This window comes from Medicago sativa, chromosome 3 (assembly GCF_051527215.1).
Source record: "Medicago sativa cultivar Bolivia chromosome 3, Bolivia_mono, whole genome shotgun sequence".
NCBI classification, from domain to species: Eukaryota; Viridiplantae; Streptophyta; class Magnoliopsida; order Fabales; family Fabaceae; genus Medicago; species Medicago sativa.
In genome coordinates, this window is record NC_140751.1 from 102,485,903 (window position 1) to 102,549,609 (window position 63,707).

Here is a 63,707-nt window from a genome sequence, read left to right on the forward strand (position 1 = left end):
AATTTTTTCGTTTATATTAAGGTGGCATTCTTCAGACAATTTTTTGCGTCTGTGAGTAAGGTGGATTACATGACTATGCGGCATGGATTTATTAACGTAGGTCTCAAACCTTTAAACTTATAAATGCTACTCTTTTCAATTGAGGTCTTGATGTGAAAACCCAAAATCTGAAACAAATGCAGGCACATTTTGCTCCTGATAGCAAATTCGACTTTCATAAATACATCAAAAGATCAATGGAGGACGATTTTAAAGTGGTCGTGGGTATAAGGTAATTAATTAATGGACCTAAATTCAATAATGCAATCTTCAGTCACTTTTGTTTAAGCTGTTATTAAATTTGTTATCTCACTAGCTAGTTTCTGTTTTGCAGTATTCCTTTATGGGCTTTTGCGATCATTTTTCTGCTTATGAACGTTTACAGTAAGTAAAATCATTCTGATCTCTCTAACTCACTGTCACACACACAATATTACACTTGATATTGAATTTTTAGTATTTAAGTTAACTTCGTTCATCTTTGCAGATTGGTACACGCTCACTTGGTTATCATTAGCGCCGCTAGTGGTAATTGATAAATATCATATATAATTTAAAGTTTTCATTTATTTATTTACTAACTCTATTAATGGATTTTACAATTAGGCTCATGAACATGATCAGCATAATACCGGTGTTTACAATTCAAAATCTGTGTTTATCAATTTTTACAGATACTTCTATTAGTGGGCACGAAGCTTGAACTGATAATCATGGAAATGGCCCAAGAAATCCAAGATCGTACTACAATTGTAAGAGGAGTACCCGTGGTAGAGCCCAACAACAAGTATTTTTGGTTTAATCGCCCCCATTGGATCATCTTCTTGATTCATTTTACCTTATTCCAGGTGATGCACGTTTTATAATATATCATTTGTAGTTATGTTAGTATAGTATATATCACATAACATTGTGTAAGATGCTTTGATTTTAGTTCAATCTTGATCAATCAGAACTTACTCATAATATTTTTTTTCATTATTCTTTTGCAGAATGCTTTCCAAATAGCCTATTTCTTGTGGACTTGGGTAAGTAGCTAGCTTATAAATTAGACATGTTTATTTTTGAGGAAGTTAGATCCTCGACAAACGGCTTTATGGTGCAGCCAGTTGCAGGCTGTCAAGAGAAAAATATCTCTCTTAATTTAACGGCTAGCAACTGACTGCACTTTAAAATCAATAGATATTGTAAATAAGACGCGTATTTCAATTTTTAGTTGGCTGCTAATTCAAAGGATTTATATCTACACAATATTAAGTGTAATTATTTTGAAAATGCAGTATGAGTTTACAATCACATCTTGCTTCCATGAAAACTTGCCACTAATAGTGACAAGGGTTGTCCTTGGGGTAGCCTTACAAATCCTATGCAGTTACATAACATTTCCTCTCTATGCACTAGTGACACAGGTAGAATATTTCCTCAAATTAACCATACCATTGAACTAAATTTATTTAATTGGAAATTTAGGCCTAAATGTATATATGTTAATTAAAATTTGCAGATGGGATCTCACATGAAGAGAGGAATATTTGAGGAGCAAACAACAAAAGCACTTAAAAAATGGCAAAAGGCAGCAAGAGATAAGAGGAAGTTAAGGAATGCAGGATCAATAGAGATTCCTTCAGTGAGTGGAGACACAACACCAAGCCAAGGAACATCACCTTTGCATTTGCTTCACAAGTTCAAACCTAGTAACCAAACAGACACAGATAGTGTTCTATATTCTCCAAGATCATACCAATCTGAAACTGATTTTTCAGACACAGAAGGATCTACACACCAATTGAATTTGAATCAAATTATGTCACCACCTCAACACCATCCTGCTGGGAACAATCAGCTAAATCATAATATTGACTTCTCATTTGATAAGCCTTAACAAGTAACAATGGCCTAATTTGACCAACTTGTGTGGCTGTGTGTCAACTTTCAAAACAATTAATTAATATCTTGTTACAAGTATGAATATACCGTAAAATCTTGATTAATCTTGCTTGTAGGAGTCATATGTGATGTCATGTTCACGCCGTAGACAACAGGTGAGGTAGGTATAAGAACATCAAACACTTCTAAGTTTTCTCTTTTAAAATATGTGCATATTCTTTTAAGCAAAGATTAATCCACACATCCAATTTTAGCAAAGCACAAGGCATTAACCAAGAGAACCTTTTTACTTCTTCAATCATTTGATCCATACTAATATCTTTGTTTTTAAACAGCTTATCATTTCTTGATTTCCAAACGCTCCATATGGCAGCAAACCAAATTACACTTACTCTCAAATAAAGAGCTCTTCCGCTACTAATGAAGCCTTCAAATTGTTATAGATGAGTCATCGCTTCATTACGCAGTGTTGTAACAGTCCCTGGCCGATTAAACACATGATACCATAAATCTGCAAAATTCAGACACTAAAAAAGAAAATGAGTCCACAACCACCTGCACAGAAGGACAACCCTTGACCAATGACACCTCTCATCAGCGAATTCTCTCTTTTATTGCTACTCTATTCTGAAATATCCTAAACATTATTGTCTTGGTTAGCATAACTTTAACGGTCTGTTTGGTAGAAGAGAAAAAGGGGAGAGAGAGGTTGAAGAGAGAGAAGTTGAAGAGAAGAAATACATCACTTCTCTTGTTTGGTAGAGGTGAGAAAGAGGGAAGAGAACATGTGGGCCCCACACTTTTTGGAGTCTTCCCACATAAGCGAAGAAACACGGGAGAGATGCAATTTTGTAGGACTTTTCCAATTCTATCCCTCCATTGTGTCATAAAAGACAAGAAAATATGAATATAAAAATGGAAGCTGTTACCCTGCTTTGGTCATGTGTATTTTTTTTTTGGTTACTTTGGCCATGTGTATTTGAGAAAAATGTTGAAGTACCGAAATAATAGAAATTGTTATTGAATAGTATTTATTTAAAAAGTGAAAAACTAAATGATTTTTTTTATAGATTGTTTTTCATAGACTTTTATTACAGATTTTTTTTATAGATATATATGCTGAGATAATATAAAAATAATAGTTTTTTGCGGAAATAATAATTAGCAAATAGATTAAATTTAATTTGTACAAAAAACAAATTAGTTAATCATAAATTATATGTTGTTTCTATTTGAGGATATTTTTGTCTTTTCAAAAAATAGTAGCATCTCTTTCTCTTCAATTTCTCTCTCTTCTCTCTCTTATACCAAACAACCCATCAAATCTACTCTATTTCTCACATATTTCCCTCTTCTCAAACTCTCTCTCACCTATTTCTCTCTTCTCACTTTTTTCTCACAACCAAACACACCCTAAATGCGTGTTGGCTTAAGCATAACTATCTCAATTTGTGTAGCTCCATATTCTCCTTTCTTTGAGTGTGACTTGCTCAATCTGCCTAACTGGTACAACTCCAGATGCTAAGTCTATATATATATATATATATATATATATATATATATATATATATATATATATATATATATATATATATATATATATATATAACATGTTTCAAATATAATTAATAAAAGAAGAAAATTAACCGGAGAACCCAACGGGGATACCCAAATCCGTCGGGGAATAGCTTGAATTTTCCATCCATGTCCGGGATTGAGTAGGGCAAGAGGTAAGGATATGATATTCGAGAACGGGTACAGGGAGGTTGAAATCTGATTCCACCCCATTGCCATATAAATATAAATGTCCAACTGTTAGGAGATTTGACCCATTTGAGCAAGTGGTCGTGGTTTTGATATTTAACTCTTGAATTTGAAGAAAGTCTGGTTAGGAGGGGAAACCCCAATTTTGTGTCAATGGTTCTGAGGTGAAGATTAGTCATCACCATAATGCAGCGGAAAACATTATAAGAACCAAATTATATTTTTATTAGCAATTGAGCTATGTTCACAGAAACATATTCATTTTTGTCATTTATTTCTTGAAAACTGTAACATATTCCCTCAAAAAAAAAATTAACCTATAAAATAGTGAAAGAATTTACTCGCTCCCATCTCAATTATAAGTAAATTTTCTACTCTTTAGATTCATTCAATAAATGATGTATGTGGTTTATATTTGGACCACATACATCATGAATAAATCTAAAATATTAAAATTTGCTTAAAATTGAGATCAGTAGAAGTATTAAAATAAATTAATAAGTCATTTTAAAATTCAAAGATACAATTTTACACTCTGTTATTATAAAACGTGATGATAATCATAGTTCTTTTTACGAGCTTGATAAATAATTTGCAACCCAAAAAAATAATTAAATATTAAGTCAATTATTTAAAACATAGCTGTTCTTCTATTTTAAAAAATTAAAATTAATTACAAAACATTTACTTTTTTTTTAATACGATATCAATATTATGTTTAGTTCTAAAGTCATAATAGGCGGCAAAGAAATAATATCATATCTTTTATTTCCATATTGGTATGTTATTTTTATTTTTTAAAAATTATTATTATGCTAAATAAAATTGTGCTCATTGTCCCTGTGAACATAGCTCAGTTGGCAGGGACATTGCATTGTTATATGCAGGGGTCGTGGTTCGAACCCCGGACACCCCTGTTATTCACCTTATAAGGTGAATTCTAACCACTGTGTACTTACGGTTAAAGTTATAACCGCCTCCAAATATGGTAATGTCTAAGCACACAATTAATATATATTTTTTAAAAGAACTCAATTAGCATGAGATAATGAATTGTTTAAAAGTTATTTCAAAATTGACAAAATTTCTCTTATTATTTATATATAGATAAATTGGTAATTACCAGAAATTAAGTCTTAGAAACTTATAATCACGGTCGTCAAAATCATGTTTTAACACGTAAAATCATCTGATTTTACGTTTTTATCTATGAAAGTCGTGTTAAACCGATGGGAAACCCAGTATTGGATGAAATCGTAGTCAAACTCATTTTAAACGAATTAACTCATACTTAAAAAAAAAACATCAATTATAGTTGTGTCCCTTAGTTTTATCGTTTTAAACAAAATGTCTTTTTGTCCAATGAAAAATGTGCATCTTATTAAAATAGACCTTCATAAAAATAATGGGTCTATTCAAGCAAAAATCAATATACACACATATACATATACATATGTGTGTGCACGCGCGTGCGAGCGTGCGTGCATGGACACTTATGTTTGTGTGTCGAGTTTTCATATAATATGCTTCTTTTTAAAGTATCGATTGCTATAATTAATCCAAAATCGTAAATATTTTTTAGTAGTTTTTAGTTAGTTTTTTTATTCATTTAAATGTATTTAAAATCTGAAAATAATATTTGAGAGAATAACACATATGATTGCTTTTTTATGATTGAATCATAGGAAAAAGTGCATCAATGACTTTGTTTGTAGGAAAACTTGTAATTAATTATAATTTAGTAATTATTTGTAGTTCACACGAGAGTATTAATCTCTAGCATGGCGTGCAAGCATACACACATGTGTTTGCATGCAATTGTGCGCGTGCTTGCGTGCTATGCGTCCTTATATTCATCACAGGCTGACACAAGGTCAAAGTTAGCCGATGTCATTAAAAATGGCTAAGCTCATTTTTCAACCCTACTAATGTCAACATAGCTAAAATTAATTTTTGAATTTATAGGAGACAAAACATTATATGAGAGAATCTGCTTTCATGGTCTTAGTCTTCATTTATAGGAGACAAAAAATATCCAATAAATAACATAATAAAATAAAACTTTGTGGGGCAGCAAACCTCAATTAACATGTTATAAATTTGCCTTTGATAATTGTAATATTTGTGATATCCTTGATCATTGTAATGTTGTGATATAATAATGGGGTTGTGTTTTTTATGCATTTTACAGACACTGTATATTGGTAACCGTAGCAACCTCCAGCTAAAAGGGACTCGCCATCTCAATAGTGAAAGAAATCACATATTTATAGACTCTTCCAATCATGTAAGCATGTTGTCATATTCAATATCAATATTATTGCACCTCAACATAACCGAACACGGATGGAATTGATATTGCTTAGTCAACCTACATTCTAATTCAGGACTCAACCATTGCAACCAGTAAGAGATTTTGAAGATTATTATAATACACTTTATTTTGATATTCAATAATTTATATAGGTGAAATTTTTATAAAATAAAAACTGAAAAAATTATGTGTTTTTGTGTGTATATATATTCTTTTTTTATTTTACGAATGATAATTATTATAAAATTATAATTAATTATGATTTGTAATTGATTTATTCTATTTGAAGAATTTTTTAGATATTTTCAATATCATTTAAAATAAAATAAAAAGTAACAAACGAACACAAACAAGCAAAAGTGATTATTTTGTTTACAATAAAGTGATTTTTTCAAAAAAACTCTAACATACGGGAAAAATAAATTATTTCATCTGCATATTTTTTAAATTTGTCAGACAATTTATTATTTGAAAACTTTTATTTTAACAGGAGACGATTGCATAGCAATGAACAATGGTACATCAAATATTAACATTACTAGGGTAATTTGTGGATCCGGCCATGGTATAAAGGTAAAAAAAATACTAATATTAAAATTCGACTCAGTTGATTTATTTTTTTAATGACATAAAAATATACCTAATTTTCTTTTTCTTGTGTTTGTGTTCAGTGTAGGAAGCCTTGGAGAAAATGGAGCTTATGATATAGTAGAACAAGTTTATGTTAAAAATTTCACTTTCATTAGAACAACATATGGAATAAGGATAAAGACATGACCGGTACAAATTTCAACTAATTGAATTTGATTTCGTATAAATGAAGACTAAGACCATCAAAGTAGTTTTTCTCCTATGATATTTTGTCTCCTATAAAATGTTAAATAAACGTACTATAGTATCAATAATAACAAAACTATGTTGAGCTTTGAGAGGAAGTCGACTTAACCACATTTATCTTTATATCTCTATAATAAGCATTTGTCTTGTATATGTGGCATCTTCACATTCTCATCTCATTTAATGCTTTCTTATCATCTAATCAAAATGGATTAAGACACGATTATTTTATATCAACCAATAAAAAAAGGATCATGACTCATTTGTTTTCCATGGGCCAATCAAAATGGATCATGACTCGTTTGTAAATTAATACATGATTTTTTTTCCTACATATATAGAAAATTCATTTTTCATCATTTTCATCTTTCTCCCATAACAAATATATTGTGTGTTTTTATTCACATGATTTTTTATTTTATTTGTATCTAATTGATGATGAAACTTTTTTGGGGTTCCATTGGGAGCACGTGGCTACAAATTTCAAAATTGATTCAATTTCCAATATCGATGCACTATATATTTTATATCTCAATGTATGTTGTCCAAATACGCAAGTCCACCCTATGAAACTCAAGTTCTATCTAATCACGTAACTTGACAAATATTTACGTACCAAAAGAAAAAGTTAAGAGTGTTTATTTGATAGGTCTAGTGTTGGTGGTTTTTTTTTTTTTATCTAAAATGACTGTAATGATCGATTCTATATTTTATTGGATTACTTTTTTTTTAGATTTTTGTTTATTCCTTTTTGCATTTTTTCCTAAGATTTTGCGATGTTTTTGAGTTTGATTCCCATCTGCACTCATTCTACCAATGATTTTGTTTTTTGTGTTATTGTTTTTTTTTTATATATAATTATTGAAGAATAATATTTTTTTTTGTAGATTTCATTATTGAATTGTGGGTTTTTATATATTTTATTGTGTCCTTCATGTATTCGTTAGTCTGGATATGTAAATACGATTTATTTTGCTATCAAATATTCTTATGATCATTTTTTTAAGGGAAATATTCCTAGGATCATTGTTTTGCTGGTTATTATTAATGTGGACCACTTGGTTTGTTTTTATCACGACGTACTTCCCATTTGGGTTATACCTGGGTCAGATTTTATGTCACCCAGTCTCTGTATCTTTTTGTTTTTAATTTATTATATCTTTGTTTTGCCTAAAAAAAGAGTGCAAATAAACTTTTTATTTTTTGCAGGATTCACAAGAAATAATTATATTACTGAATATTATTTTATTTATAGCTTTTTAGATCAACATCATAAACATAACTTTTGTTTTTTGCCAACAAAAAACAAAAATAATTCTGTTACTTTTCTTTAATTATCATCATAAAATGATTCTAATTGATTAAAAAACATGTTTGTATATTAGGTATGTTTCAAATTCAAGTTTTAGAAAATTAATTGTATGTTCAAAAAAGAAAATTAATTGTATTTTGAAGATAATTGGAAAAAAAATAATATTACAAATCGATTATGAATAATTAAGGTATCTAAAATTTTGTTTATTGCACCAGGTTTTTTTTGAACAAAAAAAAAACCTTGATAACATAAATTACAATAGACTATGATACATTTGGTAACCCAATAATTGTGATTGATAACATATAATAACATTATTGTTAAAAAAAAACATATAATTACATTACTTCTCCTTGATAATATATCTAAAAAGCTAATTATAAAAAAACAATTATCATTATTATTTTTTTAGGAAATCAATTCACATTGATTATTGTTTTTTTTTTAATTTCATACCATAGTTAGTAAAATTGTTACAATGTCATGAAATAGTGAAATATCATTTTGTTATTATGTGGTAAGTTTTTTTTTTTTTTTTTGACAAATTGTGGTAAGTTATCACATCATGTTTTGCAAGTTTTCATATATGTGTTGCTATTTTGTTTTGTTGCAGCAATTTTCTTTTTTTTTTCTTCACATGGGTGAATAATTATTATTTTTCGTTTAATTTTTATTATCGATCTAAATTTTAAATATCAAATAAACATGATCAATTATCTTTTTCGTTTTGATTGGATTTAGATTTTCAGTTTTGTTGGTTTTGTTTGAACCATGTACATCTGTAAATGTGAGAACATGAGCAAGAGAGATAAGACAAAAGACATGTGGTGTGTCGGTGTGCGTGTTTATAGAAGAAATGTTGCCTCGTTTATATTAAACGAGAGGGAATCATCAATCTACACTTGGGCATGTAGTAAAACTAATCAGAGTGCAAAACGTTGCCTCATTTATAAACTTAGAGTTGTTTGAAATACAAATCTAAATTAAAAAGGTTATGGGACCTAATGGACATTTTGCTTCCCACAGTTAATCTATCCAGTATCTAAGTTTTGGGGCCTTAATTGGATGCTCTCAGAGGCGGAGCCTAGTATGGGTCAAGGTGGGCCACGGCCCACCCCCAAAAAAACTTAAATTTTTTTTCTATATTGAAATTACAAAATTACCCTCAGTTTATATTGTTTTTCCAAAGTGGCCCACCCGGTCCTCTGCCCTTCCTCAGTAACACGTTACGCACTAAACTTCTTTTCTACTCACGGTCATAAATAAATTATTGAATGTTAATTATTATTGTTGTTTTGTGTCCTGCAATGCTATTTTGGTTATTTTGAAAGTTAGGTTGTTATTCATATAATCATATTACACCTTCAATTGTGAGCTATCAATTTTACAGACCTTCTAATTTGAATGGTTTCAAATCTTCTTTATGTTGTTTCTCATCTGAAAATTGTTGCAATTAACATTTATACTAAAAAATTTTTCTTATTTTAACGGTCCACCCAAACATTTTTTTTCTAGCTCCGCCACTGGATGCTCTAACACATCAATTGTATATGGTGCAAATGTTCTATATGTTTTGCACAATGTACAAGTGTTATGAACAATTAGATTTGTAAGTCGCATTATATGTAATGATACACATACACCTGTAATACTAAAGAAAATGGATTGGATTTGGTGCAAGGGGTGTTCCATTACATACGACGAGACTTTAAAGTCTAATGGTGTATGACACTTGTCTATGATGTAAGATATAACCCTTGTGTGTATCATGCATTAACATTTTTTTAAAAGATAGATGAGATGACAATGCTAATTGAAAACTCGAACACATAAGTGAAGAAGTCTGAGTTTAAACTTTGATTATAACGTTTGACCTAATAATTTCGACATTCTTACTAGTTGAGCAATAACATGTGAACATCATGAATTATCCTGGGACGTTGTCACATTATTTTCATCATTAATTTTATTAGTTAAGCCTCAAAATTGTAATAGATTCTTTTGATCAAAAGAGAAAGATTGTATTCGATTGAAATTTTGTTGCTGTTTCAAACTCATTGTGAAATATGAAACGTTTTAAGAGGCAAGCTCGTGTCTTAACCATAGTCCACTAGTCCATATATCATGGGCATGGGTTTGTTTTCATTCCTACTTACACTATTCAAGAAGTTATTGCTGATGCAACGTGGTTTGCCTGAAAAAAACACTTTTTTTAACAACCCGTTGTATTTTTCGGTCGCTGCCGTTTGAAAAGGACATGGGAAGAATATATATATATATATATTTTAAAAGAAACATAAGAAGGAATTGATCGAACAGAAAAATGATTATTTGGAAGATTCCAAATTATTGTGTTTTAACTGAGGACCTCATTTTTTTTTTTGAAGGAAACTGAGGACGTCATTATCTATTGGAAAAAAAAGGGGAGGACGGCACTTTAAATAATTGACTCATCCTTTTCAAAATAAACAATACTAATTAAACTTTTTTTTGGAGAGGAAACAATAATTAACTTATCAATTATTCTTGTAGTCGTAGATGATGATTAAGGTAATCATGAAAAACTTGTCAGCAAAGCATTCCACCGACGTAAAGGACGGATTTTCAATTCATTATTTTTCCGAAGTTAACAAAAAAACTTTTTCCTCCTTTCATTTTTTTTTGTTGTTTAAATTTTTTTTCTTTTGTACAATAGAAGAAAATAAAAATAAAATGTATTTTTATAATATGAGAATTATTTTCTTAACCAATTAAATATGAAAGATATAAAAACTAATATTACAAATATCATATTTTAGTTGATTTTATACTTGTTCAAAAAATGATTTTAAACATTTAAAGTTTTATCAGGCATTGTCTGCAATATTCAATCAAATTTTCCATTTTTTCAATTTAATAAATTAAACCCTTAAATTTATATTCCATCTGTTTTAAAATGAGTGTCACTTTAACAATAAAAATTTGTTTCAAAATAAATGTCACTAAGTCAGTTATACTTTTTAATATAGAATTATTATTTTACTTCCAACTGTATCCTCTATTTATTCGAGTGTGCATTATTTATAAATCATTACACTAATAGGTGTGTAAAAATCTTTTTTGACACTATCATTATTTTTTTTTAATAGATGTGTAAAAATCTTAAACGTCCCGGGAGCATTCAGTAAACTAGTCATTTTTAATGTTTGAGAATCTTTTGTCTGCAATCATTAAATAAATGGTTTGACCGCGACTGATTGCTAATTGGATCGGAACACTATCAAGTAGAGAGATTGATTTTTTAACAATGGTACAAACTAGAGAGATTAGTTTTTTTTTAATAAAATGGTAGAGAGATTAGGTTAATTTTTATGAGTTTTTTTTTATCATGCGCAAATTTGTACATGTTAAGATTTTTTTTAAAGATGTTTTGAATTTGTAAAATAAAAAAACATGCTATTCTTTTTTTTAAGGAAACTAGACATGGTATTCTTAATTTCGTTAAAAGAATTATTCTTACTTAAATGTGTTGAAAATAAAATGTTAACCACGCACCAATATTTTTTTTTCCTTCTAAAAAATATTATTTTTCTTTTTACAAAAAATATTCCAAATATTCATTTTTCATTTTATTTAATGATCTAAAATAGAAAAAAACTAAATAATTTGACCATATTATACTCTATTTTCCTCATACTTCCCTTCAACAAAACCAATTTTCAATACATAAAAAGAAACGATAATTTTTTATTTTTATTTTGACAAGTGAAAGAAATGATAGTTTGAGAAAAAGCATTTTTTTTACTGCATCGCACAAATTAAATAATTTTAACCACTATTCTTAAATCTTAATAGATATTTTTGTTTTTAACCGAGGTTAAGATACCAAACAAATATAACATCATGTACAATTTTTTAGAATATATAGGATGTTAAAATATGATACCGGATATCTAAGATAGGTAATTTTAATTTTTGCTTTACACAATGATAAGATACACTTCACAAAGTAATACATGAATTCGAAATCCATTCATTTACGTATAAAATTCTAAAAAAGTCTTGAAGTCTATTCTTCAAGAGTATAATCTTGAGTCTACAACAAACACAACCTGTAAACAATAAAATGAAATGGAATGAGATTATACCTCAATGAATTCCCTCACTACAACCATAAAGTTAACAGCTAACTATCTATCATGTTCCTACAATAGTTAGCACCGTAATCAATATTATCCATTATTCTTCACTAATCCTCATGACACTAAAATGTGGAGTAATATATATGACTAAACAGAATATACAATTCATTATAAATAAGTTTTTAATAAACAATAAAAATGGATCACACAATTTAATCTTAGTCATTTTAGTTTATGTGAATACTATTGAGTATCTATCAAGATGGTTTTGCTTTGAGATTTATTTATTCAGTTATTAATACTAAATTATCTTTGAATTCTCACTTCCATTTTTTGTTTGGTCGGATAACCATTGAAATTTACCTTTAAGATGAATAAGTGAATCTTTTTTTCTATAATACGATTTTTTATTTTTGGGTGGTGGCCGGAGTTCGAACCTCAGACATATTTTATGCATTGTCCATACAAGCTCACGAGGACTATCATACGAATTTCTAACAAGAAAATCGGGTGCTTTAAAAAAAAATATTATTCTATATATACAGATAAATTGTTATAAGAATAATAAATAAGGAGAATTTATATACAGATAAATTGTTAGGCCACTTACTCTAATAAAATATTATTCTACTAAAATATTGTATAAATTCTCCTTATTTATTATTCTTTTTTTCTCTTCAAAAAGAATAGAATTTATAAATATTTTAGTAGAGTAAGTGGCCTAACACTTTGTGAATGTATGTATGTATTTTTCACAGCGACTGAAGAGGCTTCTCTCTCTCTCTCTCTCTCTCTGAGTTGAATTTGACTCTGCAGAAAAGTGGAAACCCTAACCTAAGAATTACTTCAAATCTTTCTTCGGAGTTGAAGTTTGTGAAATTGTTGAAACGGAAATGCTTCTGATTTCTTGAAAGTGAGTGATAATCAATAATGGGTAGACGCCATGGATGGGAACTCCCTTTTCACACTTTTCAGGTATCTCCTATACTACATTCTTCTTCTTCTTTCAAATTCCGTTATTCTTTTTTTTACTTTTTCTTCATTTTCAGATTATGTCATTTTCTTTCCACCTTTTGACTTTCTCGTTTACTTTTCCTCTTCCTCTTTCCCATTTTACCCATTATTTTCATCTATTTCACAGTCTTAATTTTGCTTTATGTTTTAATTAAAAAGTTCTGTTAATGTTTTGTTTATTTGTTCCTTACTTTCTGGATGAACCTGCTTTTCAACTCAATTAACCATTTACCATAACATTACTTACTTTTTAACATTATTTTGGTTCTACATTCCAGTTTATCATGAGTTTCTTGTTGGTCGAATTCCGATAGCATTGAAATACAACACTTAATTAGCATCGTGCTGTCGTGATTTGTGAACAGGTTGTGGCTATTACGGTTTTTTTCTTGCTATGCATTGCATATTACGCCTTCTTTGCTCCTTTTCTTGGAAAGGACATCATTGAATACGTCGCTTTTGGTGTTTACTCTTTACTGGTAAGTAACCATCTGATTCGTCTCTACCTTCGTTCTATGTTTCATCAATTAACAAGGAGTGCAGTACTCTTTCATTTACTTGTTCCTCAATTTTGAACTGCAGGCACTTTCTGTATTCTTTCTATATGTTCGATGCACTGCCATTGACCCCGCTGATCTAGGAGTAATGATTGATTGCGACAAAACATCCAAGAATAGATCAAAACTTGATGAAGAGTTGGCAGGTTGGAATTTTATATTATTGACATACTCTTCAGATCAGAATCACCTTAATGATTCATCTCACCTATCAACGGGTTTTGTCAGAAATTTAATAATTTGTATATTGCTCGTTAATCAGGGTAGTTAAATCACCGATGAAATAAAACAAAATGTAATTGAATTAGTTATACAGTAATGTAATGACATTGTTGACTAGGCTGTTAGTAACTGGCTGCATAACAAGACCTGAAGCAATTACAACAGATTTAACTATGCCTTCATTGTTGTTTTGGTACCACTATAAGGTGGTTTATATTTTTCCTTGTTATATGGTTACCATGTCTGTTGCCTCTTATATAGCATATACGAATAATTGTCTTGACCAGTTTGACAATGATACTTTTTTGTATATTATCAGTATATAATGGCAACGATTGATAATCTCTGATGACCATAATAGCAATATTTTGCGCCGTTTGATAATTTATCGTGCTATTTGAATTTGCATCTCCTATTGCAGAACCCAGCAAGATAGGGCTAAAGGATGATGAAATATCCAATCAGCATGATTCAAATGGGTGCTCCAAACTTGGATGTTGCCTGTGTAGTTTCCTTGCTAGAGAAGATTGCCGTAGCGATGAGGATTTTATTCTTCAGCAACAATCTGGAGAGGAGGATGCTTTGTTCTGTACTTTATGCAATGCTGAGGTTGGCTCTTTTACTGTAAAAGTCTTATTTTGTTCTCCATATAAAAGTCAATACCAGGAAAATAAGAAATGATAGAAGTATAAAAAAAAATAGAGTTAGTTAGTTTCGTAGAATGCAACAAAGTCTGCTTATGTTTAGGTGATTAAAATGATCTGCTTCCCGAATCTTCCATTTATAAAAATCAGAAAAAGTTATGTTATAGACATCCCTTTCTTGATGATTCATGATAGGTCAACTGTTTAAGCATAAATAACCAACCCCTTTAATAAACAATAAGTACGATATTTCTTTTAGATTGTTCTTTGTATGTCACGCTGCCGCTTTTATATTGCTTTCTCTATATTGCTTTCATTTACCTACCTCACCAGAACATGGAAATTCCATGATGTTTTATTTAGTTAGCATTACATCTTGTGAGATGTATTTTGCAGGTTCGGAAGTTCAGTAAGCATTGTAGAAGTTGTGACAAATGTGTTGATGGATTTGATCACCATTGTCGGGTAAGTTTTGTTTGAACCCCACCCCAAGTCAGTTACCGGGTATTTGATTTACTCAATATTACACTGCATTAGTCACATGTCTACCAGACTGTTGTCATACTAATAAAAAAAGGTCATGCCAACCTTCTAAAAGCTCACTGTACTTGCTATCATTTATTGGGTTGAGGTTTTCCCCTATCTGCAAAGTTATTGTTTGTCTACTTGTCTGATAAGTAACCTTGGCTGATTAATTAAAGTAACCTTGGTTGGTTAATTAAAGTTTTTTTTTTTTTTTTAACCAAAAGCTAATTAGAGGTTTAGTTAACAGAAATAAGGCATGTTGCCTGTAAATAAGATTTGAGATATAGAGCGGCTATCTTTTCAATTGTATAGACTTAGGGCCATTTTGGTTTTAAGAGAGTCTTGAGACTCTTAAATATCTATGGGAATTCAATTGTAATCCAGGAATTTTCCCTATTTTCTATAATAATACCGGTTGGTTTCTATCATTGTCTTCTACGTTTGCCAATTGCAATGTAGACTGTTGGTTGTCAATGAAAATTAATTACCCGTAGACTGTATTGGGTTAGATGTTTGGGACTTGAGATGCTTTGTGCATTTGTACATTTGTCTTAACTTGTTTATTTGCTTCCTTAGCTTTTATATTCTTCGAAAAATCATTATCATATACTTTATTATTTTGTTCAGTGGTTGAACAACTGCGTCGGAAAGAAGAATTACATCTCATTTGTGTGCCTAATGGCTGTGAGCCTGGTTTGGGTAAGTTGCATAAAGATGCCTATCAGCTTGTCCTAAATCTAGCTCTCCCCCTCTCCTTTCTATTCTTCAGTTTTGTATTGAAAGAACCTTCGATACTATGGTTTTGTAATTTTCTTAGTTTATGTTCATGCATGTCACAGCTTTTAGTTGAATGCGGAGTCGGGATTGCTGTGCTTGTCAGATGCTTTGTTGATAAGAAGGATACGGAAAATCTGATAGCTGTAAAGCTTGGAGCTGGATTCTCTCGAGCTCCATTTGCTACAATAGTGGTACATTTTCTCTCTTTCTTTCAGAATTTTATTCTTCATCTCAAATAAGATATACTGATACAAACTTTACCTAACTAAAGTTAATTTTTACATATGATGTGAATTATGTTAGCAGTAACTTCTCATTTATAACTTAATACTGGATTCTTTCCATTGATGGGAGGTCTTAACTGGCTTGAAATGTAAAATTATGCACTTCTATTACATATTATAATGTTTTTTTTATTAGTGGTCTTGTCTTTTATATTTATCAATTGTGTTTGTCTAAAGTTATTCAAAATAATTTTCAATTACTCATTATGTGATCTTTGAACATCATTAAATAGTCGAGCTGTTAAATGTTACTGAATGCGAAACTTTTTCAGAACTATTTCCCAATTTTCCCTTCAACAAAATTTGAATTGTTAAAAGATTGAAGATATACGTTCTATGTTTTATGCAATTTTCGATCCTTCAACAGGCCATATGCACAGCAGTGTCTTTCCTTGCGATTATACCTCTGGGAGAATTATTCTTTTTTCATATGATCCTGATCCGAAAGGTATAATCATGATCCTTTATTCTTAATTACATATTTACATTACATGAACATACTCTAAGCTGTCTTTTCTCTTACAGGGTATTACAACGTACGAGTATGTCGTTGCAATGAGAACTTTGACTGAACCACCTGGTCCTTCAGTTGACGCGGGTGAGCAGCAGAGTCTACCTTCATCTCCTACTGGTTCATCTGTCACTGCAATAAGCGGAAGAAGCTCTGTTGGAATGAGTTTACAAATCAAAGGTGCCTGGTGTACACCTCCAAGAATCTTTATGGATCAACAGGTACTGCCATCTTTGTACAATTGCCTGAATTATATGATTAGGAACTGTTTTTAAAGATGAATAACCTATCTTGAAACATTACAAATAGATAATTACAGTGAGAGATTAGAAAGGAGAATTGAGTTGAACAAAACAATGCACAAAACATAAGAACATCACAAAACTTTACAACAGTGTGTGCTTCATTATTGTTTATGGGTCGCTAAAAATATTATTTATGATTTTCAATGGTTAATGGAAATAAAATACAAGTATAGTTAAAAATGCATGATAGTTTAGAGTAGACATGAAATTAGTGCATTGATTAAATGTTCGGCCAATAACAACTGTCACACAGTTTTGTTGGATGCTGATCAAGTGTCTGGCCTTGAATAAGCAGGATGAAATTATACATCATTTGGAGCCTGGCCGCTTACCATCTACTGTGGATCCAGATGCTATCCAACCACCTGACAAGGGGAAAAAATTGAACCAGCGCCCTGTGCGAATAAGCGCATGGAAACTTGCAAAATTAGATTCCAATGAAGCAGCTAAGGCATTAGCTAAAGCTCGTGCATCGTCGTCTGTGCTTCGTCCAATTAGTTCTCGATCTCATGCATACGATGTCGATCATTTATCAAGTAGCAATGTAAGTGGAAGAAGCAGCCCTATTAGCAACCGAGGATTTCATAGCAAATATGATCAAGCAGGGACATCAAGGTTATCTCCTTCCAAGAGTTCATACCCTCCCAGTCAAGCAAGCAGGGAAGATTTAGATGCGTGCCACCACAGTATGAGTAACTTTAGCAGTCCACAAGTGTCCAATATATCTCCTTCGCCAATGCAGAGGCCAGGTTTGAACAGAGACCATTTCAACCCCATGTATCAGCAACCATCTATAAATCAGTCTCCTTCATCAGTTAGAGGAAGTGAAGGGAGTGTAAATCCAATTCATGAAAATGGTGCACGTGTGCCAATGAGGAATAACAGCTTAGCTGTTTTAGAGGATAGAAGGTCGTCAGTGTTTTGGGATCAAGCAGCTGGTCGCTTCGTCCCGAACCCATCTAGAGCTCAAGGCAGTTCTCAGATTCCTGGAACAGAGTTAACATACAGTGGTCGTTCTATATTTTTTGGCAGTCCTGCTGTGAGTGAACAGTCAAATGCAGGAACAAGAAATAGCAGCTCAGTAGCTGGTGTTTTGGACAGAGACAATACTATAAGGGATTTTCAGCAAGGTAGATCACATAGAGGTGCCCAGCTTCCTGTGTTCGTTCCCAGTTATTCCCAGCAAAACAAGTTCTCTTAGGGTATATTTGGATTGATGGTATCTTGGAATGGAATGTGATAACATCTAAATAGTAGAGTGTTAGCCCATTCCATTCTACTCCTTTTCACCATTAATTGCAATTTTTTCTTCTCTAGGAACATGTTATCTAGCCCTTTTTAATGTATGTCTTCTTGCCGTCGCGTGGTTTAGTATGTTCGTCATTCCATCTGTACAGTCTAATGGATCTCAACCTTTCTCTGTACTAATTCATTGACCACTATCATTGGATTCTAGTAATTGAAGTTTGAATTTGATCAAAGGATGTTTTGATTGTCATTTGGAATCCCGGAACTACATAATTGTGAAATTGGATTTTCTCCAGCTGTAGGTGTATTAAGAAATTAGGATGGGGTAAAATGATACACTTAAACTTAATGGTTTACTAAAGAAAATACATAGTTATATTTCTTAAAAAAAAATCATAGTTATTTGTTTTGTTATCAAATAAAAACTTATGGTTTATTGTTCGTTGTTTGGTTTCGTTTATTATATTTATATTTATTATTTACTGTAAAAATATGTGTCAAGTACGGATTTATGTTGATTTTTTAGTGTATGTTTGGCTGTGCAGTGGTGGAAATTGATTTTGAATAAATTTATTTTGTAAAATTAGTTTTGGTAAAAAATGAGTTAATATAAGGTGATTTATGTTTAGAGGTACTCAAGTAAAAGTGATATTATTTTTTTGTTGACAAAGATAAGAGTGAAGACCCATTTTTTAGTCCTCGACAAAAACATTGAAACTCACTTTGGAACCTGGCTATAAATAAAATGCAACTTTTAGTCTCATAAAAATAAATCAGGACACTTTAGTCCTTAACTGAACTTCCAATGAAAAAATTTGTTTTTTTTCTTCTTCTGACATGTGATATTTTTATCCATTAGATCAATCTACTGTGTTCCGATGTTATGTGATAATTATGAGACAATTTGATATCTGACAATAATTAAAAGAGACAAGTTAATTCCTATGTATGATCTAAATCCCTTAATTATATCTTCTTGGAAAACAAAACAAATGAATATAAACATGTAAGCTAACTTTCATTTGTTTTGGGGAAGAAGGGTATTCAAGTCATTTGCATGAGTTATTTGTGTCCTAAGGGCATCTTTGTCGTTTGTCATTATATATCATTAATTAACAAACTAGAGGCCGAAATTAGTTATTCAAATGTGTGTAATAATAAGCGTCACTTGTTCCTCTCCATTCATTTGCAGTGGTTATTTAGAGTTAGAATAGAATGCAACAAAGGAAAAACACAATTTGATTCACGTTTGCATGTGTTGCATGACATGAATGGAGCAACAACAACATAGAAAAACAATTTGGTTTAGTAAACTTGCATGATCACGAAGGAATTAATGCACGAGGATGCCATCAAACAATTTGTGTCCTCCATGCTTTTTTGATTCATACAAAACTCCCACTCTAAACAAATTATCATCATAAACATAATTACAATTATCGTAATCATCATCATCGTCGTTACCTAATTATCAATTGACAATAATCAAATATGGGAGGAGGAGGAGGCGGTGACGCCAGACAGCTAGACGTGACTCCTACATGGGCTGTCGCCGCGGTTTGTGCAATTATCGTTATCATTTCCATACTCTTAGAGAAACTCATACATAAATTCGCAACGGTACCTACATTTATAAATATCATGTTAATCACGCTATTTTTCATTCTACTTTTTTGATTATATATTATTGATTTTTGTTGTGGGTCATGTTAATTATGTTATTTAACATTTTTCTTTTTTGGAAAAGGTTAAAATCACTTCTCTTAACTGGTTGAAAGCTAAGAATGTTTGCTTTTCATTTGGTTACCATATGTGGTGGCAGCAACCCCTTGTTTGTTTGGGGATTGACTGACCGTTGTTTTCATCTATATTGACTTATTGAACTGGTTGTTGTAATTTTGTTCTGCTTCTTTTGGTACATCTTATGCTAGAAAGCATAACTTTTTGTTAATATATCTCATTTTGGCTTGTTAAAAAAAAAAAAACATTCTTCTTTTTTGTTTATGTATTCTTGATTTTTTTTAGGTGTTTGAAGAGAGAAAGAAGCATGCTCTCCTAGAAGCTCTTGAAAAGATTAAAGCTGGTGAGCAAATTAACCACAAGGAACACAAAACAACATTCTTTTTTTTGTTATTCTTTTATGGTAGTTAACCTCGCATTGTATTTGTGTTAGAGTACCCTCTTATATCTTATCTTAATATATAATTTCGCTGCTTGAAAAAATTAATAATGAAATGTTTGTAAGTTAATGAATTTTATTGGTTTGCAGAGCTTATGGTTTTGGGATTTATTTCATTGCTATTAACATTTGGACAAAACTACATATCAAAAGTGTGTATTCCAGTAAAATATTCAAATACTATGCTACCATGTCAACCCCCGTCTGAAAGGACACCTGATCATCCAGGCGAACCGGCACTTGAGCCTCAAGGGACTGAACACGAGCCTACACCGAACATACCGGCTGGAGAGGGTGAGTCTAAAGGTGAACATCATCGCAGGCTCTTATCATACGAACGTAGGTTTCTCGGCGGTGGTGGTGGAGGGCCGGGATGTAAACCGGTAATCAACTTAATCTCTATCCAATCACTTATAAAAGGAATTTTTGGTGAAAAACAAATATGATGATAGTGAAAAAAAGGTTGATTTTTATTTAGACAATTGAATGTTGGTTTTGTGTAGGGGTTCACGCCTCTTATATCAGTGGACGGGTTACATCAGTTACATATTTTCATTTTCTTCTTGGCTGTCTTCCATGTGATATTCAGTGCCATTACAATGACACTTGGTAGAGCAAAGGTTTGTGTTGATTTAGGGGCATAAACATCTTGGTTGTTTATTTTGTCATTCTATAAGATAAGAGCCTTTTATTTGTTATGTCAGATTAAAGGATGGAAAGAATGGGAGCAAGACCATTTGGTCGATGAAGATGCCTTGAATGGTACGGCAATGACATATAAATAATGTGTTTCCATCATCAAGTTACAACTTTTTTTATAACATATTCAAAGCTGAAATGGGTGTGTAATAATTTTCAGATCCTAGAAGATTCAGACTTACTCATGAGACATCCTTTGTGAGGGATCACAACAGTTTCTGGACAAAAACACCTGTTACTTTCTATTTTGTAAGCAACTCAAACTTATGTCTATTTTGAAGACATTTTGAAGCTGTATTAATATCTTTAAATGTAAAGTTTATAATAATATATAAGAAACTACGTTTTGGTAAATTGAAAGAAGGTATTGAGACAATGAGATTGATAATATGAGCATCACATCTTACTAGTCTTTTCATGTTTTTGCTTCAACCAGTAATAATTTTCTGAACAATTTTCAGGTATGCTTCTTTCGACAGTTCTTAAGATCGGTTCGAAGGGCTGACTACTTAACAATGCGACATGGATTTGTTTCTGTTAGTGGCTTATCAAATGAAATGTCCATTTCATGCTTGTAGTATTTGTGTTCTTAATAGATAAACTTGTGTCTCCATTCAAATTTGTAGGTCCATTTAGCACCTGGAAGTAAGTTTGATTTTCAAAAATATATCAAGAGGTCATTAGAAGATGACTTTAAGGTAGTTGTAGGAATCAGGTAATCTTGACAAATTTGCCAACCCTTGGCTGCAACCATGTCTTTGATTTGAAGAATATTTTACTCCTGAATCTCTCCATCTCTTTGGTTTCTTTTAATGTGTGTTTTTGTGATTTTGGCAGTCCATTACTTTGGGCATCAGTGGTGTTATTTTTGCTTGTAAATGTCCACGGTTTGTATTTTAACCTAACTAACTCTCGATTGGTTTTAATTTGTAGCACTCAAATTCTTATTGATTGTGAATATCTCTATAACTTGTTTTCAGGTTGGCATGCTTCATTTTGGGTGTCTTTTCTACCACTAGTAGTAAGCATCTATCTAGTTTCAGTGCGCGCATGCATGTGTACGCACGCACATGTTTGTTTAAAGAGAAAAAAAAAAAGGGCTAATAATTGATTTACTTGAAGGTGATTCTAGCTGTTGGAACAAAGCTTCAAGCAATTATAACTAGAATGGCACTAGACATACAAGAAAGACATGCAGTAGTGCAGGGGATACCTCTTGTACAAGTCTCTGACAAGTATTTTTGGTTTGAATGGCCTCAATTAGTTCTTTATCTCCTCCATTATGTCCTCTTTCAGGTTTTTTATTCTTCTTCTATTTACAAAAGTCTTTTTCAATGAATATTAGAATGATTTCTTACAATTTGATCATTTGCTTTACATGTTCAGAATGCATTTGAGCTGACCTTTTTCTGGTGGACATGGGTAATATGTTATATTCAATTGATATTGTTTTCTTCTCATGATTTTGTATTTTCTTCTTGAACCTTAAAAACACTTCATTTTGGTGCAGTATGAATTTGGGTGGGCTTCTTGCTTTTATGAAGATGACAGTCTTATGATTGTTAGAGTTGCTCTTGGGTAAGCAGATTGTTTATGTGATTAAATTCAACATGAATCACTAAAATCTACAATTTATTCCACATCAGTAAAAAAATGACAATGAAAAGATCTATTACTAAAATTGAGAATAGTATTTACGAGCGTTTTAAAAACCAGACTGTAAATCAATCGGTAAGACATCTGGGTTATGGTTCAATTGGTTTTAAAAAAGTGAAAAAAATGCAAACAATCGAAACTGGTTGAAATAAACATGGTTCAACTGGTTCAACCTTTTTCAACCAGACCACAATGGAATCGGGATCAAACCTACCGAAGAACTGGCCGATTCTCGGGTCAACTGTTCCGGTCTGGTTTTTAAAATATTGGTATTTATTGAATATCCTCGTTCATTCGAGAATCAAAAGATAAGAAAGAAGAAGAAAAAGGGTTACATAGGAGATGAGATCTACCTATTAGCCAAAATAAAAAACTAAAAACAAGAAACAAATTGAATTAAAGTAATTTACTTATAACAACTATAATCTAAGTTGAAGTTGAATTATGCAGGGTGGGTGCTCAATTTGTTTGCAGCTATATCACACTTCCTCTCTATGCACTCGTCACACAGGTACATTTCATTTTAAGGTCATGTTAACAAGTACCCTTATGATACTTGTTAAGCAAGGAAAGTATAGAAACTTTGCATTGAAAAATGAAATGAATTTGATGAAGGAGAATATTAATCTTGTTGTTATGATTTAAAAATATCAGATGGGATCAACGATGAAGCGGTCAATATTTGACGAGCAAACATCAAAGGCATTGCAAAACTGGCGTAAAAATGCAATGAATAAGAAACCATCAAAAGGACGCTCGAAGGAAACTCGAACATTAGGAGGAGAAGCGGGGTCACCTGTGCATTCGCCGTTACATGATGATGGCTCCGAAACCGAATTGCAGGAGCATAACACAGCCACTATAGTGACCAGTGTGGATCGTAATGACCACTATGATAACCATGACCTCCTAAGTGGACCCTAATTCACACTATATAAATAGTACTTGCGTTTGAGTGATTATTTTTCACGGATGTGCCTTTTGTTGCATGCAAAAGCAACTCTATTTATCTGAAGCTACTCTAGTGATCGTAGAATGAATCAAAGTAGCAGTAATGCAGGCCATGTCAATTGTTTGCATTTCATTAAATTGAAAATTGAATGAATGTGTGTAACTGTAAATAATTACCCGTTGATACAGCTTGGGTTCAACGGAGTTTGTCTACTAGAAATTAGCATACTAGCCTAAGTTAATGCAATGCATTCATAGTTTTGTAGAACCACATTTCTGATTAGTTATATTTATGCTTGTAATTGATCAAGACAAATATTATTTTTTTTGGTACAAAAACAAATATTTATTTATGCTTTGTAATGTAGTTTTGTTAGCTAATTCATGAATTAATGGTTCTTAAATATATAAAATTTCGTATAAATTTCTATCTATATAGCTATCAAGGTCTTTGGCTCTTACAAAGTATTTCAAGCTTTACTGTACTAATCTCAACTCTATCTTGCTAACAAATGTCATAAGGATATTGTTTAAGAAATCCACAAAAAGAAATTTTGTTTTGAAATTACAAGTCAAACACATGTTAAAGTCATAACTACACAATTTGCAATGCAAAAGTTAATACTTTTGTATGTTTAAACAATGCCTTAAGGGCATTAGCATTTTCCATAGTTAAACACTCTTCGCTCCTCCTCAAGTAGGGGTGTTCACGGCTTCCGTTCAATCTGGTCACTCAACTCAAACCAACCTGCATTTTATCCAATCCGTTCAAGTTTAGGTCTAACCTGAATCAACCTATTCAAACTTGTAGTAGTTTGGTTCGGGCAACAAGTTTATGATTTTAAAACCGCGAACCCGCAAACCCAACCCATTAATTTTCTTTTACATTTTTTAGTTTTTATTCTATTGTTTTTTGAAATTTATAAAATCAAAGTATGTTTAATTACACGTTGACCCAATCCGAAACAACTCATTCATTATTGGGTTGCTTTGGTTTGGAGTTGACATGATAAAAACAGATATTTTATCCAATCCAAACCAACTAGATTTGAACAAGTCGAGTAATGAGTTTGACCTAAAAATAAACCAACCTAATCCGTGAGCATCTCTATCCTAAAAAATGTGTTATGTGAAGATTGAATATATACTAGTATTTCCTACAAACCCAGTGTTGTTTAATAAACAATTCTCAAATACCAGATAATTGCTATGAAACTAAAGAAATAGGAACACGAATAAAGTAGAGAGAAGTAGAGAAGGAGAAAGAAAGTGAAGAGAAATGATTCTATTATTCTCTTGTGGTGTACAATTAGGTTACATATGAGCTCTATTTATAGAGAAATACAATGACTTGGTAGGCAAGCACGATATAGCCCAACAAACAAATAGTATGACCCAATAACCCAATTGCTATGTGGACATCCACTTATAATATTCATAACACTCCCCCTTGGATGTCCATCAAGGATATGTCTCATTAAAACCTTACTAGAGAAAAACCCAATGGGAAAAAAAATCTAGTGAAGGAAAAAGAGTACAACATCCTTTTGTGTCATAATCTGCCTCATTAAAAACCTTACCAGGAGAACCCAGTGGGATAAAACCATAGTTAAGGGAAAAAGAGTGCAGAACACATTTTTGTCTCCCCCTCATAAAAACAATTATATTTGAGACGGAGAAAGTCAAATAATCTTTTATGCTTGTTACTCAAAAGCTTTACTTGATGATGACTTTGTAGAAAGATCTGATTTATCTCCATATTCTTCTCTAAATTAGGAGCTCTTGAGATATTTTCATATGAATTTGTTGAAAGATCTTCCTTTAAAAATTAGAAAACCGCAAGTTTCTTGTATGTGTAAAATCATAATCCTTAATGAAGAGCATTCTCCACTTCCTTGATGTTGTTAACATTTTCAAATTATCGGATGATATTGTTGTTTCTCTAAGATACAAATTGTATGCTTGACTTTGCTGCAATATCTGTATTTACTAATATTGACAAAAATAAAATACCATGATATATATAATAAGCAAAATACATTAGTGTCCTCACCTGAGCAATTCAAATTGTTCATAATTTTTCTAATGACGTGATCTTTACTCATATCAAGTGAAATCACAATCATTCTATCACATAATCAACTAGATTTGTCCATGTCGACCATTATATAACAAATTTTAGAATCTCTTCAAGAGTTCTAATAATATTTATACCATAAAATCGATTATAACAAATTTATTTCAATATCCTTAAAATGGACAAATGATGTCACCTCATCAATAGTTTTGATTGTGTGTCTTAGGCAGATGAAATCCTTCAGGGAGTTTCATATAACCATCACTATTAACTGAGCCATACAAATATATTGTAGCACTTTTTTTTTTATATAATTTGAGCCTTTCATGTGCTACCGAACTTAATCAAGTATGAATTCACTTCAGGTGAATATGTCTTTTAAAATAAATGGTAGACATTTATCAATCCACTTCCAGGGAACATATCAAACTCTCTATATATGTATTTTACCATTCTAATTTCCTTTTCGCGCGAAAAATCATATATAGTCATTTAACTTCACACCTTCAAGTGTGCGGACTACAAGTCCAAACAAAGTCTGCTTCATGAAGCGAGTTTGATTTCAGTAGAATTGTCTCTTTTTCATTTGCAAATATTTTCATTATCAATAACTTTAATAGAATTTAACCCATGATCCTCATTATTACTCATCACATATAGCGCTTTATTATATCCAAAAACACGTCAACGTTGACTTCATTTCGGTTCCATCTCATTCCATTAAGATCTTTTATTCATGACATAATTTACCAATATTTTATAAGTTTCAGGTACCTGATTAGTTCTTCTGGAACTGAAAAATCAATTATGTCAGAAAAATCTTTGAGTTTCTATATCCTCGTTTGGGTTATCTTTCCTTTAAGCTCCTTTTCTTATTCAAGGCTTTTTATATTTGGAACCGATTGATCTATCATGCTTCAGGCACGACTGAGACTCATTTGCAATATTAGATTATCCGATATGGACATCTATTTCGTTTGGAGCATTAGCAGCTAGTATTATTTTTACCTTTGCAAATGAGTTATATCTTGAGGATCAAGAAGAGACAATAATATTTCCTTTTAAATAATTTATTTGAACTTCAGGTTCATAATTTTTAGCTGCTTATCATCTCCCCCTAATATTGGGAAAACCAATCCATCAATTGATAATCAGCCTACTGGACTGTATACAAGTTGGCTCAATACAATTAATGATAGATGGAGATTTATATCAAATATATTTTCCCAATATTCTTTCAAGATTTATCATAATGCATTATATTGGAGCAATTGTGACATACACAACACATCCAAAAATTCACTTAGATGAGAAATATCAGGTTGTTAACCTTAAACAAATGATAAATTAAGGGGAGAACTTACATATAGTAATGTGTTGGCTTGATGCATATCAATATCTCAATATACAAAATTATTGATTCCCAAAATTGAGTTTATAAGACATGATCTCATAACCAAAATAGAGTTTATAAGGTATGGTCTGATAAGTATCAATCATATAAGACATGATCTCATAACCAAAATAGAGTTTATAAGGTATGGTCTGATATGTATCAATCATACAATTAACTTTAGACGTCTAAAGAATAGATCTTCCTGTCCATTTTATTAGCATATGCTTGTTCGATATCAATTTCAATTGAAAAATGATACTTATCAAATGATTTCTGAAAAATTTTAAAAAATAAACTCTTAGTCAAATTTGTTGACATAATAATCTCATAAACTTCTGGTTGTGAATATCCATGTGATCATTTAGTTTATGCATCGATTCAAATCATATAATATCCAAGTGATTCACATGATTAATGTATTAGTTTAAATAACACTTTATATAAGTGAGACACTCATTCCTTTGAATTGTCAGCTTCCCTTAGGAACTAGCAACACAAAAATCACTAGATTGAAGAATCTTCTGGCTCTTCAATATATATCCATAATAATTTATTTATTTGTCAACTAGTTTATGCATCATAATAGATCCGGGATAACCCAACCGGTCTTGCCAACGATAAATTTAATATAATTTGTAAACTTCTGGTTTACGATATTATGTGTTTCCATTACACAAATAATATAATATGTAAACTTCAGGTTTACAATAATATGTGCTTTGATCGCACTAAGATAAGTGTAGTATAAATCAAAGATAATTTTTTTTTTCACTACACTTGTTTTCTCGAGAGTATATCTCGTAATATAGAGATATTTAACATTAAAATTTTATGAGAATGCAATCTCAATGTGTAACTTTGTTCCTCCATGTAACAATAAATTAGCTCTTTGGGAGCCTTCAATAATTTATTTATTTTGAAGTGGAATGCTAACATTGACTCCTTGCATCATAAATTATGAAATATAATTTTGGCTCCCCCAAATTGCATGATTGAAACCACATTATTGTAGAAAATTTAATAACAATAAAATTCAACTATCATAATCATGCTATAAATCAAATATTCAATTTCAAAAGAAATAAACTTGAATCTTATATATACGAGAGAAAAAATTATGTCAATATTGATTCACTACATATGTGAATATAAATATTTACCCATTTATTGTAGAATCAATATTTCTCAAAATTAAAGAATCAAACCTTTGTATAATATACTACCAAATTGAATCACAAAAGTTGAGATTCATTATTAAAATACAACAAATCTTCCACAAATATATATCATAACCAAATATATATCATTTATTTATTTATTTATTTATTTATTTATTTTATAACTAAATACAAAGTTTATACACAAAAATTATGTGAATCAATTTTAATTTCAAACTAGAAATTAAAAGGTAGGATATAAAAGTTTTGCCAAATAAAAATATATTTTCACAACAAATCAATTCAATTAATCAAATTCAATTTGGATTTTTATTTGCTAACAACATATTTGCATTTGTTGTTACAATGATCAAATAATCATACTCAATATTCAAAACAAATATTTGTATACATGACATTTATGTGCATATCGATAATGGATTATAAATAAGTTTAAATCAAAATCACGCAAAAATTTCCCAAATTACATGAAAGTAAAACCATAAAAGGGTCATGTTAACTTGTGCCCTTAGGGCACATGTTAAGCAACCTAAATAGAGCAATTTTGCATTGGAAAACACAACTAAATAGAGCAATTTTGCATTGGAAAACACAATATAACAACTTTTAAGAAGTTGAATGCACGCCTTTTGATATGTGTATTTTTATAATGAGTATCTTAACATGTGCCTTGAGGGCACAAGTTAACATTAGCCTAAAATTAAAATACTTATTTGTCATCAAAAGAAAACACAAATATTGACCAGAACAAATTGATGTACATATCTCCTTATATGAAACTTCAGTTTTTTCAAAAGTATAGATAATTTTCTAGTCGAAAAAATTGATCGACTATAGTTTAGAAAAGAGTGTGCCAAAATTCAAGAAGTTAAAACAGAATAATTTAGGTGTCAAACATGATTTTAATGGTCGAGGAATTGAAATTTTCAAATATCATGGATCCAAATTTTCCACAATAAAATCAATTCACTTTTAAAAGAAATGACTTTAACCAACTATTCTTCACAACAACAAAATTTGTGACAATTTATTAAAATAAGATAAATGATTTTAATTAGAGTCTACCAATCGAATTGGCGTTGGATCCATAACAAACATGGACCGTAAAGTTAGAAAAAATTAAATTAGTTACATTATCTTTTTGAATTAGTTTCTTATTTTGGAAAAGTAAAAATACATAGAATTTAGAAAATAATTTTTTTTTTTTGGATCAAATCTCCAAATAAAAAATAATCGATATAATTTGAATCCTTAATTTTAGGAAGAAAAGTTGGATCTTTAATAATATATTTGAAACAAACTCAAACCTAAAGATATGTTTCAAATCAATTTTAATAATATTTTTTTTTAACTTAGTCGATCCAAATAGAAACAAGTTGGTTTATTTTAAACCCAACAAAACTGGTTTCAGCAAAAATTTTGGAAACAATCCACAATTAAAGGAAACAAACTCAATCAAATAGAGATTTGTTTTAAAATTAAACCAAAAAAAATAAAATAATAATTAAATCAAGGGATAATTTCAACTGAATCATAAATCAATAAAACATGGAAATTTGGTGAAAAAAATACACGCCAATTCACAAAAGAAATGAGTTTTTTATGTTCTTCAGGAACTATTCACAATCAAATCAATTATTTGTGCAATCCATGCATCACTATTGAATTCTTCAGGAATTCATGGAGAATAAAATTGGTTGATTTTTAAGTGTTTTTTTTAAGAACTATATAATAGATCCAATATGTTATTTGTACGATCCTTCATGGATGTATCACTACTAAATTCTTCAGGAATTCAGGTATAATAAATTAAAACAGGGTTGTTTAAGTTTTTCAGGAACTATACAACAAATTATTGATGAATTCTCTAAGCCATCCTCCAGGGATGCAACTGTTTTGATGAATTCTTCTAGAATTCACAAAAAAAATATTGAGTTCTTCAGGAACTACACTTTTGAATTCTTCAGGAATTCATGTAGAAGAATATTGAGTTCTTAAGGAACTACATAATAGATCTCTTTAATTTTATAATATGAGATCAATCCTTGTGCAATACTTCAGGAATGCATATGAAATAAATAAACACAACAATATAATACAATTCACATAATAATGGTTTAATGTATCTATAAGAAATTGATTCCAATTGATGAAATTGTAATAGTATAGTCTATAATCATCGATACAGAAATTAAAACTTATTTTCATATAAATAGAGTCTCGTGCTGATAACGTGCTATGAAACTAAAGAAATAGGAACAAGAATAAAGTAGAGAGAAGTAGAGAAGGAGAAAGAAAGTGAAGAGAAATGATTCTATTATTATCTTGTGGTGTACAATTGGGTTACATATGAGCTCTATTTATAGAGAAGTACAATGACTTGGTAAGCAAGCACGATATAGCCCAATAAACAAATAGTATGACCCAATAACCCAATTGCTATATGGACATCCACTTATAATATTCATAACAATAATTATAAATTTATAAGATTTTATAGTGTTGTTTTACTAAAAAAAAAAAGTTTAATTTTGAGATTGATGAAATTATATGCAAATGATGAAAAATAAAATAAAATAAAAAGGGCATATGGGTAATCCTACGGACGAGAAATCGAAGAAATGAAATGGATAGAATATATGGTAAAATAGTAGAGGTGTGAGGTCGTGTGTGTATTGCAATGACTTCTTCCCTTTACACTTGCAGTTCCAATTCGTTAACTTGGTTGTTACAGAAACGGAACGTTGATCATTACGGAGGTTTCAGCTTGAGACGACGGGCATTGACGGTGTTGGCACTTTCTCAATCGAGAAGGTCCACGGCGATTCTTATTTCATCCTTGCCTTTCACCTTCGTTTTCCTCTCTCCACCACCAGCGGAGGCCAGAGAAAGACGCAAGAAGAAGAACATTCCCATTGATGATTATGTCACTTCCCGTAATTCCTTCCTCACTCAACATTCCCATTTGCTGTTAAACTATGTTCAATATCAATTCTTCTGCTCTGTATAAACTAATTCAGAAACTTGACTTAGTTATTTTGTGATGTTTGATTCAGCTGATGGATTAAAATACTATGATTTTCTTGAGGGAAAAGGCCCAATAGCTGAAAAAGGATCAACTGTTCAGGTTTCTTAATGAAAAATGCTATTAAATTACTATGTAACTTTTCTTCTAGATTTGTTATTTACTCTTCATTTCACGTTCTTGCTGCTGACAGGTGCACTTTGATTGTTTATATCGCGGAATTACAGCTGTTTCAAGTCGAGAATCTAAACTCCTAGCTGGAAATCGTGTTATAGCCCAGGTTCCAATAATTTGCCTATTTAGTTTTTCCGTGTGTCAGTGTTTGTGTGTGTGTGTGAGGGAGATCAATGCTAGTTGTAACTATCGGCTAATAATGCGTCAAATAGTCTCATTTTGAGTTTCTTATATAGCAAAATGTTAGTATATTAGCTGTTGCATTAGATATTTCTCCTTCACAACTCTTAGCTCAAACCAGTTGAGCTACCCGACCCCAATATCATTTTGAGTTATGTCTCCAAAGTCCTATTTCTTATATACTTTAATGATCTCTTGTCTAGAAGAAAGCATATTGGTTGTTTTAAGCCTTACGTGACCGTGTTGAATGCTGATGAATGCCTGCTTTATACTCTTGAAAGCCATATGAATTCAAGGTGGGAGCTCCGCCCGGAAAGGAAAGGAAGCGTGAATTTGTCGACAACCCAAATGGTCTATTCTCAGCACAAGCAGCACCAAAACCTCCACAAGCCATGTACACAATAGTTGAAGGAATGCGAGTGGGTGGAAAGGTGATCGAAACACCCCTCTTGATTTTGTTCTAGTGCGTCATCTAATGTTTTTATTAGCTAAAAATGTATTTCATTTATTTTCTTATTATTTTTCTCTTAAATGATGGTTGCAGCGAACTGTGATTGTTCCTCCTGAAAAAGGGTATGGAAAAAAGGGAATGAATGAGATTCCGGTAAAGATCTGTTCTTGTCATCTCATGTCTTTCAACATAGATGCTAATTTAACTTCCTTAAATTCTGTTGTTCTTTGTTGATCCTGATGTCCCCATCTAGCAAATCTATTGAAACATACACTTAGGACAAGTGCCTTAGGCGTTGTCATGAAAGTTGTTTTGCCACTCTGTTATGCTCACCTCTACTATTTTAATTGTACATTTCACTTTTTACTCATTATTGATTAGATAAAAGTTATGGACAATAATATGTAGAAAAATATTGTTTTCTCTTCAACGAAAATGACAAACCTACAACATGCGCTTGTTGAACTTTGTTTATGTTGTTGCAGCCTGGAGCTACATTTGAACTAAATATTGAACTTCTGCAAGTGGCATCTACATGAAGAGTTGAGCTTGAGTTGATTCTTATGAAGAACTTGATAATTTAACTTCAGAGTTTGTACCCTATGAGGCTTGGGCTATGGCTATTCTTTTCCCATTGATGTTTTCCTCTTTTTGTAGTCTTTTGACTAGGGAGATTCCTTTTCCTTTCACAAAATGATTGTGCTGTTGTATATTATACATGTCTTCCTTCTTGTAACCAAAAAAACACTTATCTTCCTTCTCTCGTGGCTGCAATTTGATAGTGATCTCAATATATATGTACGTGGATCACTTTTTGTATATTATGGATTATAGAAACTTTAATTTTAACATTTTTATTGTATATACCTAGTGCCCCAAAATCTAATGCTTGAAAAGATCCTTTGCATTCACTATCTTGATGTGTAACTGGCTTCATCATGTTCCCAATGGAATGGAGAGATTATCCTATACGTTTGCCTCTTCATTGAATGAGATAGTCTCTTCTATAAGAGGCAAACATATAGGATAATCAGCATCTTATAGGTCTAGTTGAAGTTCATTCCACTGTATGTAGGCTTCATCTTATAGGGATTGTCAGCATAACCCTGCTTGGGTTGGATCCAAACAAATTCTTCTATTAATGTTTAGTGTCCGGCGTCATTGGTTAGGTCTAGTTGAAGTACTAGTTTTGTCTTTGAAAACAAGCTCACTTTCTTGCCAACACGGTGCATTAGCCGGGATCCGTTGACACTGTTGATTACGAAATTAATCAATTTAATCGTCAAATCATTTTTTTTTGTCAAGTAGTTTAGTAACATTTTTAAGGTGAATAAGTGGAGTGTCTGAAGTTCGAACCCCGCCTTACATATATTATAAATGTCTCTACCAATTGAGCTAAACTCACATGGACTCGAATCATGTTATATTATTTCGATAACAATGTATGCAAAGTGTCATATAACTTATTTTGATAAAAAAAAATGTTAGATATCTGCAATGATGATATGATATTGTCCCTCAACATAAAGCAAAGTGATAGACGATAGAGTATCCATATATCCAACCATTCTTGAATTGTTTGACATTATTAGATTTTATTTGCTGAATGAGAACCTTTTATATCAAAAGTTGTATTTTCTTTTTTTCCCATTAAAAAAGTTATGTAAAAATGTTATATCAAAATCCATATTTAAATCATCTCCTTCACTATTTTCTACATCTCTCCTAATTCTCTACCTCTCTTTTGATAATTTTATTATTTTTAATGAAGACGAAGAGAGTTAGAAAAAAGATATAGAGAAATAATGAAGATGTTTCAAATTCAAAGTCTAAATCTTTTTAGTAAAAGGGAAATTGATAAAAGAAGCTTGAAATTCTAAAAAAATTGGATACAAATTTTAAAAGACATGCCAATATTTCAAGGAAAAACTATTTAATTTTGTTTTCCAACAGAGTGTACTAATTAAAATTACAAAGAAAAGGTAAAAAGTTGAATTTTAATTATTAAAAAATGATAAAAAAAAAATTGAGGAGTAAAATGATAAATTTATTGAAAGGGTGCAAAATGGTAAATGAGCATGGTAACATTCGAACAAGAAACAAAGGAACAGTAGCAGTAACTAGAGTGCAAATCTGCTGCAATTACCGGGATCTCTGGTTCAGTGAGAGCGTTTTGGTTTGGTGTTGAGTGAATGAGTTGAAGCATCTTCATTTCATGATGACGATGATGAGGTTGAATCTGCTTCTTTCGTTTGTATTCACATTTACCATTCTATCCTCCCAGGTCCTCTCCGATCTCATCCTTACCAAAGTTGACCGTCGTGTAAGTCTTCATTTCATCTTTTAGGGTTTCGATCTCATTTCATTTTCTCCGATCTAAGATTTTTCAATTCTAATTAGTATTTATCGATGCTGGTGTATGTACTACAGTAGTATCCTTTTTCTGACCATTGTTTCCCTATTGTTTGCAGATTGATCTGTCATCACAAATTGTCCGCACCACTACCACTCTTAAGGTGCTCAAAGTTTCATTTAATATTGATTTTATTTTTATTTTTTTTGTGTGGGTGGGTGATTTGATGCTAATTGTCTCCAAAACTTTGTAATTTAACTTTACTTATGTCTCCTCCGTAAGCCTTTGTTCAAATGGCAATGCCCATATTGCTAGGCTGGACACATTCATCCGGGTTCAAACCTGGAACTTCACAGTTGTCTGTGAGTTTTAGGTGGTGTTTGCCATGTTGTTGTCTACAGAACTTTACTTATGTGTCTCATTTCTACCACATGATAAAATACAATGACAGGGTTAAGTAGTTGCGAACATAGGCTTAGAGGAAAATTACATCATGAACTTTAGTTTAAAAACTTGGCTGAATGATTTAATAATTTTCAATGCAAGTGTTTTCATACTTGTGCAAATGAGAGGTATTTTATATTTGAAAGTATAACTGTTTATGAAATCCACTTGCTAAATGTAATTGCTCTTCATGTGCCTTATCTTATTTCCTTTGATGCTGCGATTTACTTTTGTTTCATCTTATTATCTTCCTTGTGTCGCAGGTAGAGAATGCAGGATCTGATGTTGTTTCAGAAATCTTGTTGACCTTTCCTGATAACCATGTAAAGCACTTAGCATACATGTCAGCAACATTTAACGAAGGAAAGGGAAAGGCGAAATCATCTTCTGGTGTTGGTTTACCCTATGAAGTTGTCCGCCCTAAAGATATTCCCTCTTCCTTGGCAACTTATTCTGTAACTTTACCTAAAGGCCTTGGGAAGGGCGAAAGTTTGACGTTGGACATCTTGACAGTTTTTACCCATATATTGCAACCATTTCCAGAGAAAATTACGCAAGCTGACATTCAACTTCTGCTGTTTCAAGATAGTGCACAATATCTTTCTCCTTATCCCGTGAAGGTCCAATCGCTCAATGTTAAATTACCTGAGGCAAGAATAGAGTCCTACACAAAGCTGGAAAATACAAAACTTCAGGGATCTGAATTGAAATATGGTCCATATGAGAATCTTCCTCCATTCTCATACCTGCCAATTGTTATCCATTTTGAGAATAATCAGCCCTTCGCCGTTGCTAAAGAGTTGGTGAGGGAGATTGAGATATCCCATTGGGGCAATGTACAGATCACAGAGCATTATAATCTTGTTCATGGCGGTGCTCAGAGCAAAGGAGAATTTTCCAGGTTACCTTGTTTCTGTGATTCTGAATTATCTGTGATGTTAGCTTGACACGAAATATTAATTCATTTTCTGCTGCAGACTTGACTATCAGGCCAGGCCATATGTAAGAGGTGCATCTGCCTTTAGGCGTCTTACTGCCAAGCTGCCACCAAGAGCTCATTCTGTTTACTACAGGGATGAAATCGGCAATATTTCCACTTCTAGTTTGTGGGGTGACTCAAAAAAGGTGGACATTATCACATTTGATGAATGTATAATCTTAAATACTGTTGCTAGCATTTTTTAATGTAATGATTCTTTGAAAATTACAGACAGAACTTGAGATCGAACCTCGGTACCCACTTTTTGGTGGCTGGAAAACTGCTTTTACCATTGGATATGGGTTGCCACTTCAGGACTTCTTGTTTGGAGTCGATGGAAAGCGCTTCCTTAATATCTCTTTTGGTTCCCCCATTAATGATTTGGTGATTGACACTCTTGTTGTGAAGGTGAGTGAGATCATTTTATCTTGCCAACACATAATTTTACTTTCTTTTTTCTTTTCATTATTTTGTTGCAAACTTGGAATGCAATCTTTGGAGAATTTATCTATTTGAGTTATGAAACATCACATTTTACCTGTATATTTTTCAGAGGAACTAGAAGTATAGTACAGGAAAATGAATTTAGCTTTCTAAATATTAACTTTTCAGTTGTCAATGATTAAGTTTTTGCAGTTTTTCCTGCTTTTTGTCATTGGTTGTTGTCATTGTAGTATATTGTGTAGGTATGACTTACTAATACATCTGCCGGTGCTTGCAACTTTCAGGTTGTCTTGCCAGAGGGTTCAAAAGATATTTCACCATCTGTTCCATTTCCTGTGAAAGAAAGACATGAGGTATTGCTATTTTGATATCTTCTTCCAACCATAGATGATAGATATCTATGTCATTCCATTGTTTGGGTTTTATAGTCCATCCATATAATTGTTGCAGACAAAGTTTTCACACTTGGATATTGCTGGTAGACCTGTTGTCGTGCTAGAGAAGAACAACGCTGTGCCTGAGCATAATGAGCATTTTCAGGTATTACTGTTGCATCTTTTTTGGAGGCTAAAAGTTCTGAATTTGAACTAGCCAGCCACCAACAATATAAAATGAATTTTTATCTTAATATGATCCACAAACATCTTATTTTTAAGAATGATACTCCCTCCATCTCATATTAGGTGTCCCTTTTGAGTTTTACACGGGTATTAAGAAAATGATTAGTAGTGTTAATTTTGATGATAAAATGTGTTTCATTTACTAAAACACCCTTATTAATTATAGTTAGTGGAGTAGTTAGATGATTGAAATGCAATAAATAAGGGTATGTTAATGGAAAAGAATAATAAATGTTGTATTGGTATTGTAAAAGGGACAAGTAATTTGAGACAAATAAAAATAGTACAGACGACACCTATTTTTGAGACGGAGGGAGTGTTAGTGTCCTGAATTTGTAAGGAGGGAAATCTTATATCCTGAATTTCATGTACTGGTTTTATTATTGAATTGGGTACTGACTGCAGATATATTTTATTTGCAGTTTTCTTTTCTATTGGAAAAAACCTAAGTTTCATAATGAAAAGAGATAAAGCTTGAAAATAGTTTATAATGGCATCCCTCAACGCACTAGCTGGATTTGTAAGGATGGTGTAGGTCCAATGTAAAAAATCTAATCTGGTATCAATTATCAAAACCTGTCCATTCGAGTCACCCACCAAAAGGTCCATGCACCCAACCCAGTAGTACTAGCCTAGGCTTATTTTCAACTTTCAAGTACTGCATTGAGAAAGACCTACTAGTTGTGATCATGGTAGTCAAATTGGGATACGTATCGTGTATCGTAAGATACATGAACAAAAAAATATGACTTAAAATATCATATATAAACTACGAAATACTTCAAATATCATATATAAACTTCAAGATACTTCAAAACTCAAGTCATAAACAAAAGCAAATAACATAAAGCATCCTTAATTCAATCAAAATCAAACATATAGACTGTAGTAGAGTGTAGAGAAACAGATCGTGTATGTGTTGGAAGCCGTAAAGGAATAGAAGGTGAGTGGCTTTTGGGAATAGCTCCAAATTAACTGGTTGGTTACAAAACAAAACAGCTCCAAATTAAATGGTAGGTTACAAAACAAAACTATTGAATACAAAATGGTTCGCCTGCAATAGCTGATGGGTTACATAAACCTGACCCAAGAAAACCGTGGGTGTTTGGGGTTTTCTGGAGGGTCATGCAAAACCCGACCCGGTTCCAGGACTGTTCCATAAAAAATGGAAAATAATTTGAAATTTTTGCTGGTTCGCACATCCCGACCTGGTTTCTGCAACTGAAATTCAAATGTCACAGTATTGTAGGATACTAGATTTATTGGGATATGCATCGTGGGATAGGGGGGATACTAACTATACTGGGTGTGATACTGATGGGTGCATTGAGAAAACTCAAGCATGGTAGTCAAATCGGGATACATATCCTGTATCGTTCAACCACTTTTTTGAATCGTGTATCATAATATACATGAAGAGAAAAAAAATATGACTTAATGTATCATATATAAACTCCAAAATACTTCAAATATCATATATAAATTTCAAGATACTTTTTTTTTTTTTTGGTCAAGTAGCCTAGTGGCTAGAATTCACCTTATAAGGTGAATAAGTGGGGTGTCCGGGGTTCGAACCCCGGCCCCTGCATATAATAATGCAATGTCCCTGCCAACTGAGCTATGCTCACGAGGACAAATTTCAAGATACTTCAAAACTGAAGTTATAAACAAAAGTAAATAACATAAAGCATCCTTAATTCAATCAAAATCAAACATAACTCCAAATTCTAAGGGTTCTGCCCCATTAGTGAATGAGCAGAGAGAAACAGAGCATGGAGAAAGAGAGATAAAGAGCATATATATAGACCGTAGAGAGAAAAAGAGGAAGTGTGGGAAGTTGTAAAGTACAAGAACGTGTGCAGCTTTTGGGAATAGTTCCAATTTAATTGGAATGTTACAAAACAAAACCCTAGAACAGAAAGCGGTTGACCCTATAATATTTGACGGGTCACACAATCCCGGCCCGTTTCTAGTACCGACCCATGTAAAAAAAAGGGTTTTTTCTGCCGGACCGCGCAACCTGACCCAGTTTCTGCAAGTGAAACACGAACGTCACAGTATCGTAAGATACTAGATTGAATTGGGATACATGGGATACGCCTGCTATACATGGTCATTTGGGATACAGACCCTGATACGTATTTGCCCATGGCTGTTTTCATATCGTATCGGGATACGTATCGTGGGATACATGGGGTACTTACTACACTGAACTCAAGTACTACATTGAAAAGAGATAAGACCTGAAAATAGTTTATAAAGAGCATGCACCCCTCACCTTACACGTCGATTTTGTAAGGATGAGTAAGACCCGATATAAAATAACCTAATTGTTTGTACAAAAAAAAAAGCCTAATTGTTCACATTTTAAAAGCATATTTTTGTTTTTCCAACCCCATCAGCCCATCTAAGTATGAAGGTTAGATTTTGTTAGACACGACAACTAGAGGAAAGGGAAATTGTGATTTGATTACTTTTTGTACAGGGTGGTTTCTTTTTAACTTATGATATAGTATTTGACTTTAGTAGGTCTACTGATTACTCTTGCGCCTGTATTGCAGGTCTATTATAAGTTCAACCGTCTTTCTATGCTCAGGGAGCCGTTAATGTTGATTTCTGGCTTTTTCTTTCTATTTCTTGCCTCCATTGTCTACATGCATGCAGACTTATCGATCTCCAAGACTTCTGCATCTTATTTGGCAAAGATCCAATGGGAAGAGGTAATCAACTTGTGTCATTTACAAAATCTTTACTTGCAAATGATTATGGTACTAATACAGTACACTTTTGTTTCATCATTCAGGTTCAAGCAACTATTCATCAGGTCCATAGTATCATTAGTCGTTGCTTAACAACACACGACAAGCTAGAAGCATCGTTGCGTGATCTTTCTAGGACAGGTGATATTCAAGGGTGTAAAGCAACCAGAAAATCAGTTGATAGCTCGTTGAAAGAGCTCACAAAGGAGTTGAAATCACCTGTGACATTTTTGCAGTCTTCTCCACAAGCCGCTCAAATATTACCCAAGGTCATTTTGGAATGGCTTTAAAATAAATAAATCTAGAAATGCATTCTTCCACATAAAATTTCCCTCTTGATTTATAGTTCCATAATTATTTTATTTTTGTTTTTCAGGTGGAGGAAGTAATTGCTAAGGAGAGAGATTTGCAGGAGAAGCTTATGGCAAAACACACTACTGTTGTTGATTGTTATGAGAAGAAGTTAGGAGGAAGGGAAATTGAAAATCGGATTGCTTCACATCAGCAGAAAATTACATCTCTGAAACAAGAGATTTATGATCTTATGGACTTGATCGATGAGATATGATAGATGACTATGCTGCTTGATATGATAATGTGCTCCCATTTTGACCTTGTTTTACTTGATTTAGTTCAGAAATTTTTAGCGGTTAGATTGTTTCTAAGAGATTAGCGATACTTGTTTTGCGTGGGTGAGAATGATATTACTGTCTATCGTGCACTATGTTATGATAATTTGAGCATATATATACACTAGAATAAGGATTATAATTTTTTTTTGTCACTAGTTTTTTGTTACTGTGCTACTTTTCATCCCCTCATTTCTTAAAAACTTTGCTTGTTTCCAGAAACATACTTCTAGACAGTATAAGTTATTTAATAGTGTACTTTTGATCAACAAATTTTTAAATTTTTAAATTTTTTTAAAATGTGTATATTCCAACTCATTTTCAGGTAGGATTTTTCTTTGGCCTAACGATCCAATGACAAAGCAACTGAGTAACAAATCTACGGACAAAAACAGGCACCACTTGTGTTGGTTAATGTGAAGAGTTGTCACAAAGTCATCAGGACTTGGTGCAATCGGTTGCTAGCACCATTATTGGGGTGATTTCTGCCTGATCTGGAACTAAGCGACAATTTCCTTTGTCAATTAACAAAGCGGGATTCAAACACGTGCTAGAAACACTCTTCCTTTAGCACTCTTTTATTGAGTATAATCAATGGGTTCTACACTTTTGAAATAGGTTCTAAATAATATGCTGGAACATATAAGAATTTCGTCCAATAAAAGCGTGGTGTCAGAGAGAACGTTAAAAAGAGAGTGTTCATAATGCTGCTCTTGTAAAAATAATTTGATATATATAGTATAGCTATTTGAATATTCATCAATAGTAATACAAACACTATATTTTATTTTTGGACCGGATAATTATTTTTGTTGGTAACAAAAGGGAAGAAACATCGGATAATTTAAATATGATTTGAATTGCATAATTTAGTCATTTATAGGACATAATTTTTAAAAAATTATTTATTTATTGAATGGAGGTTATTTATCTATATTTAAATAGCTTGTTATTTGTTAATTTCAAGTGGCATAATAAAGTATGAAATGTATCAATCAAATGGTTTGACTCAAGTGATTTAAGAGTTTCAGATAAAGATGAGTTGTTTAAGAAATCTCGAACTTTATCCTGATTTGAACAATTGAACTAAAGTGTTGAAGAGAAAAAACAAGTATGTAATGTAAAAAATTGTGTACACAATTTGTGCAAATAGATAAATTCAATCTGATTTATTTTTAAAAGAAAAACAACAAAAAAACCTTTAATATTTTTTTTTTAGAAATGTGAGCATTTCTTCGATGTCAAAATAACAATAAAGCATATCAAAATTTTATAAAATAAAATAAAAAATAAAGCATATGAAATCTAGGCCATGATTATTGGGCTTATGAAATGGAGCTGCACTGGGCCCAAATTGAGTACTACTGTGACGTTCTTCCCCTAAGGGTTTTGTGTAATAAATAATAAATAATTAAAATTGGAGGAAAGATAATTGAGTGAGAATCACTTCTACTATTATCTTCTGGATAAAAAAATGGAGACATCTCTGCGATATGGAGGAGATTCCAAAGCCTTAAAAATTCATGCGAAGCAGAAAATTCGAATCGACACCAATACCTTCTTCCAGGTAATCACATTTTTCCAATCTTTTCTATGTATAATTCATTCAAGATACTGAACAAGTCGTGTTATCCCAACAAGGTTCGCGGAGAGCTTGACACGAAAAATGGACAACCTAATTCTTTGCGTGCCCTCGTTCGACATTTCTATCCAGATGTATGTATCTAGTAATAGTAATGTCTTCATTTTCATTTAATTTACAAAACTACTTACTTAATTGATTAATACTTGTTTGGGTTGGGACACTGTTGTTGTAGTTATCAGCCACGCTTGGTGTAGGAGTGCAATATGATAAACTTAACAATGTTGGAGAGAAGCGATATGCTAGAAATGACAAGTTACGTTATACTGTACTTGCCAAGAAAACTTTTCGTGTCACCGAAGATGGTCTTGTTAACTTCAAAATTAAGGGTGCCTGTGATGTTGACCAAGATTTTAAGGAGGTACTATACAATACAATCCAATCCACTCATTTTGTGAAATTTAATGTTGAAATTACTACAATGCTGAATTTTTTTTATTTTTTTTTTTGTAGAGGAAATCCAGAGGAGGAGCTGAGTTTTCATGGAACATATTCAATTTTCAGAAGGACCAAGATGTTAGACTCAGAATTGGCTATGAAGCTATTGAACAGGTTTGCATATGCCCCCATGAATGAATGCCCCAAAATTGAGAAACCTTTTTTTTTTTTTTTTTTTTTTTTTTTTTTTTCCACTTAAGCTACCTCTCGCTGTACAGCTTTAGTCAAAGATTATATCGGTGTTCAGAAATAGCGGTGCCACCATAGGGGGATTTGAACTAATTGCTATTATTCTGGGAATTCGATAGGCTATTTAGTACAAAGTTTTGTTAACTAGCGGGGCTATAGTGGCAGTATTTTCCGTGATTCACTACTATTGACAGGATTGGATTATATAGATATCAAGGGCATCTCCTATCCTACAATGCCATTGTATTTTTAAGAACTTAAGTCTTAAACAACTTTCACTCTAACACTACAAAACTTTAAGACCTTCAAATGGATCTGACAAGTTCTACATATTTATATTTCTGTAAAGTAGGTTCCACATGTTACCTAAGAATTGATTTTTAATGGTTAAGAATCGGTTCTTATACAAGAATGGTTCTTACACGAGGTACTTTCATTATCCTCTTGGTACTTGTAAGAACCAATTCTAAACTTTTAAAAACCGTCATTGGAGACGCGTCAGTTTGTTTTTCGCTCAAGCGGGTTCCTTGTGAAAATTTGATGGTGTCAGGACTCACAATAGCTTAGGTTATTAGCACCCGTCCTTGTTAATAGTACGCAGATAAATTGAAGGGATCAAATATATAGGAAAAGAAAACAACAACCAAGCCTTATCCTACTAAGTGGGGTCGGCTGCATGGATCAAATTATGTCAGTGTTCTATCATAAACCATATATAGGAAAAAAAACCACTGGAAAATGAGAATAATATTATCTTTTGACCTCTTGTTGTCCCACAAAGCCTGGCAGATTACTAAATGTTGCAAGGGTTACTGTGATGTTCTGTTGATGCTCATGGACGCATAAGTATTGTATTTAATGGAGGCAAGTATTTTGGGATTGAAAACTGGAAATTGTTCGTGGTGACTTAAGATTGAATTGTGATTTGTTTCAGATTCATCGGTGCAGTTAGGTAGAAAAATCAAATAATGCCAAGCCTTACATTTAACTGCTGTTAAAAAGAATTTGGTCTAAAAGTAGTTGTCGATTTTTCATTTGTTGGCAATATTTTGTAATTGAGAAGTTTGCAGAATCTGTGATGTTGCAGCCAATCATTTTATTGACTATTTTGATGACTTAGTTCAATGTTCTTTTCCCTAATTTTACCGAGTTATTCTTTTCATGGTGTATTTCCTTAGTAATGCATTTTATCTTTTGTTTAGACCAAGATTTCATTTTTTTATCTTTTGTTTAGACCAAGATTTCATTGTCTTAAAACTACTCTTGTTCCAGGTTCCTTATGTGCAGATTAGGGAGAATAATTGGACATTTAATGCAGACTACAAAGGTAGATGGAATGTGAGATATGACTTATGAGAATAGCAGAGCACTTTTTCTGTAGACATGTTCTGCTTGTCATTTTTTGGGTACATGTTATGTTTCTCACCCCCAACCCTAAGCCTCATCTAAGTAGAGGGACCATGAATACATTTTAAATTTGGTCATTAAATTGAAGTGCAATACGGTTGAAAATAAATTTGTATGATTTAATGTTTATTTATTAGAATTCTTAACCGCAAAATGGCCCGATAACAGATTAATTTGTGTACGAATTAAACTATGTAAACTAGATTTGATGCAGCAATTAAGACTTTTGTACGATATGACATTACATCCCCGGCGTAATTCAAGTGGTTGAGTTGAGACAGTGAAATGGCAATACGCAACTGTGTATTGTAGAGGTATTTGTGGGTGTCACAAGAGTCTCGTGTGTGCTTAAAATCAAATTCATGTATGCATCTTTAGCGTGAGTCCGCATTTAAAGAAATGAAAATGGGCAGACTATTGTTTATGTTTTATCTAGAGAATCTGTATATCTAATATTAGTTGTAACAAGAAATGTGAGTATGTATGATCTATAACAAAAATTAAAAGGCAATGATGCCCATGTTTTGAACTAGCTGTTATTATTATTATTGTTTGCTAATATATCTATTTTCTAATGAAGCATCGCATCAGTGAAAATTAAGCTAGTTTGTATGTAGTTGCGATGGTTAGCAGGTAGGTGAGTTAGTTATGAAAATGTGACAACGTTGGGGACAATGTATGAAAATACAAGTAAGTGTTAATTTGATTAAAAGATAGAGATAACACTATTAGTAAATTGACAACTTTAGAACTTTTAGTTGCGAAATAACTTTTCTCTAATAAAAAATTGGTTTTTTTTTTCCTCTTTTTCAAACTTTAGATTAAGTAAAATTATAAGTTTTGTCAAAAAAAAAAAAGTAAAATTATAAGTTCATGAGTTTTTATATAATTATATTTTTATCCAAAATATGTTCGTTCTTTATTTGACAAAAAACCTCATTTCATCTATCAGAAACAATATCCATCCCTATACAATTAAGATGGAAATTCTGCACTACAAATTTAAGAGTATTTTGCTGAGCATTTGTCTTGTTCAATCTGGCACTACATGTGAGAAATAAATTCTATGAAATGGAGGCTCAAGTTATGGCATTTGATCAGAAGAAATGCTCCTCCATTCCAGACCTCATGCCTAATTTCACACCCATTGCTTTCGCAAAACATACACGTGATTCATTCATGGTAATAATGCTGTACCCCGGTTGCTGCAGTCAGACCAAAGCCTTTTCCATCCTTATCTGAACAACAACACCAGAACCCCATACTCTATTATTACCACATCAAAAAGGAGTTGAGCCAAAGTGAGTTGAAAGAGATAAACACAAATATAAGATTGATGGAATCCATTTTTAAAAAGTATTGCTACTTATAACTAGTACTTTAACAACAATGTTCAAGGATTTTAAATAAATAGATCACTTAGACACACATTTGCTAAAAGTATAAGATATTTCAATTTTCAATGTATTGAATGATAATTTTTTAATTAGTCACAAGTACAAATATAGATCACTTAGACACACATAAAAGATATACATCATTTTATTATTTTAATAAAAAGAAAAATTGATTATTTTCTTTCTATCCTTTTGTATTTGTATTTGTATGTCTAAATAAATTAGATTTAAGTTTGTACCCACACAAGACTTGCTTGGTATTAAATGCACAATTAGAAAAACTTACTCCCTTTCGTCTCAATTATTATAAGAAAATAATCAATTTTAAATGTAAGAAAGTTACATCATTTTTGTAATTTTTGAGAGAATCTAAATTTAAATCCAAAATAAAACAGATCTTTTTATTGTACTTAAATTATCTCTCATCCAAATTTAGTTGTAGATTACCATATCCCTTTATAGATTACCAAAATATTGTAATAATTTAATTGAATGTGTGTAAAAAATTACTATATACACACATATACTCCTAATAAAGTTAGCTGCCGCCGTGAAGAGAGAAAAAAAGAAACAAGATTTGTATGAATGCAAAAAGCAAGATTTGTTTGAATTGAAAGATAACATTTGAAAAGTGAAGAGATTATAAAAGTAATTTTGAATCCAAATAAAGGAGGCAAGAAGTGTTTTTCATTCAAAAAATAAAAATAAAAATAAAATAGTAGTAAAATACACAGTGCAGAGTTGTGATTACTACTACTTATATAGTAGTGGTACTCCAACGCAAGCTAAAAACGTGAAGCACATCAAATAACAGGCTGTGGCTACGGTACGAGACCATTATAGGTCTCTCACCGTGCAAGACCTCTTAATTTTTTTTTTGTTTGTTTCAAATTGCTTAGGAGCCATTGGATTGACTTATTTTAAGTGAACGACAGGGATTAATTTAAAAGTTCTCATTGATAAACATTGTGGAATTTGTAGTTTCATTTGAAAAGGGTGATTTAGTCAATGAACCAAAAATACTGTTTAAAAACGTAGTGGAATTATGGCATTTGGATATTGTGGAAAATTGTCGAAACAGCCAGATTTAAACCATATTTACTGAAAAAATTACTAAGACTGGATTTTAAAAATGTTATTAATAACGTAGCCGGCCCTAATTTTTTAGTGAGAGAAACTCTGCCTTCTCTCTAAGTTTTCTTCCTCTTTCACACATCGAGGAGGGGTGATTTTAGGTCAATTTTTGACCTAGAATCACCCCTCTACATCTCTTTTCCCCTTTCTTTCAATCTAAATAAGTGATCTCCACATACATCAAGTTTTTCTTTTGTGTTTTTTCGTGATTTCGTCGTCTTAGTGCGACGTTGTGTTGTTCGTCGTCTTGTGCGACGTTGTTTGATTTCGCATCTTTTGTTGTGCGGTGTTCGTTTGCTTCGTATTGAAAGATCAGCTTCAGTCAATCACAAATTCAATCAATGATTTGGGCGTCAACGTTGCAGATCCAGAAGCATGGGTATTCTGGTGATTTAGATTTTATCATATTATTTGTAGGCATTTTGCCGTTGAATGCTATTAACTTGGGTGTTGTGAGTTTGTTCGCAGATTCACCCTTTACGTTTTTAGCGATATTGATCATGTTATTGGCTCTGATGTATTCTATCAATATGAATGAATGAATATCTTTTGTTTTTGTCAAAAAAAAAATGTTATTAATAATTGTCCTTATATTTACTAGCATATATTCGTCATTTGTCTTTCTGCTCTTTTTGTCGCGCTAACATTTGAAAATTATGGACGGTGTTTTTTGTGAAAATTTGATTTCGATTAAAAGTAAAAATATAAATGTTTTTTTGCTTTCAAATTATAACAAATCAAATTAACTTATCTATTTCAATGACACCAACATCATAACTAAAAAAATATAATCTAAATTCGTATTTTTTTAACGACACCTACAATCTTTATTATAGAAAAAATTGTTTATAGGTATGATTGAGATAATAAAAAAGTAAGTATATATATACTCAATTTCAATGACACCAACATTATAACTAAAAAATATAATCTAATTCCTATTTTTTTAGTGACACCAACAACAGTCTTTATTATAGAAAAAATTGTTTAAAACTACTTTCATTCTATGAGAATCTTTCAAAGACTAACTTCCGTTCTTCGAGATTCTTCCAAAGACTTACATTTTATGAGAATCTTCCAAATACTTGCTTTCATAATCTTCCAAATATTAACTTTCGTTATGCAAGAGTCTTCCAAAGACCTGCCTTCTTTCTATGAGAATATTTGAAATACTAACTTTCGTTCTTCGAGAATCATCCAAAGACTTACTTTCATTCTATGAGAATCTTCCAAAGACTAGCTTGCGTTCTATGATAATCCTATAAAGACCGAGTTACGTTATATGAGAGTCTTCCTAAGAATTAAGATTATGTTATACGAGAATCTTCCAAATACTAATTATCGTTCTATGATAATTTTCATAAGATTAACCTTCGTTCTTTGAGAATCGTCCTAATAATGGCTTCTGCTCTATGAAAATCTTCTAAATAATAACTATATTTTTATGAGAATCTTTCAAGAAGGTATAATAGAAAAAAAATTGCAAACATTCATTTCCTTAATTTGGTGTTAGTATTCCAAAACAACACTTAAAAAAAGAACGAATGGAGTAATATGTATTAAACTAAAAATTAATTTATTTTTATTCAAATATAGTTAATATATTAATATAAATAGTTGGAAATAATTAACATCTTCAACAAGCCAAGAAAAAGAGGATAGGTGCAAAATATGAACTACCTAAATTGACCTTTACTTGAATACGTGAATATAATTGTTATAGTAAATTAACCTACAGTTTCAATTTAAAAACAGCAACGCCAAAAAAAAAAAAAAGGGTTATAATACATCATGTACCGTAGGAGACCCATGTTGCTCGCGTACGGGAAACGGAGCCCAAATAACAATACACTTAACTTTTCATCTTTTCTTTTCATTTCATTCACTTCACATGACTCGTCCCTTCAGATTTCTCGGCGAGCTCAACTCGTCTTCCTCCGATTCACCTGACTCCTCCACCGTCGTTGATTCCGATTTCGTCGTCATCCTCGCTGCTCTTCTCTGTGCTCTCATCTGTGTTCTAGGTCTTGTTGCCGTCACCCGTTGCGGTTGTCTCCGCCGCCTACGTCTCTCCTCAACCACAAACGCTTCTCCAGCTGAACCTCCCGCCGCTGCCAACAAAGGCGTCAAGAAGAAGGTTCTCCGTTCTCTTCCAAAGCTCACAGCAACAGAAGAATCCGCGGTGAAATTCTCCGATTGCGCTATCTGTTTAAGCGAATTCACCGCCGGAGATGAAATCCGAGTGTTGCCTCAGTGCGGCCATGGCTTCCACGTGTCTTGTATTGATTTATGGCTCAGATCTCATTCATCATGTCCTTCCTGCCGTCAGATTCTGGTAGTTTCTAGATGCGATAAGTGCGGCGGGATTCCTCCTCCCACCACAACTACAACGGCCGGCTCCAGCTCTACGCCGGCACCGGCGCCGGAGTGTGAAGGTAGATTAAAGGTAAGGGAGGATGATGAAAACAGATTCTTGCCATAGATTTCGTATTCTCTATATAAATTAAATAGTTCAAAATTAGAAACTCCTTTTCATTTCTTTGTATGGTTCAAATCTGTATATATTAATTACAATTAATTAATGTATGAATGTTCCAAAAGGATTATCAATTTATCTTCAGATTGTGTGTAATAATTTGAACATAAATTATTTAATGCGTAGGGTTAGGGTTGTAATTAGAAGCTAGCTAGTAGTATATTATTGCATTCTTCTAACTCAAGCTCAAGTGAAGCGGTTTGAATTCGGTTGTTAAATTCATAATATGATAGGATCAATATTACAGCTTTCTTTCTTTCTTTCTTTTATGATTGAATTTTGGTCTGTCTTCATCGAATGTGACTGAACTGAACTGAGTAATGCCGTTGTATGTTTTCAGCAAGCACTGCAGCAGGGTCGTTGTTGAGAAAAGGGAATTTTAATTATAGTGCTTGTTATTCTAAAGTTTGTAACTGTATTGAAAATAAAAATAAAAAAAGAGGGAATAAGATTAGTGGATCGGTATAACATGAATGAATATTTAATTGGTGTACAGTGTAAAAAGGTTATACTATAAATAAAATATGGGAATTGGATTCGCAGCCATCGGGGATATCCACCACCACCACCACCACCACAGTCAAGCTAGCAAGCTATTTGAACTTCTAAATAGATTCGATTCTCCGACGAAAAAATTTAGCTCCCCTTGAATAAATCACAAATTATGAATTGCTCGCATATTGCAGTCATCCTATTACGGCGTTGTAGATTTCACCAATTTGATTTTGGTCAAGATGTTTTTGGTCTATTTGATTTCTAAAATCAAAATACATACAGACCATTTAAAGGGTATCAAAATAAGATGATCAAGATCTTTTGATTAGGCCCCCAAAAAAATCTTTAGATTAGAGATGTCAAAAAAATTCATACCTATCATGGATACCGGACGAATACTTTAATATACAGATCTTATTTAGTAAAGGATGTCCTAAACTTAGAGAGTGACTTAGTAATTTAGGAACATATTATTTTCTCATAGTACCCTCGTCTTTTAAATTGGTGAATATTAAAGAGTGTTGTTTCAGCATTCGTTAAACAAATCAATATTTGGGGTTGTTTCAACATAATATTTAAAGAGTGTAGTTAGTAATTTTTAAAAAAGTTGAATTCGCTGATTTTCAACATAATATTTGTATATTTAAGCGAGGAGTATGGAGGTTGTTTCAAAATAGAATGGTAACAAAAGACAGCTTATGTAAGCACATAGTTAGTGTGGTTTTATTTATATGTATTTGGATTATTTGAAAATCTTGGAATGAGAAAATTTTAAAAAATTGAGTTGCCCGTGGAGGGTTTATTGGAGAAGGTAAAATTGGTGTCTTGATGTTGGAACTAAATCAATCAGCCCCTTTTTTAAACTATCCACGGGCAACTCAATTGGTTTTGACCAACAAAGAGAAAACAAAAAGGTTGTTCCAAATTATTCCAAAATAGATGTACAAATATTGCTTCTCTTTTTAATTAGTCGCATTGGTCGTTGAATTTGCGGCCTTGTCTCGCTTTGACGGACAATGTTTAGGATCTGCAGACTGTAGGTATTATCCGGGCTTTTGGCAGGAGGAATGTATCTTGTTTGGCTTTGAAATTTTCTGGTTTGCTATGCAGTTAAGTTGCATATAGTTGGTTAGGAATCTGCTGATTTTTGCTTCAATGGATCATCCGTTTATGGTTACATCACATAGGTTTTCGGCAGCAACACTGAAAGTATATATAGTAAGTGTGGTTTTTCTCTTTTATTCGAGTTTGAACCGAAACTTCAACTCCAATTATCCGTTAGCTCAAACAAGCTAAGTTCCCTAACTCATGTGTGTTGTCTACATAAAATTTTTTGGTCCCTTCTCTAATTTTTTTTTGGGAAATGTTAACTTGTGCCCTTAGGACACAAGATAAGGTACCCAACATATTAACTTTTTGTTGGAATGTGTGCATTCAATTTAATTTTTGAATTTATAATAAATATAATGCACAAAATTTAAAGGAATATTTATACTTTTAGGTTCCTTATCTTGTGCCCTAAGGGCACAAGTTAACATGACCCTTTTTTTTTTAATGAAAAATGTTAATGGTTAATTGTTAGATTAATTTTTTTTCTTTACCACGACTTGAATCTGAACTCAAACTTCTTGACTCTTAACTCAAACCAATTAAACTATCCAACCCCAAAGATAAATATCCGTCCCTTCTCTAATTGGAGTATTAAACAAGTGATGATTGGGCAATGAAGAATTTTGGTCATAGTTAAGTAGTTCACGAGGTAGTAGCTTGTTATTCGTTGAATGCTTGTGATATTTTGTAGTGAGAAAATCGAGAATCTTCGGAATGTGCGAGGTGGTGGAAATGTCCTTATTAGAAGAATTAGAATAAGATCATAGTGATAGTATTACGGTGGAAATTGGGTGGAGGAGGGTGGACCGTTGCTCCTGGAAAAGGTGTGATAACCTGGACCTATCAAATTTACTATGCTATCAGCCTATCACTGTGCTTATGTCACTGTTATCGTGCCGCTAAAGTAATAAAGCATACAAATTGATATTGATTTGATGACATGATAAAATATACTAATGGATTATTATTTAATATTTTAAAACCAACAAAATAAACACGTAATACTAATTAAGTAGAATTATTAGTGCTACAGTCTGTTTGAATAAAGTTTTCAAGAACTATCGTAGAAAAATATATATTAAAATGTAATTTTTTGTAACAACATTTCAATAATTATAAGTTTGTAAATAATTAAGTACTTGCATAAGATTGGTGGTGTGCTCTTGCTTTGTTGTATATTATCAGAAAAAATGTACTTACATATACAAATTAATTTGGGTCACAGTATACGACCCAAGATATGTAAATACGGATTACAGTGGATATTAAATTGAGGACAAGATAAATTTAATTTAATTTTTTTTATCAATTGTTGATTTGATTTATATGTTCCGTCTAACATTATTGGGAAAAATTCAAATCTTAAATTGAAAGATAGAACTTTTGATAAAAAGTTTATATAGAGAGAGATATGTTTAGCACCTTACAAGCGAGTTTTATAATAATAAATGAGTAGACAAAAAAGTTTAATAAATTTTATTTAAAGAAATTTAAATTGAATTAATTTGAGTTTAGATTTTCCTTCAAGTGTCCGCGTCGTGAAATAGGCAAAATCCATACTTCAGATTTTAAGGCATATATAACAAAGATGTAAATTTATTTTAAAAAAATGTAAATGAATTTTACTTTAAATTTAGATCAGAAGTCTAAAAGAAACAAACATTGTCACAATAGAAAATGTGTCTATTTATATTTTTATATCGTACACAACACAACATTATAGCTCTCTGAGTTGTATGCATAAACTTTTCACACATTTTGTGTGGTTCTTTTTTTATTGTATATCGTATCACATCTTGGAACATTATTCTTCATTTCATTCATTGCTAATGCATACTACTAATGAAACTCAAATAAACAATAGTTTTATCGTGGCATGTATGAGCTATAGAATCTTCAACCTTTTTGATTTGTGGATGGGATTCTCAAATCTCATCATGGTCATGTGTATGGTGGATTTGAATATGGACACGGCACTTTGACATATATGAGTCAACCAAAGATCTTAATTTGAAGGTTAATAGGACAATGTACTGAATATAGAAAGAAGACAACATGAGCGGCTAATGATAGAAGCAAAAGTCAATCACAAAAACCGAATATTCTGAGATGAAGTGGTTGTAGTATTTGAGTGCTACTACTACCTTCACCACCAAATCAAATGATCAAACACACTAACTATGATTGTCGGTTTGACTTTTTAATGCAATCAAAATAAAATTTGGCTACGCAATAATGGAAGTAGTGCCTTTGTTTGTTTATGATTTCTATTTCTATTTACAGGTTTGGTTAATTTGTTTATGATATAAACTTTCCAAAGCTACTTACAAGGCAGGAGGACACTTGTAAGAAATGTTTAGTTCCACATCTTAATTACAAGCGAAAACAAGCATGCTTGTCACTTGTGATTGCATTACAATAACCTAGTTTTCACACTCAGTAGTTTTATTAAGGCCGGATAATTTTGGATATTCAGATAGATTTAAAGCAAATTTTAATATATGAAGTCTTTTTTTAGAGGTGAAGTCTTTTTTATGTCTGCATATGATGTTGTTTATGTTTGAAAAAACTATAAATTTATTAGAGTGTTACTTTTCCAACTCTATGGCTTTCCTCGCGCGCCCTATTTTTTCCAATTTTACCCCTAGTCCGGATTTCGTAATCCGGAATGTATTGTTAGTAATTTTCAGATATCTCCGGATTTTAAAATCCGGATTAGTATTTTAGCAGAACTTTTGCAATTTTAAGCTCTACAATTCGTAAAATAAAATGCGAATAAAATAAAAACATAAATAAAAAGACACAAACATAAAAACAACTCATTTTATTAATATATGAACAATACATTACAATAATTTTCAAGCTTTTTAAGCTTATTACATAACATCCTAAATCTATTTCTAATCTCCTAAGAGCCTAATTATAATCTCCTAAGAGCCTAACCACTGCTATGTGATAGGACATAGCAGTAGCTTGGCTATTGGAGGAAAACCGGAGGAGGAGGGAAGAGGAGGGCGGGAAGAAGAAACAAATGCCCATGAGGGAGGTGGGGGGTGCTCAGACTTACGCCCCGACAGGCGAAGCTAATAACCACACTGACCCACATGACCCTCAGATGAACCACCCTTCGTTGCAGCGCGGTTCCATCCTCATTGACCGTTCATACAAACCCTGAAAGTTTTCAACGAGACCCTTATCTATGAAAGGCCAACGATGGAAAACCATGGTTGTAGAAGGAAGAAGAGGAGGAGAGGGATGGTGTGAGAAATGGTGGGGTTTGGAAGGGTATTTATAGGGAGGGGTCGGTGAAAAATGGTTGGGAAACCATTAATGTAGTCAAAAAACGTAGTAAAACACGTTTTTTTGACTTGACCACCGACAAATGTGTGTGGTGCAGACCACCGGCCATGGCACTGAAGCGTTCCGGAATATACAATCCGGAACGCACCTTTTAGTTCCGGAATATATTTTCCGGATTAGTGCGATTATAGTGCTCTTATGGTGAACGAGGGGAACGTTTGCACTTCTTTGTAGGGCTAAGGACATTCCGGAATGTATAATCCGGAATGCTTCAGCATTGGATTCTTTTGAAAGAGAGCTTGGCTTCTTTTGAAAGAGTGCCATCAATTAGTGGTTGGACGGTTACAACTACTAACACGTTTTCATTGACTGTATTAATGACCTAGGACTTGTTTAAGGCTATAAATAGGCTTCCATCTTCAACAAATACATTCATTCTTCACTTCACCTCTTTCCTTCCATTTTCTTCAAATTTTTTAAGTATTGTAGGAGTGTCGGTGGTGTCATGGTCATTGTTGACCGTTCCTATGAACCCTGCAATAGCATTTCAGCTTGTGTGGGGTTCATATAACGGTCAACAGAGACCTTTGACATCAAAGAAAGACACAAAATATTCATATCGTCTTTGTTCGGATTATATTTTCCGGAACTCTCCACCTCTTTTCTGCAATTTTCTTCAAATGTTTTTAGTTTTTTAGGGGTGTCGGTGGTGGCATGGTCATTGTTGACCGTTCCTATGAACCCTGCAATAGCATTTTAGCTTGTGTGGGGTTCATATAACGGTCAACAGAGACCCTTGACATCAAAGAAAGACACAAAAAGCGCACAACAAATGGTCCGAATTTTATATTCCGGAAGTTACTAACAATCTGGTCCGGAAAGCATAATCCGGACCAGGGGTATTTTTGGAATTTTTGCAGGGCGCGCGAGAAGGCAGTAGGGTGGGAAAAGTAACACTCAATTTATTATATTAACGGACCTTAATATATGAAGTCTTTTTTTATGTCTGCATACGATGTTGTTTAATTACTTTACCTTTAGGTCGACCTTGGTTTCATCCATACTTACACCCTCCTAAAAAAAACTTCATCCATAGTAGAATCTTCCAACCCGTTTTCATGCCTTCAATTTTTTTAGGTGAACATTTGATACTCTAAAATTAATTGAGAAGCATATCAACTATCATCTAATCATTTATTAACATGTCATTTTTATATCATTTTGAAATGAATTAGTTTTGTACATTTATTTTAACTCAACCGATAAAAATATCGAAATTGTTAGATCGAAGTCCATAATCGAATTTCATACATAGATTGCATTACGTAAATGTGTGAGCTTTTAGTAACTTTGTTATTTCGTCTATCAACACAAAAATTAGTTTCAACGACATGGTGCCGATGTTCAACTAATTGATCGTACAAAAGAATTCTCCATTATCATGCTGGAAGGCTGCTCTCTCTTCCTCTCCTCTCTTGGAGCCGTCACCAAAACCTTAGTTTCTTCACCTTCATCCACTAAAGAGGGGTGATTTAGGGTCAATTTTTTACCCAAAATCACCCCTCTAACTCGTTTTTTCTATTTCTCTTTTATTGAAATAAGTGATTTTCACATCTATTTCGTTTTTCTTTCGTGATTTCATCGTCTTTGTGCGACGTTGTTTGTATTTCTTGTTTCGTTCAAGTATTTGTTCAGTTCAGATTGTCAGATCAGCTTTGATCCAGTGCAGATTAAATCAATGACTTTGGAGTCATCAATGTTGCAGATCCGGAGACATGAGTATTTCAGTGACTTAAATATAGTCATATGTGTAGGTTTTAGTACTTTGTCGTTTTATGCTATTAACACGGATGCTGTTAGGGGTGTTCGTGGGTGGGTTTGGGTTGGGTTTGGCCAAACCCAAAATCAAATCAAATATGGTACTCCGATTTGGGTGAGGTAAAATAACCACCCGTTATACTATTGGGTGGGTTTGGGCAAACCCAGTAATTTTTTGGTTGGGTTGAATTGGGTAATAGGTTACCCAACTTATTTTTCTATTTTTTTAATATTAAATGACTAAATGACAAGTCCTCGTAATTTTGTTTTAAAATAGTACTTTACTTTTTAATTTTCTTAAAAAAAATGTTTAACTTATTTTACTATAATTTTATGTATCATAGAATATCAAATAATAAACTCCATCATAAAATATTTGCAACAAACTAAAGTTGCATGACATAAAATTGCATTAGTATCAAAATAACCAAAAAGTGCAACATATTAATTTGTAACTCTAGTATGTTTTGATTTTCAATATATAGGGTACAATGTGTATGTTTTGAAAATATAACTTTCTTCTACCCTATGAAAATAAAGATAAAAAATATTAACATTATTGGGTAAGTGGATTTTTTGGGTTTGGGTCTGGTTTTACCCGAAACCCATTTATTTTTATGGGTTTTCATTTTTATAAACCATATCCACCCAATTACCCAACCCAACCCATTTTTTTTTTTGAGTTTTTTGGGTGGATTAGACCGGGTTTTCTGGGTTGACCCAACCCATGAACACCCATAGATGCTGTGAGTTTGTTCAAGATTTATTCTTTTTGTTTTTAGCGAATTTTTATTGTATGTACTCTATCAATTTGAATGAATGAATATCATTTATTTTTGTCGAAAAAAAAAAGAATTCTCCATTAAAAAAATGTGGTATACCATATATGGCAAGCGGTGGGTGTAAATTAATACTCGAAGGAATCAAATTAAACAGGCCAGGCTAAGGCTTGCGAAAAAGCCTATTAAGCCCATCGGGCCGGCCTATTAAGCTTTTCATATATAATATATCTTCCATTATTGATATTTTTGAAGTTTTTTTCATAAACACAAGCCTTCATATGATTGGTTATTTAGTAGCTGATATATTGGTGTGATTAGACCTTCGTAAGAATTCATTATTTAGTAGCAAACATATGTGTGTGCTTTAGGCCTTAATAAGTTTTGCCCTATATAGGAGTAGGCTTACGTGTGTTGCCAGGCCTTAGCATAAAATAGGCTTTTAAATAGGCTTTCAGGCTTCGTCATGCCTTTAAAAAGGCCAGGCCTCGAAAATGGGCCTATGATGGGTAATAGGCCAGACTCAGGCCTAGCATTTTTGAAGTAGGTCAGGCTTAGGCCTTACAAAGCCCGGCCCGGCCTAGCCCATTTCCACCCCTATTGTCCATATCAAAATCTATTGATAGTAACGAGAAGTTGATAACACACTTAAACTCAATAATTAGAGAATTAGGGCGAATATAGTGCTGTTACTAGTATTCTAAACGAGATCATTGAATTAATATAAGTTGCTTAACTTTGGCGTAAAGTGATTCCGTCTGAAGATTTATTTCTTGTCTCTACCTAACAGGAGAATGGACACGATTTCGAATTCTATTAATGATAACCACTCAGTCACATTTTGTTACTTTTTTTGTGTTTAGTTTATTATCATTAGTTTATTTTAATCATAATCACCCATGTGTTCCTTAATTCCTTTTATCTTAGTGACTATAAAATATATAAAAGTATACGACCTCTAATAGAAAACTATACACTTGTAAAAGAAAAAGGAGAAAACAATTCAACCCACGAGAAACACTTGCATAGGCACAAGCCTAACACCTGTTTCTTAGGCACAGCCAATAGAATTTTGACAACTCATATTTATGAATTTTTAAATCAGTTAAAAGATTAACTGATATTATATAAGACTCTGCTAAGTCGGTTAAGTAAAAGAGCGACTTTAAAAAGTTTTTGTCTTTTTTGAAAATATAATATTTTTATTTTTATTTTTATCTTCATCCCTTAGGATTGTAATACTGGCTCTGATACCAGGTTGCGGGCGGAATCGCCAGCGGAATTTTTTCGAACTTGATTTAACATTTGTTCGATTTTGATTAAACCTTGAAATGGTTTTAAGAGTGTTTTGGCTCTTTCCTTTTGTATAATTGCAAGTTTTTCTAAATCTTCTATATCTCTTAGAAAGTCTTCAATATATTCTATATGATATTGTACGAATTCTTTAGAATGGAAAAGAATTTGTCTTAGAACAATTCTTTGATTGTAATATTCTATATCAGAGACTATGTTCTCTAATCTTTCTTTAAAGAGTTTTAATTCTGTTATAAGGCCTAAACCAGGCATTATAGAATTTTTTTCTAACGATTGTTCAAATTCAATTAGTTTTTGGGATGGCCATAACAGGGTTGTGGCTCTTTCTTTTTGTGTAACAGAAATATTTTCTGTTTCTTCTAATTCTTCTATCATTTCATCTATATATGAAATTTGTAAAATCATTAAATCATAAATTCCCCAAATTGTGTTCTTCATTTCTATTCTTAAGAAATATTCTTCTATTTTATTAACCAGGTTATCTAGTTTTATTCTGAATAATCTTAATTCATTTTTTATTGTTATTCCTGGCATTATAATTTTCTATTAATGCCTAAAAGTTCAGTTTTTATTTCTGATAAAGCTTTATTAAGTTTTCTTTTTTCATTACTATCTAATGAAGTTCTTGCTGGTAGAAACTTTGGTTCACTAGTACTTTCTTCTTGTTTTAGAAGAGGTGTTCTTTCTATAGTCATAATAGACTTTGATCTTTTTAGTGGTTTTAGAATTGGCGATTCTAATTTTACTAATGGTGCAAATAGTTCATCTATTTGTATTTTCTCTTTTCCACTAAATTCTACACTATAATGAGAGTTACTTAGTGCATAATTCATCTTATAACTTATACTAAAAGGATGGTTTCCTGGTCTCATAAGATCTTGATCTTTGAGTTTATAATGGATTACTAAAGATCTGTCTAGATCTATATCATTAAGACTCAAGCCCATTTGTAAATTTATATCAAATTTTATTTTTCCACCTATTAAGTTTCCTTCACCTTCGGCTATTAGTGAATGTTTTTTATTCATTCTAGCATCTTCTATAAGAAGTTCTAGTTCTGAATTTACTCCTTTCATAAAAGTACTTTTTATGATTATTGGGATAGTTGATATATGAATATAGCCTATCTTCTGTCTTTTTTCTAACGATAGATGTTTTAATCTATTATTAATTTGTTCTTCGTCTATTATGGATATTACAACAGATCCATCTGTTGATTCCATTGGTATAGGGACTTCTCCTATCATCATTCCATATTTTAGAATATTTTCTCTAGATAATTTTTCTTTTATTAAAGAAAAAATATTTTTCTGCTTGAAATTTTCTTCTGGTTTTAAGGTAAAATCTACCTTCTCTATATGATCTATTAATACATCTGCCATAAAACCAGATGAATTTTCTTTTATCATACTATATTCCATTATGAAATGTAAAAATTATAAAATATTTAAATTATCTAAAATATTTAAAATCATACCTGACTTTGTCTTGAATCTTTGATGATTTTGATCTTTCGATCCTTTGGATTTGAAATAATCTTTCGATTATTGATATTGAAAATTTAAAATCTTTTGATTTGGTTATGACAACCTCAAATCCTGCGAAGCCCTTTCCCACAATGTTTTTCACAAACTAAAGGTACTTACTTCATTGATTTTAGTTGTATCTTACAAGTGAGCATCGAGGCTCTTATTTATAGGAGGAAAGGACTTACAGAGTAGGTCACATGTCACTTTCCTTCCAGCTAAAAAGAAAAACAAACAAGAGAAATTCTTTCTTGCACACAGACACAACACATCATTGTTGGGCACAACAAACAAAAATTTGACACATGTCAAAAACCTTTAAAACCAGTTTTCACAAAAAACGACTTAGAAGGTTAAGGATATATAAAATAAATCCAAAAGGAAAAATGATTTTACTACCATTCATTTTAGATCCAAATTATCAAGATATTACTCAAGTAAAAGCACAAATTAAGTGGTGCGAAGAAACAGCTCGGTACTACCTGAGAGAAGATTTTGATTATTTTCTCTTTAAAGAAAATATAGAATTAGCTGATTCGTTAAGAAAAAACTTAAAAAAAATAGCTAGATAAATAATGGATGGGCTTATAAATCCATTTGGAAAAATAATACCTCAGCCATTCATATTAAAACCTAATTATGATAATATAATTAGAATGAGAAACCAAATTAATTGGTTAAAAGAAACAGCATATTGGTTTCTGATAATTGAAAATGATGATTCTACATACTGAAAGTATGAAAACTTTGCAAATCTTTTAAGCCTTAAAATACAAAAGTTTATACATGGCTAATAAAGGTGTAAGTGAAAAAATACAAGATATTTTTGAGAATCTAACAGCACTTCAGAAACAGTTAGATAGAATAGTAGAAGTTCTACTAGAAAACGAGTTCAAAGAAAAACTTGAAGAAAAATTATCTAATCTAGAAGAAAATCAAAAATTAATAGATGAAAAAATTTGTCTAAAAATAGATGATTTAATTGATCTATTGAAACTATTACCTATAAGAGACAAATGTTTAACCCTAGAAGAATTACAAACTTTTGTCAAAAAAGAAGGGGGAGATATGATAGAAATTCCAGAAAAAATTGAAAAATCAGAGAAAGAAATTAACTTTTTCGCGCCATTACCCTAATATGGACGAAACAGAAGAAGAAATAGCTAACCAGCTAAATGAGTTACAAACATTAATGGGCTACTTTAGACATTAGTGAAAAGAATAAAAATATCGAAGAACTAGAAGATGGAAATAAATTCGTCTACAATTTCGATTCAGACAGTTCATTTGAAAGTTTTGATGAAAATCCACAAGTAGGACTTGTGAAAACTGATGAACAACCAGAATCATCAGAACAAGGACGTAAAAGAGGACGTCGAGAGGGTGGAGAAGAGTTTATCGATCAACAAATCATTCAATACAAAATGAATGATAGAAAATTTAAACAAATACCATCTAAATATATACCTACAATAAATCGCCACAAAGAAGATAATGTTTTAAACATTGACTGTAGCGAGGACACTAAAAAAGAGTTAAGAAGTTGGTATCATGATCACATGGTAACAATCCAATTAGACCCTACACTAGGAAAACTAAGTCCAAAAATATTTTTAACTATTTAAAAACAAAAACGATAGGAAATGCTTGGAGTTTCATGTCTGAGAAATCAGACTCAGAACTTCCATCAACAACTGAAGAAGTAATAAATCATGTCTATTCAATTTTGAAAAAAGAATTTGTAGGTTTTGATGCGCCAGAAGCAGAATCAGACCTAGAAAACACAAACATTCATAGAATCCTTAATCTAAGAATTTGTGATATGTGTTATGTTGAACCATTTATATGTGAGTTTAGCAAATATTATTATGCAATATCTCCACAGAAGAGACTACAATATAACCTTTTAGGATTATTCTATAATAAACTTCCATCATCTGTAGGAACAATAATGGAAAAAGTAATCCAAGAACACTTAGAAGTGATCGTAGGATTAGACGATACTCTAGGAACAAGGATAACTGCATTAAGGAAATGGATATCCGAAAAATGCATGGAAAAAACTGCTAAAAAAGAAGCAAAAATAAACGTTTGCTGTGAAAGAATTCGAGACAAAGTAGGAAACTACGGTTGTAGTAAACCTAGAAGAAAGAAAAAGAAAAAAGTCTTTAGGAAAATAGATCGTTCTGAATATAAAAGAAAAAAGAAATTTCCAAAGAAATTCAATAAACAAAAATATTTTAGAAGAAATAAAAAATATCCTAAAAAGAATTCATGTCCTAAAGGGAAGAAAACATGCACATGTTGGTTGTGTAATGAAGAAGGACATTATGCAAATGAATGTCCTAAAAAGAAAGGTTCTAAAAAAGAAACCTTGAAATTAATTTGGGAAGTAGGTTTCGAACCAATAGAATCAGATATAGATTCTGATGAAAGTAGTATTTTTGAATATACTACTGAAGAAGAAATTGAAGAATGAGTAGGAAAATTTTAAAAAATGGAAACCCTAATGCAACATTTATCCAGGTAACACTGAATAAAAAGAAAATTATGGGTTACATTGATACGGGTGCCACTCTATGTTTTGGAAGGAGATCCATAGCAAATGAAGGATGGATTAGACTACAAAAATCAAAAGAAATTATCTTTGCTGATAAGAAAAAACACCAAATTTGGTTTGTTCTAAAACATGTTTTTATAAAAATTGAACTTAAATATTTTTATGTAAGATCAATCTATGAACATGATTCTGGGATAGACTTGATAGTAGGAAATAACTTTTTAAAGTTATATAGTCCTTTTATTCAAGAACTTGATACTATAACATTAAAATGGTTTAATGTAAATGACCCAGAAGAAAGTGAATTTGTTACAACAAACATTGTAACAAAAAATGAGATTTTAAAAGCAATTTCAGAAAATCTCAATGTACTTAGATGTATGTGGGATAAAAGAAAGTTTTACTTAACTACTGAACAAAACATATGATATCATCTAGATCAAGTTTGTTCTGAAAATCCATTAGACTCTATAGTAAATAAAATACAGGATTTAGTTGTTATAAAACTTGAAGATCCTAAAAATGAAGTCAAAGTTCTGTACAAAATTCCTTACTCAGGAGAAGATAAGGAAGAATTTAAAAAAGAAATAGCAGAATTATTAGAAAAAGGTCTAATAAGTGCTTCTATTAGTCCACATTCAGCGCCGACTTTTTATGTCAGAAAACACAATGAGATAAAAAGAGGATGTAATTGGTTTTCATCTTTAGATGCAAAATCTGGGTACTGGCAGTTAAGGTTATCAGAAGAAACAAAACCTTTAACAGCTTTCAGTTGTCCAGAAGGACATTTTGAATGGAATGTTTTACCATTTGGTTTAAAACAAGCACCATCGATATATCAAAGATTTATGAACAATACTCTTAAAGGTCTTGATCATATTTGTTTTGTATACATTGATGATATTCTTATTTTTACTAAAGGAAGTAAAGAACAACATATCAAAGATGTTACAACTGTTTTAAACAGAATAAAAGAAAGAGGTATTGTTCTATCCAGAAAAAAGTCAGTACTTTTGAAACAAGAAATCGAATTCCTTGGTCTTATCATAGGAGAAGGAGGGAAACTCGATTTATCACCACATGTTCAAGAAAAAATTCTACTTTTTCCTGACCAATTAGTGGATAGAAAACAAATTCAAAGATTCTTGGGATGTTTAAATTATATTGCTAATGAAGGATTTCTTCAAGATTTAGCAAATGATAGAATTTTTTTACAGAAGAAGATATCTGAAAAAGTGTCATGGTCATGGACACAAAAAGATACTGAGGCTGTAAAATCTTTAAAAGAAAAACTAAAAGTTTTACCACAACTATACAACCCAACAGAAAATGATTTTTTGGTTGTAAATGTTGATGCAAATCAGTTTACTTGGGCTGGAGTTATGAGAGCTCTTCCTAATGGTAAACAAAAATTGGGATTAAATCTCAATGGATATGTTGAGGATGAAACCCCACAACAATCCTATACCATTGTGGGCGCAACCCCACAGTTAAAATTAGATAT

At 31.9% G+C, this 63,707-nt stretch overlaps 7 protein-coding genes across 8 annotated transcripts in view; all 7 read left to right on the plus strand.

Annotated features, from left to right (window-relative positions):
* The window catches only part of LOC146943115 (MLO protein homolog 1-like), a 4,932-nt gene extending 2,733 nt beyond the window's left edge, over window positions 1–2,199 (plus strand). The window contains exons 8-15 of the mRNA XM_085757232.1: window positions 22–96; window positions 183–271; window positions 374–423; window positions 527–567; window positions 714–887; window positions 1,032–1,067; window positions 1,320–1,448; window positions 1,544–2,199. Coding sequence (XP_085613358.1) covers window positions 22–96; window positions 183–271; window positions 374–423; window positions 527–567; window positions 714–887; window positions 1,032–1,067; window positions 1,320–1,448; window positions 1,544–1,921 — 972 coding nt within the window. The 3' untranslated portion in view covers window positions 1,922–2,199. The remainder of the gene's footprint in view (window positions 1–21; window positions 97–182; window positions 272–373; window positions 424–526; window positions 568–713; window positions 888–1,031; window positions 1,068–1,319; window positions 1,449–1,543) is intronic.
* A 10,804-nt stretch (window positions 2,200–13,003) lies between these two features.
* LOC146943116 (DHHC-type zinc finger family protein) lies at window positions 13,004–18,597 on the plus strand. The gene is made up of 10 exons (XM_085757233.1): window positions 13,004–13,252; window positions 13,657–13,770; window positions 13,874–13,994; window positions 14,492–14,679; window positions 15,111–15,179; window positions 15,867–15,938; window positions 16,079–16,207; window positions 16,668–16,748; window positions 16,826–17,032; window positions 17,412–18,597. Exons 1-10 carry the CDS (start codon window positions 13,208–13,210, stop codon window positions 18,315–18,317), a joined length of 1,932 nt encoding a protein of 643 aa, XP_085613359.1. The 5' UTR covers window positions 13,004–13,207; the 3' UTR covers window positions 18,318–18,597.
* A 1,020-nt stretch (window positions 18,598–19,617) lies between these two features.
* LOC146943117 (MLO-like protein 9) lies at window positions 19,618–24,273 on the plus strand. Of its 2 annotated transcripts, none has more exons than XM_085757234.1 (15): window positions 19,618–19,984; window positions 20,390–20,447; window positions 20,634–20,926; window positions 21,047–21,163; window positions 21,248–21,305; window positions 21,403–21,491; window positions 21,704–21,778; window positions 21,869–21,957; window positions 22,080–22,129; window positions 22,223–22,263; window positions 22,365–22,538; window positions 22,629–22,664; window positions 22,753–22,820; window positions 23,349–23,409; window positions 23,553–24,273. In XM_085757234.1, exons 1-15 carry the CDS (start codon window positions 19,856–19,858, stop codon window positions 23,820–23,822), a joined length of 1,608 nt encoding a protein of 535 aa, XP_085613360.1. In that variant the 5' UTR covers window positions 19,618–19,855; the 3' UTR covers window positions 23,823–24,273. The 2 variants fall into 2 exon arrangements, with proteins under 2 accessions (XP_085613360.1, XP_085613361.1); XM_085757235.1 differs by having other exon boundaries at window positions 19,688–19,921.
* Window positions 24,274–31,166: 6,893 nt separating this feature from the next.
* Window positions 31,167–33,194, plus strand: LOC146943118 (FKBP-like peptidyl-prolyl cis-trans isomerase family protein). The gene is made up of 6 exons (XM_085757237.1): window positions 31,167–31,436; window positions 31,557–31,627; window positions 31,719–31,805; window positions 32,161–32,310; window positions 32,424–32,483; window positions 32,816–33,194. The coding sequence occupies exons 1-6, from the start codon at window positions 31,181–31,183 to the stop codon at window positions 32,867–32,869; spliced, it is 678 nt and encodes a 225-aa protein (XP_085613363.1). The 5' UTR covers window positions 31,167–31,180; the 3' UTR covers window positions 32,870–33,194.
* A 1,219-nt stretch (window positions 33,195–34,413) lies between these two features.
* Window positions 34,414–40,713, plus strand: LOC146943119 (Ribophorin I). Its single transcript, XM_085757236.1, has 10 exons — window positions 34,414–34,653; window positions 34,802–34,846; window positions 35,391–36,028; window positions 36,105–36,252; window positions 36,338–36,514; window positions 36,835–36,903; window positions 37,001–37,090; window positions 39,732–39,890; window positions 39,974–40,198; window positions 40,306–40,713. Exons 1-10 carry the CDS (start codon window positions 34,546–34,548, stop codon window positions 40,495–40,497), a joined length of 1,851 nt encoding a protein of 616 aa, XP_085613362.1. The 5' UTR covers window positions 34,414–34,545; the 3' UTR covers window positions 40,498–40,713.
* A 1,275-nt stretch (window positions 40,714–41,988) lies between these two features.
* LOC146943120 (outer envelope pore-like protein) lies at window positions 41,989–44,478 on the plus strand. Its single transcript, XM_085757239.1, has 5 exons — window positions 41,989–42,125; window positions 42,200–42,274; window positions 42,376–42,561; window positions 42,654–42,752; window positions 44,100–44,478. Exons 1-5 carry the CDS (start codon window positions 42,033–42,035, stop codon window positions 44,181–44,183), a joined length of 537 nt encoding a protein of 178 aa, XP_085613365.1. The 5' UTR covers window positions 41,989–42,032; the 3' UTR covers window positions 44,184–44,478.
* A 4,102-nt stretch (window positions 44,479–48,580) lies between these two features.
* LOC146943121 (RING/U-box superfamily protein) lies at window positions 48,581–49,843 on the plus strand. Its single transcript, XM_085757240.1, has 2 exons — window positions 48,581–49,211; window positions 49,642–49,843. Exons 1-2 carry the CDS (start codon window positions 48,657–48,659, stop codon window positions 49,666–49,668), a joined length of 582 nt encoding a protein of 193 aa, XP_085613366.1. The 5' UTR covers window positions 48,581–48,656; the 3' UTR covers window positions 49,669–49,843.
* The last annotated feature ends 13,864 nt before the right edge of the window (window positions 49,844–63,707 follow it).

Bases quoted from the DNA above. Each gene is read 5' to 3' on its own strand.
- LOC146943116 (XM_085757233.1), top strand. From the start codon at position 13,208: ATGGGTAGACGCCATGGATGGGAACTCCCTTTTCACACTTTTCAG. The intron at 15,180-15,866 runs GTAAGTTTTGTT...TATTTTGTTCAG, and splicing joins GATTTGATCACCATTGTCGG to TGGTTGAACAACTGCGTCGG. The intron at 15,939-16,078 runs GTAAGTTGCATA...TGCATGTCACAG, and splicing joins TGGCTGTGAGCCTGGTTTGG to CTTTTAGTTGAATGCGGAGT.
- LOC146943117 (XM_085757234.1), top strand. From the start codon at position 19,856: ATGGGAGGAGGAGGAGGCGGTGACGCCAGACAGCTAGACGTGACTCCT. The intron at 21,779-21,868 runs GTTAGTGGCTTA...TCAAATTTGTAG, and splicing joins TGCGACATGGATTTGTTTCT to GTCCATTTAGCACCTGGAAG. The intron at 23,410-23,552 runs GTACATTTCATT...TAAAAATATCAG, and splicing joins TCTATGCACTCGTCACACAG to ATGGGATCAACGATGAAGCG.
- LOC146943118 (XM_085757237.1), top strand. From the start codon at position 31,181: ATGACTTCTTCCCTTTACACTTGCAGTTCCAATTCGTTAACTTGGTTG. The intron at 31,628-31,718 runs GTTTCTTAATGA...TGCTGCTGACAG, and splicing joins AAAAAGGATCAACTGTTCAG to GTGCACTTTGATTGTTTATA. The intron at 31,806-32,160 runs GTTCCAATAATT...TACTCTTGAAAG, and splicing joins GAAATCGTGTTATAGCCCAG to CCATATGAATTCAAGGTGGG.
- LOC146943119 (XM_085757236.1), top strand. From the start codon at position 34,546: ATGATGACGATGATGAGGTTGAATCTGCTTCTTTCGTTTGTATTCACA. The intron at 36,904-37,000 runs GTATTGCTATTT...TAATTGTTGCAG, and splicing joins CTGTGAAAGAAAGACATGAG to ACAAAGTTTTCACACTTGGA. The intron at 40,199-40,305 runs GTCATTTTGGAA...TTTGTTTTTCAG, and splicing joins CCGCTCAAATATTACCCAAG to GTGGAGGAAGTAATTGCTAA.
- LOC146943120 (XM_085757239.1), top strand. From the start codon at position 42,033: ATGGAGACATCTCTGCGATATGGAGGAGATTCCAAAGCCTTAAAAATT. The intron at 42,275-42,375 runs GTATGTATCTAG...CTGTTGTTGTAG, and splicing joins TTCGACATTTCTATCCAGAT to TTATCAGCCACGCTTGGTGT. The intron at 42,753-44,099 runs GTTTGCATATGC...CTCTTGTTCCAG, and splicing joins GCTATGAAGCTATTGAACAG to GTTCCTTATGTGCAGATTAG.
- LOC146943121 (XM_085757240.1), top strand. From the start codon at position 48,657: ATGACTCGTCCCTTCAGATTTCTCGGCGAGCTCAACTCGTCTTCCTCC. The intron at 49,212-49,641 runs GTAAGGGAGGAT...GTATGTTTTCAG, and splicing joins AGTGTGAAGGTAGATTAAAG to CAAGCACTGCAGCAGGGTCG.